General features: G+C 40.5%; 1 long non-coding RNA gene across 1 annotated transcript; it reads right to left on the bottom strand.

The window, feature by feature from the left end:
* Window positions 1-39515: 39515 nt before the first annotated feature.
* LOC137464865 (uncharacterized) lies at window positions 39516-42907 on the bottom strand. The gene is made up of 3 exons (XR_010994454.1): window positions 41931-42907; window positions 40967-41091; window positions 39516-40299 (listed from the first exon to the last, which is right to left on the bottom strand). It is a non-coding gene; the product is annotated as an uncharacterized lncRNA (long non-coding RNA).
* Window positions 42908-72089: the final 29182 nt, after the last annotated feature.

Genomic DNA, 72089 nt, shown 5'->3' with positions numbered 1-72089 from the left:
AAACCAGCTTGACAATCCAAACATCTGCTGAGTTACTGCCTCTCCTTCTTGGCCCCTCCCTTGCCAGTGCACAGCTGCACAAGTCCAAAGAGTTCCTCTCCTCTCCTCTCCTCTCCTCTCCTCTCCTCTCCTCTCCTCTCCTCTCCTCTCCTCTCCTCTCCTCTCCTCTCCTCTCCTCTCCTCTCCTCTCCTCTCCTCTCCTCTCCTCTCCTCTCCTCTCCTCTCCTCTCCTCTCCTCTCCTCTCCTCTCCTCTCCTCTCCTCTCCTCTCCTCTCCTCTCCTCTCCTCTCCTCTCCTCTCCTCTCCTCTCCTCTCCTCTCCTCTCCTCTCCTCTCCTCTCCTCTCCTCTCCTCTCCTCTCCTCTCCTCTCCTCTCCTCTCCTCTCCTCTCCTCTCCTCTCCTCTCCTCATTTCCTTCAGTGGCTGATGCAAGAGCATTACAAAAGGTGGTCCCAAACTCTCCTACTTCAGAACAGCCAAGGTTTGGCCCTAGGGGAGGTAAATGAGCCCAAGGGAGAACTCCCTTGCATCTTTTCTTGACAGCAGGGTCAGGCTGGCAGCCCCAGCCAGTTGCCTTTGCTTCACCAGCATGGATGCTTCCAGCACTGGGCACGGCCCAAAGTCTCATTCCATTGCCTGTGATCAGATGCTGCTGACTTGTAGTGTTACTCAAGGGATGGAGGAGAGAGGAGCAAAGCAAGGGAAGACAATCCCTAAAACCTGGGTGAACCGCACTGCATCTCTAGGAGGAGCTTACTTCTTATTTTCCATCTCTCCTGGCTCTTTCCACTGAGCTGGTGCAAACCCAGGCCTGTTGTTGAAAGGGATTTTGTCAGAATGTAACACTAGCTTACTAACACCTGTTTGCATTTTCATAGAGACTAACATAGGAAGGAAATGTTATTCTAAATCAGCACACACATTGTGTTCCTATCTCAGGTTGCATCCTTCCTGGGAGTCAGGAAGCACTCAAATGTTTTTCATCTGAATTATTTTGCACAGTGCGGGCTACCCTACCCTTCCCATCCATTACTACCATCATTCCTTTTGGGACAATAATGAAAAGGCTGTCCTCAGGACCCCATAACTAATATTACCGTGTCTTAAGATAGAAGATATTATTAGTAGTATTAAAGCTTACACAGCAAGGGACAGTAGCATGCAGCCAGTAGGTAGAGGGGCTGCTTGGTTTCCCCTACAGTAAGAGAACAGTCAATACTTCTGTATAACAGAATCCTGCTACTCATGTGCAGAGCAAGCAGTGACATCACTTGAAACAAGCCATAAGTATCATCAGTCACATGTACCTGGGCTTCCTTCTGCCCCAGCACACATTGTCAGTGAAAGAGGCAATAATCTTTCTCCAAAGCAAAACCACTCCTATTTATGCTCAGGCCAGAGGTGAAGTACTTTGAGTGGAATGGGCTCTGACCTGAACTTCCACCCCAAAATGAAATAGCCTTGCTCTTTGGATGTTCTTTTTTTCCAGCATTGTGTATCTGTGAACCTTCTGAATTATGTCTCAAAAAATTAACCAAAGACCTCACTTATATCAGATCTTGGAGCTTATTTCTAGATTCAAGGAGGTTTGAATTCATTTGTATGAGCAAGCTAAACTGGCTTGTTTCTAAGGAGTGATGTGGCCTTTAACTGAGAAGAAAACAAAATAATTAACTGGTGGGGCAAAAGAAAAAAAAGAGAATTGATATGTGACACTAAGTATGGATCCTAATGAAAATGTCTGAATTGTTTTATCCACTGATAATGTACTAAAGATCTTTCATAAAACACATATATGGAGAGATGTAATAGCAGAGGACTCATTTAAATTACACCTCAGTCCATGTAGTCATTTGGAAAATCACTTAAAGTACGGCATTGTCCCACATTATTTACATTATATTTTGAATCAATAAAGGCTGCACAAATTCAATGTGGATGCAGAGATCCACTCTGCTTCATCAATTAAACCAGTACAGCAAGTTATAAAATTGTAAAGGATATTTATTCTTTCATTATATTGCACCATTTTATTTAGAGCACTAGAAAAAGTCATGGAGGTAATCTGATTATCCATATGAAGTTGAAAACACTTCTAGAAAAGTAAACAAGTGCTTTTTAATTTTGCCTCAGAGAGCAGATGGTACAATGCAGTGTCAGAAAATGTGCTAAGATGAAAATCCAACATAGACAAAAAGTAGATGGTGGTCCAAAGTACACAAAGCCAGCACAAAACCAGAAATAGTTTGAAGTAACAATAATTTGATACTAGCTCAGAGGAAGTTGAACAGACAAGAGTAAAAAACATTTTTATTTGATTTGAAAATTAAACAAATTCAATATTAGGGCTATGTTTTCTAATAAATAAAAGATGAACCATGCATTTTACATGGTTCAATAAAATTTACATGCATTCAATAAAAGATGAACCATGTAGTCACATTGATAACAATACAAAGTGGTCAGATTTTTTGAGTCTTATGGCAAAGTATCCAGACAGATGCTGAAAAAGACCAAGAATTGAAGCCCAGGTAAAGTAATTTGCCTTTGCCAATGAACCTGTTGGCTAATATATGATCTTATGAAAAGATCATCAATATAATTCTGATAGTTTCTGGCATTTAGGTTTCTTAATTATACATATAAATACAGAATTAGAATTTCTTTTACAGCCAAATTTAAAAATTTCAGGTGGCAGATGCTAGCTTAGATGTTTCACTTGGCCCCACATATAAAGATTATGATCCGCTTCTCCACTCATCATTTTACTAGCATTAACCATGGAGTTCTTAATTATAGTTTTAATCCAAACTCACTGATGGTCTATATCAAATCTTTGGAAATGCCTTCTACACATAGTTTCTGCTGAAGAGAACACTGCAGCACCACATCTTGATTTGCTGTGAAATCACCTGCTTCTAGAACAAGGTTTTCCATTAAAAAATAAAGCAATTTGGTGATTTTAGAGTCAAACCATGGGCTATATAGCTCTGTAAAACCAGCCTCAATCAACACCGCCCCTTTCATAGGCCTGCTATGACCTATTATTTAATGCAATGCTGAGTATCGTGCCACAGAAGACCTGGACTTGCCACCTAACTTCAGACACTTAGGGACCCTGCTATATGTATGAAACAAGTAAGCTCCTCCACATTCAAGCAGCTGAGCTGAGACCTTGATCACCTCCACCAAAGGGCTCTCCTTCCAGGCCTTTATATATTCCTGCTTTTGTTAACACAGGGCATAAAACAGCTGGGATAGAGTCAAGTGCCTCAAGAGTGTCTCCTGGCAAGGAGACAGTCCATTCAGTGCCGTAACGCCTTTCCTTTTTCAGAGAACTGAAAGGCCTTAATGCACAGAGGTGTGGGCCAGGGAGAACTGAAGAAGAGAATCAGCTCAGGGAAGAAAGCAAGAAAACAAAAAGAAGAGAGCTCATTATAGTCTACTGTTTCCTTAAGAGGGGAAGCAAAGAGGCAGGTGCTGATCTCTATGGTGACCAGTGACAGGACCCCAGGAAATGGCCTGAATTTGTTTCAGGGGAGGTTTAAGTTGGATATTAGGGAAAGGTTCTTCACCCAGAGTGTGGCTGGGCACTAGAACAGGCTCCCCAGGGAAGTGAGCCTGACAGAGTTCAGGAAGCGTTTGAACAATGCTCTCAAGCACATGGTGTGAGCCAGGAGTTAAGTCCAATGATCCTTGTAGGTCTCTTCCAACTCAGAATCTACTGTGATACAATGAGCTTAAGAATTTTCATGCTGTTTAAGCTGTTGGCAGAGACAGAGAAAACAGAAGTACATCTGTTACATGCTTATCTTGGCTACTCATCTAGTACCCACTGTAATCACTTCAGAAATGCACTACTGGACTGGGGCATGCAGGAGAAGTCCCCTCCTCTGCAGACCTTTGGGGTCAGAGAGAGCAGAGTGAGAGACAGAGGCTCAACTGGTTGGAGATGGTAAGCCTGAGGATATGGACTGCTGGTGAAGCAGGGGAACGCACTCCAAGTTGTTGGAAACCTTTTTGATATGTGCCCAAGAGGATTCTCTTGGCAGCACCATTTGTGGATATACAAGGAGCTAAGTCTGTCACACCAGCTCTTGGTGAGCCACAGGCTCCTTCAGAGACATAAGATTCATCTTTTTGCAAGGAGCAGATAGCCCATCCCCTGCAGAAGGACAGTCTCAATGGACATGACACACTGCTTTTATCTGCAGCTACCCAGTCTCTGGACCTTGCAAGCTTTCACTGTGGTGATTCCAGTGGAGCAAGCCTTAGGTGAGATTATCCACATTACAGGTGGTCCAGACCCACAAAATGCAGAACAACCCTCTCCAAAACATCAGGGCGTGAGGCTTGAGGATGAAAAATTTGCTTCATGTGGTAATATTGTAAAACACAGGAAAATGAAGAAATTACTATAATAAACTACCAGAAATGGTCATAAGGTCTTATAGGTAGATGAAGATATTTGCCAGTCTTTGTCGCTGCCAAGGGATGACACAGAATCACTGCTGGAATTTGCTCCGTATGCATTCATGATTTCTTGTCCTTTCACAGTCCTTACTCAGAAGAGCCAAACTGTGCTGTCATGGACTTCTGTAAACATGTGCCTTCCAGGAATTCACACTCATAATGTATTCCTCTCAGTGGCTTAAAAAATAGCATTCTGATATTTGACTTGAGGAAAAATGAGGAAGAATCCATAGAAATTAGCAACAAATTGGTAATACTGACCAATGATGATAATAATACTAATACATAATAGTGTATTCCCAGGTAAAGCAAAAAGAATTGTGAATAAGGCAAATGCAACTCAGGGCACACAGCAAACCCTGGCTGGCTGTGCTTACAGAGACTGTTAAATAGTAGCTCCTGAATTTTTAAGATACAGTTCTCAGTTTCACTCCAAAGATCTGGCTAAGCTCAAATGCAAAGCATAGTTTGATGCTTCTTTGGAAGACTGAATAGCAATAATCCACCATGGCATTTAAACAGTGCTTCTCTCTTTGCTGATTTATAGACTTTATTCAATCAATTCTTGTGTCTCTCCAGGGAATAAAAATATGCCTTTGAGGAATGAGGAAACAGAGGAAGAGGAGCTAAACACCTTTGCATGGCTCACAGAGATTTGGTCACAGCAGAAATTGTTGGATTCAGGAGGCTACTCCACCCCCATCTGCACTCACATCACAAGCCCACACCTTCCCCTTTTGGTGCTACTGAAATACAAATGCTTCTTTCTCTTATGTGCTTGCCAAGACCTGGGGCAGAAGCATCATATTCTACTGTATGCCAATGGATGTGGTCATTCCACAAGGTAATTTATAATATGAACAAAAGCTTCTAAGGGTGTTGGTAAGATATATGGGGTTAATAAAGGCCTATTAAAGACTAAGCCACAGTAATAAAATGCAAAGGTTGTAATTTAGAATGGAAAATCCTATGATTTAAAGGCAGTGGCCAAATATTGGATCATTTTATATATTGTTAATAAATCAGAACAAGCAAGGCACAGAACATCTGGTGTAAAAGTTAAAGCTCTTATCAAAGTCCACCAGATAGGGACTCCAGGATTTCTGTGCTGGGTAAACCCCAATGCCTGTGTGAGAACCTCCTCTGCTGTACTGGTGGCATCACATACAGTTTGCCTGTGCTGATTTGGCACAGGGATGACTTTTGTGGAGAAGGTCCTGTCACCTGTTGCTGTCACCCTACTTTCAGGACCATTTGATCAGGTGTCTGTAGTCCAGTCAGGTGCAAAGAGGCTCTGCGAACAGGATATGTACAACTTCACAAGCACATCACAAGTGTTTCCTGCCTGGCACACATAAAACATGGCTATGATTTGATGAGCTACAGACCACCTCTTGTAAGGAATCCAAGGAGCCTTTGTCACCCATTGGGTAACATCTAGGGGAGTGTACCACTTCTAGAGCAAACCCTTGACGTTAAAACTCAATGTCTTTTCCACCAGCTCCATCAATACCACAACCAGCTCCCACTTTCTTTCCAACAGGAGCTTATTCACAGAGTCACAGAATCACAGAATCACTAGGTTGGAAGAGACCTTCCAGATCATCGAGTCCAACCCAGCCCTAACACCTCAACTACACCATGGCACCGAGTGTCACATCCAGTCTTTTTTTAAACACATCCAGGGATGGTGACTCCACCATCCCTGGGCAGGCCATTCCATACTTTATCATCTTTCCATAAAAAACATCTTCCTAATATCCAACCTGTATTTCCCTTGGTGCAGCTTAAAACTGTGTCATCTGGTTCTGTCAGTTGCTGCCCGGAGAAAGAGACCAACCCCCACCTGGCTACAGCCACCTTCCAGGGAGTTGTAGAGAGTGATAAGGTCACCCCTGAGTCTCCTTTTTGTGGCGTCTCTCTGTGTTTTCCTGGTCCCTGGGCAGCTCCAGCACCTAGAGCAGTACCGCCTCCCTCCGGGACCCAGGATCGCCGCGTGTTTCTGGACTCAGCTCCATGCCGCAGTCTGGGCAGGGGTACCAGCGGATTCTCACCACTGTGAGTGAGAGACACCAGTAAAGAGTGAAGGAATGTCCAGATTCCCCATGCGTGGAAGGCTGAAAGTCCTTTATTGCCGCAAGGAGCTGTGCCGAGGCGCCGCGACCTGCTCCCAGCTGGTGTGTGAGGAAGACAGCAGTGAACACTCCGAGGCGCGGGATTATATCAGGGACGGGGTGAGGAGAGCAGGGGCCCTCCCGCCCAAAGGGGGCAGGCACTGTGGCGATGATGTGGAACACGGTGCCCAACGGGGACACAACCGGGGCGGACCCCGGGCTCTGGGGCGATCAGGGGTTGGGAGATCAGAGTGAGGGGCACTGAACCCTCCGGGCAGGACGGGGACTGATCACAGCAGAAGCTCCAACAGTCAGGGACCCAGAGTGAACGGCCGCAGGGTGGGGGAAAGGGGAACAGACACAGGGGGTGCGTGGGGGTACACAGATCACAGCTAGCTAACCGATCAGAACCCCTAACCTAAACCCCAAACCACGATGCAACACTCTTCTTCAGGCTAAACACCTCCAGCTCCCTCAGCTGTTCCTCACAGCACTCTGCCCATCCATCTAAGCATTCCAGGTCTTCTTGCAGAGCCCTCCTAACCTCCAACAGATTGACACACGATCGCAGCTTAGGGTCATCAGCAAATTTACTAATGAAAGACTCAATCCCCTCCTCCATGTTGTCAATAAAGATATTGAACAGAACTGGTCCCAGCACAGACCCCTGAGGGACACCACTGGTGACTGGCCACCAGCTGGATGCAGCACCGCTCACCACCACTGTCTGGGCCCAGCTATCCATCCAGTTCCTAACCCAGCAAAGAGTGCTTCTGTCCAAGCCATTGGCTGTCAGCTTTTCCAGGAGTGTGCTGCGGGAGACAGTGTCAAAGGCTTTGCTGAACTCCAGGTACACAACATCCACAGCCCTTCCTGCATCCACCAGGCAGGTCACCTGATCATAAAAGGAGATCAGGTTGATCAAACATGACCTTCCCCTCCTAAACCCGTGCTGGCTGGGTCTGATACCCTGGCCATCCTGTAAGTTCTGTGTGATGAGACTCAGTATCAACTGCTCCATAACCTTACCGGGTACTGAGGTCAGGATAACTGGCCTATACCTACCAGGATCCTCCTTCCCACCCTTTTTGTGAAGGGGTGTCACATTGGCCAGCTTCCAGTCTTCTGGAACCTCACCAGTGAGCCAAGACTGTTGAAAAATGATGGAGAGCAGCTTCACAAGCTCATCTTCCAGCTCCTTCATCACCAGGTGGATTCCATCTGGTCCCATGGATTTATGAACATCCAAGTGGCTCACCAGTTCTCTGACTGCCTCTTCCTGGGTAACAGGGGGACCATTCTGCTCCCTGGCACCATCGACCAACCCAGAAGGACAGTTGTCTTAAGGACAAGCTGTCTTCCCACTAAAGTCTGGGGTAAAGAAGGTGTTAAGCACTTTTGCCTTCTCCTCATCTGCAGTTACCAAGTCATCATGTTGGTATCTTTCCTCTTATGTACTTGGGATTCCTTGATCCCCTACCTATAATTTTACCCTTTTTAACCTGACTGCTTATTTTCTATGGACATTCACACAGCTTTTTGTCAGGCCAGCAGCTTCCCCAGCACCCTTAGCTGAGGTTATGCAGCCAGTGGGAAACAAAGTTGAGTCTTGAGTCCGTTGAGCATCAGCAGCCAGGCCCTGCAGGTAGAGGAGGGTAACACAGAGGAACGTGCAGAGCCCTCTGGAGCACTATCACACTTACCCATCTATTTTATACCTTGTTGGAAGATATTTAGCTTCACACTTTAGACACTCTTAAACACTTTAGGTTAAACTATGCACGTATTGACTCCATGGCATTGCAAATGAGGCCTGAGGTTATTAGAAGGGTAAAGAGCAGAAAACTTTGTAGAAACTTAAAGCACCTGAGCAAATGAACAATGTATTCCTTTACAGGCCATAGTCATCTTCAGACTCAGTGGAAGAAGGAATAAAAAGGGGATTTGTGTCTTAAGAACACAGGGCATTCCTCAGCACATGTATCCACTCTTACCAATGCTTTCCCTGTGCATTAGTGTTGAATGCAATGTGACTGTTCATGTGAGCAGATTCTGGCTTATGTGACAGCAGCCTTTGGTGTTTCACTCATCACAGTCTGTTTCCTGAGGCATTGACATTTAATCCATGATCTTGAATCATAATATCTTCTGATCAGCATGAAAAGCTCTTTATGCAGAAACATTGCCACTTCCATTTCCATCTAGGTGCTTCCTCTAGCCTTTGGAGAGCTGGGATATGCTGGTGGCTGTGACAATGGTCTCCAGCTGATGTTTGTAAGGTATCCATTCCCCAGGGAATGAAGTGCCTTGTGTTTGATCTTTCAGCCCTAAAACTGTTTAAGCTTTGCAAATAAGGGAACACTTAAAAGCCATAGTTTGACAATAACAGAAGAAATTTACTGAAAGATCAAATAGCAAACACATTGTTAAGATGACATTTAATGAAGAAAATTTTCCTTGGGTTCTGCAGTGCTGCCACTTTCCTGTGACTCTGACTAATCAGTACCTATAAAGTTCTTTAAGGCTATCATGTCCTGGAGAGTTTTAGATATTTTCTGCTTTTATAGCTAATGATGACTACAGGAACCACCTCTGACAATTATTTTAGGCAGTCTTATTCCCCACCGTGTATACAGAAACATCTTCTCCTCATCCTTCCCTATCTTGTGGTTTAACAGACCCTTACCTCTAATGACCAGCTCTAGGGGTGCTGTATGCTAAGAAGGAGCTTGAGGCATATTTTATCTTTCCATTAAAATCTTTTAATTAATGTTTCCATTGAATATCCAAACTAGAGCACTGATAGCTCCAAGCTTAAACAGTATTTTCAATTTACCAAGTCTTTTAAGGCATGCTGTTAAAACTTTACAAGTCATATATTCAAGAAGTTATTAACCAGATAATAAACATAGCCTGTAAATCAATTCACTAACAGCACCACAGAAATAGTAATCACAATCCCTCAGCATCATAGAAAGTGTTATCATGATCTCTTGGTCTAAATATGTGATAGAACTGGAAAATGTATTAGCTTGTTTGGTTAGTACTTCTTTATTTTGGTTAGTGTTTCTTTGCAGCTTCATATCCCCAAAAGAGCATAGTCGCACTAATACTGCCCCAATACTAAATAATGTAAATGCTGTACTATTAGTTTTCATCATTTTCAACTGAAGTGCAGCTGCCTGCATGACCTGACATTTTTCCCCAAGGCAGTATTTCAACAGCCATTACAGAAGCTGGTGCACCCCCTGGAGTTCCAATTTAATGCCTTCAAACCACAGGCTTAGCTGTTCAAGTTTTATGGTTTAAAAATTATTCTAAAATTTATTTTATAGTTGAAAATTTATTTTATTTTAAACTCTCCAGAATGCTCTCCAGCCAGTTCATAAGTGGCAGAATAGGCTTGTTTTCTTCCAGACAAATTGAACCAGAGCGGTTATAGAGCAGCACAACCACACCACAGAGAATGAGCAACAAAACAACTCTAAGAGACACAGTACAAGATCCTCAGTCATTTTATATCCATGAGAAGTTCTCACTAGGCTCATGAATTTTTTTTTGCCTACATTATGTTGGTTGTGTACAAAGTTTATGTGTTTGTGTAAGAAAGAAAGCAAACCAAACTGAGCTAAATAATCAGGAAGGGTTTTAACTATTGCAGCTGCAAGCAACTGCAGCCCTTCAACAGACAGGAAGTGCAGTTGGTGAGTGCTGAGTATTAATACCTACACTCTAGCTCTTGTGTGACACTCCTTTGTCTCCCAAAATCATAAAGTTAAAGTTTGCCAAAGTAAGCATAATTTTTTCCACTCCTAGCAGAGTACCTGCAGAAAAAGATGACACGTTGCCTTTGGCAAAGGGGAGTAACACCCTGGCAGATATGCCTGCTCTCTCAACAAGCTGTTGTGCCATCAACCTAAAAGTGTCAAAACAAAAGCTTTTTGTTTACCTGTCTAGCCTGCTTTCTTCCCAAAGAACAAGCCTCATTTCAGAAATAGGCATTTCACAAAAGCTCTTCTGAAGTGCTTTCATAGGCTCTGTTCCCTGTAGTGGCTGGACCCTGTATCAAAATGTGTACATGGGTATGAGCTCAAGGAGCTGTTCAAACAAAAATGTTTGCAGGTCTGCAGGTACAAGAACCAGATCCAGCTAGCAAAAGATTGGAGGGCTGCAGCAAAATGAAGGACATAGCACATTTTTGCACCCTCTGGAAGGTGAAGATGAAATCTTAAAGCGGGATTCAAAGACTGAAGAGTGAGTGAGAAGATAAGGCAGGGAAGTAGTATGGCAAGGAGATGGCTTTCATGGAGTTGTTTTTAACAAACTGTAGGGACTAAACATTTATAATATGTCCATTTATATCCCTTCAGAACTGCAACTTAGACAAAGGATGAAAGAGGCAATGCATAAGAGCTTCAGTGTGTGAGTGCCTCTTCTGCTAAGCTTTTTGACTTTAAAATAGCTGTCTGCATGTTTGAAAAATTCCAAGTTACAGTACAATAGAATTCCATTTTTACTAAAAATGAAGACTTTGTCACCTCCTGGCATTTCATCTATCTGTTCTCTGTTGTGACAGCCCAGCTCTTCCATAGGTCCTTAACTCATATGGAGAGCTGCCTCTGACAGATGATCAGGCTGAAGATCTGGCAAAGATCCAGAAGCACAGGAGCTCACAACAGTTGTGGATGACACAAACTGACAAGGTGGCAAATAACCATGAGGACTCTTGGTATAGTGGCACACATATATAAATTATATAAATTCATAGTACATACCAATAATATAAATGACGTTTGTGTACACACACAAAAATACATATGCATATTTGCTTAAGCAACGTGGATTGTTTGGAGAATTTGAACTATTTATGTGAAATAGCCTTCTATGTGACTATTTAGTACATATAGCCCACATGTGCATGGGTTGCAGTGTAGGTGGCAGTGTGATAAATAGGAGTCTCAGCTCAACAGGAATTATTATTTTGATGTAGAGACAAATCAGATTATTATCGTCCTTGAACAGATGAAAAAAGAAAAGTGAGAAACAGCTGAAAGTATGATTTCCCTCTGACCATAATGTCAGTGAGCTGGATACTGGGCATCTGGACAGTTTTGAAGGTCACACACTCAACACTCAGGCATGCACACACACAATACAAACATGGAAAGGGTACAGAAAAGAGCCATACAATGATCTGATGGGGTGGAAGAAGTATCTTATAGCAAGAATTTAGAGATCTCCTCTGAAGTCTTTAATGATTTTAAGTTACAGAGAAACAGAAAATTTGAGAAAAATCTTAATTGTAGTCTACTAATACCTCCATGGAAATAAAACACTGGGTTTTCAAAAGCCTTTTATTTCAGCAGAGAAAGACACAGAAGGAACGAGTGTCTAGTTTAAGGATAAAGCCAGAAATGTTAAAATTATAAGGATTACTCATTTTTTTGCTGATTTTTAGCTGCTGGAGAAAACAATCAAGGCAATCAAAGCCCTTTGCATCTGTTAAAATGATTTCATGTTTTTAAATCCATCAAGCATTTTTCCCTCTTTTGTCCTTCCAGTTCTCTTCCCTCATGCCCTGAAGAGAACTGAGCAAGCAACTGGGTGGGGGCTTGGCTGATGGGATCAACCCACCTGACACTGCCACAGAATATAATTGTAGGGGACTGTTTTGGCTCAAATATATTGGCTATCTGAGTCTTTGGAAAGACACACGTAGAATCATAGAATCATTTAGATTGGAAGAGACTTCTCAGACCAAGTTCAATTGTTAACCTAGCATGGCCAAGTCCCCCTCTCAGCCATGTCCCTAAGTGCCATATCTCCACGTCTTTGAAATACCTCCATGGATGGTGACTTAAGTCTGGGCAGCCTGTTCCAATACTTGACAAAAATCATGTCATAAGGAGGCACTAAAACCATCATTGCAACTTGACCCAAGTCTGGACTCCTGCTCCAGGTCAGAGCCACCTTGTAGCAGATAAGCAGACTGGGAAATTCCTGTCATCTTCTATTTTTAAACAAGGTATCCATTTCCTTTAAAGGGAATAACACAGACCTTGCAAACAGCAACTGTATTCTTACAGCCCATTTGGAACAACCAATTAATAGAGGTGGCTAATCCTGATTCTGTTAGAAGTGTGGATAGAACTGTCAGGAATCCTGTTTGGACACATTTTCTTCAAACAATGTAGTGAATAGATGCACTTAAAAAAAAAATCTGTTAATAAAGCCTAAGCAAGTCAATTTCCTGAAGAACAGTTCTCACCTACTTGGGGGCTGATGGGGTCATGTTCATTTCTCTCCAGCCTAGTCCAGCCTTGGACACTCACTGGTAGCAAACAAGAGGAGAGCATACGCTTTCCATTGGTGCCCAGTGACAAGAGAAGGGACAATGAATACCAACTGGAGGTTTCCTCTGATCATCAGGAAATGTATTTGTAATATGAGGTTCACCCTGCACTGGCACAGGGCTGTCCAGGCATCTTGTGGAGTCTTCCACCTTGGAGATGTTTGAAAGCCACTTGTACAGAGTCCTGGGCAACTTGTAGATGGCTCTGCTTGAGCAGAGGGTTTGGACCAGGTGAACTCCAGAGGTTTACCCACAGCAGCCATACTGTTACTCTGTAATTTTCAAGAGCAACCAGTGCCCAGAGAGGCTTATGAATGTCACAGTTAGGTCTAAAACTGCCAATTTTCCACCTCCTATCTGGGATGTCCTTAGTGATGGCAGCCAAAACTATGGCCAGGGAATGTAGTGAGACTATGCATGGTCAATTTTCCTGGGCTTGGCTTTATTGGCAACTAAACAGCCAAAACAGGATTGATCATACCCTGTTTTTTCTTATATTCAGGGGACTACACTTCCACTGAACCCTACTGCAGGTCTCCCGTGTGCAGGACAAACTCCATGAAAGCTGCAGAGTGACAACCTACCAGTGCTTGCTAGCAATTCCATTTAACAGCATGTAGGCACAAGATATTGAAAACAGAGTAACTCTAGGGAGTAATGCTGCATCTCAGCACAGGCTCCCAGGCACTGTCCTCCCAAACAGGCAGTTGTGAAAACTGTGGGATTTTGGGATGAATTCCTTAGAGATGCTTATTAAACAGAACAGATTAAAGCAGGTATTGTTCTTAGGCCAACTTTTGTTATGTTTACATAATGCTGAGTCAGATGTGCTTGTTAATCACTTTCAATAGCATTAACTTTTTTAACATTGCACTTGTGTTGATATACAAAATAAAATAAATTTATTTATTTAAAAATAAAATCAGCTGAAAAATCATTGTCTCTTCTAAGCCTTCTCTCTTTGAGTTACAGGGTTATTCTCTTTACTGTAGGGATAATAAGGATTATTTTTCACCAAAGGCTCCAGAATATTATCCATCTCGTTCATTTGTACCCCAGGAGAGGTTATTTCAGGTTTTGTAGATCCCTAAGGTAGAAGAAGGGAATCATATTTCCAAGCCCAAATGCTCTGCATGTGCAAGCATTTTCTAAAGGAAACAGAACAAAAGCAGGCCAGACTGATACTACCCCACAGGTCATTGGGTGCTATCTTGCTGCTTTTCTCCTGAAGCAAATCCCCAAACTCATAAGTACAGAAAAAATCAGATCTGCACATTTGTGATTTCCTTTGAGGCTGAAATTTTTGAGGTATGTGCTGCCTTACACTGTCACGTCTGATCTGTCTCAGATCTCCATGAGCTTTCTGCTCCTGAAATGGAGCTAAATCACTCCAGAAACCACATGTAGGCTGAATATTTGGTGAATGCTGGCATGTCCAAATCTTCAGGAGCACCTGATCCTTACCTGATGTCAGATTCCTCATACATGGGGTGGTTGTTGAGGGTGCAGAGACAAAGAACACATGCCAGCACTGTGTGTGCCACAGGACAAAGAAGTCAAGAAGCTGAGAAGTCGAGCAGTCAGGCAGTGCCATGGCAATTTTGTGTCTTCAATTTTTGTGTGTTACAGCTCACATTCCCCAAAAGTTTTGTCCAGTATTTTACAGTAAACATAAAGGACATACAATGTGATTTTGTCATTGTCTCATGCATAGAACCATATTACACAGGCTGAGAATCCAGGTGTTTTCCAAATTGACCTTGGCTTCTTGCACCAGAAGATGCCAAAGCCAAAGCCAAAGTCATCACCAAAACTTAGAAGTGACAGGTAATTCAGGCTGGAAGGGACTCTAGGAGGTCAAAAGGTTCAACCTCCTGCTCAAAGCAGGGCTACATTTCTTGAAAACATAATGGACACCAAAGTCAGTGTTTAAATTACATTCTTCACAGAAAATGGAGGCAGTGGTTAAACCTGTCAGTCTATGCATTAGAACCTATGCATTAGAAACAGATTAAGGTGACAGAGCTTGCCAGCTCACAGGTGAGATCAGCCCACAGATTCCCTTGGCATCAGCTGCAGCTGCCAAGAACCAACCATGAAGTAGTAGAGATCTAGGCTTGGCCCAAGACTCCCATGCACTGCAGTGGGTGAAGTATTTGTGACCCAGTTGTCCATCCCTTTTTCCCTTGGTCTGAAGAACAGTGACATATGATACGCTCCTTCACAGGGTAGTTTCAGATCCAAAGCTGATGTAAATAAATTTAACGCTTAATATAAAGCTGGTTTGGGGATTACTCAGAAAAAATGGCATGGCTAGAGGATCAAAATAAACTCTGGACTTACTTTGTTTGGAAGCAGCTCTTTTCTCCAATAAAAGTTAAATTAATTTTATTTTTAATTTAAAAACCTTACCTTTTAATTTAGAAACCTTACACATCTTCTGTGATTCTTGAGCACCCAGTAAGGATATAGTAAATAGGGAGAGCAGTCAGATCTAGAATAATACATGAGTTTCAAAGTATTTCTGTGATGCAATAATTTCTATCAACAGGAGCTTGGATTATTATTATAGATTTCCTTCTTAGAAGCTGAAAAGGTCTTTGCCATTGATAGAGAGACAGTATCTCCACATAAAAAAAAATATACATCAGTATTTAATTCCAGGTGGTTAATCAGAATTTTTGGGCCTGTTTATTTTTCTTACTTACAAGTACAAATCTATTTACACTCTGGTTCAGTCAAAAGAGGTACGCAACACAATCTTTACATTTCAGTAACCAATCTCACAACAAAAGCATTTTCCAAGAAATGCCTAGACCATCTTGCTTTCCAACAGTCTAGTAACAAGAATTACAGAGGCGTGTGGCAAACTGAAAAGAAGGGAAGTAAAAAGCTGCAGTAGATGTAAAAGCTCATATCTCACCTCAAAAGGATCATATTCAAATTAATGTGTATGGGGGGAATAACAGTAATCTTTGTTTCTATAAGCAGTTTCTAAATATAATGATGAAAGTTACTGTAAGAACAATCTGCTCAGAGGAAAGTGGGGCATTTGTCTTTTTCCTTACTCCTATTTTTTTTTTTTTAACTTCTGATTTCTTGCTGTTACCTGTAAAAACAACCCTTTGGTGTTGTTTCTGACCTCCTTCTCTTTTGAAGTTTTTATTTTATATCATTCTTAGTGATGCTGGTAGCACCCTTCGGTGGTCATCAGTACAAATACAGGAGTCCATGAATGTTGAAGAGTGAAAATCTAGCTGTCCAGTGCTCGGCAGGACATGGCAAGGATGTCCAGTCTATTTTAAATAGTCAGGAAGAGACATTGCACCATCACACAGTTGTTTTCCTTCCCTCCCCAAAATGTCAGTGTTTTCCCAGCCTAATCTAGACAGGAAAAAGTCCAGGAAAATTTCTAAAGGCGAGTCTCCAGCATGATGAGGCAAGTTTGGTTTCTTTGTAACAAGTGGGCAGAGACAAGGGAAACAGAACTGAAACTGTTTAGAAGTAATGGCAACCTCAGCTGCTGAAATGGGGTGCAGAGATGTGTGATATACTGTGATTATTGGAATTTAGAGGCTTCCTTTTCAGACTAAAACATTTTTCACTCCTTTCAGAAACAGTATTACATTACAGGTGTTATAACTTTTCTTCAGAATCAGACTGGCCAGGGAACTGTAAATCTAAATCATGGCTGCCCTCAGGAAACCTGCCAGCCTGTAAACACAGTGAAATGAGTGAGATGAAAGTATCTGAGTGAGAAAATTAATTTTAGGCATTCCACTGAAGTCTATTTAGTTACTACAGTCTGGTCTGGCATCTACAAGTAACAGCTGGGGAGGACATATTAATTCCCAGTGACTAATGCTGGGAAGATTACTTTAAGCTTGAAATTTTTACATAGAGGTCCAAGAGGGAAGAGAAAACTTATTCCCTTGAATTTCTCTTATTTTTTCCATGCTAGAAAGTCATGGTATTCTACCATAAGTATCAAGCTTTCCTACTTCTGAAGCTTAATTGTTCAAACTGATTAAGTTTCCGATTAGGAATGTAGAAAAGTATTTCAAAGTGCAGGCTGATGACCACAAGAGTAACTTGTCAGGACACTGCATGTTTTTCAGCATATTTCCGTTTTTTGGCACATTTGTGTGCTTTCAGAGAGCTTCCCCTTTCTTAAAGAGGTCTCTCAGAGGATTTTGCTCACAGCTCCAGCCTAGCAGGGGCAGGTGAACACAAGCCAAAAATGTGGGAATAATTCAAAATGGTTTTTTTCACATTCCTCCCTCTGAATGTGAGCAAAGATTCCATTTAAGATACAAAACTCTCTCAAGACACAAAATGCTGTCATTCATCAACCTGTTTATACCCACGTCTACTCCACTATTCTTCATTTTCACACACTGTTGCTTGTCATCCTGACACAATGAATGAAGCCAAAACACTGCAAGAACACTTCCTGTCCAGACTGTAAGAGAGTATGAGTCTCATGTTAGCTCATTCTCGTAACTTCCAGAGCACTTGCCCAGATTTTGGAGAGTGGAAGAGCGTCCAAGGAACACTCATTGCTAGCTATGCCATTTGTCACCTGGATTCTTCTAGCATCCTTCAGACCGTATTTATATTTCTGATATTAGCTTTTTTCCTCCCTGCTTCTTATTCTTCATAAGACCTTCCTGGATACTTTCCAGGGTCTATTTGTTTTCAGCTCCCTTATAAAGCCCACAGTGAAGAAGCCCATGGGTTTAGCAAATAAAGAGATACTGGGCAACTGCAAAAACGGACAACACCACTCTGATTCTTTGTCCCCAGACACCAGAACCTTCCATTCACTGCCAACCTGTCTTTAACATTCCCAATGATATTTTTATACATCTGCCATCAGTTAAAAGGGATTTTCACTGTCCACCAGAAATGAGACCAGCAAGTTGTCCATAAGTTCATTCTCTCTTCCTCAACTGGAAAGAGCAAGCTGCTTCTTCATTTAGCTCCATCAGTCTCATTTAGCCACAAAGGTGCATTAAGATCTGCTCTAGGCATGAATGTGATAAGAAACTCAGAATGGTCATTACTTGCCCTAGAAAACAGACTTCCCAAACATGGGGACAGATCTTGATTTCTAGTTGGTGTTGTTTTGTGCTGGTAAACTACATAGATGAGACAGCAGACTTCTAGGAATATGCCTGGATAGAATACTGTGTCTGGGCTAGGTGTAGAGATGAGCTGGTCCTGTAGCAATGGTTCAGGTTGACCACACATCGGTTACTCGAAGGCAGAGCTGTATCTGCACTGTTTATCAGTCCCCAGCTTCAGGCAGCAGCTCACCTACTCTTCAATTCAGTCATGGAAACAGAAAGGCTGCAGTCACATCATTACTTCTCACGTAAAATGGGCAGTCGATGGAGCCTTTGTGTAGAACCATCACCTTAATTACTGCAATTCAGCGGTCCAGTCCTGAGCATCCTGGGGAGGATTCTCTGTAGAACTCTTATGACAAGGAAAAGGAAGGTATTTTCTATGGAAAAGAGAGTGTGAAACACATTCACATTGGTACTGTCTATTGATAGAGACTGGGAATGGTGGGAAGGAGAGGAACATACATAAGAACTAGAAGGAAATAGAAGGAACTGGAAGGTGTCAGAACTTGCATTCATGATTTGGGCTGTACCAGCTGCTTTGGTAGGTTGGGCAAAAGGATGTAGATCCTAAAATCCTGAGCCTATGATGGGCAACTTCCAAGTGTTCCCACTTTGGAGTTGTTGTGGTCCTGACACTGGTGCAGAAATTAATCCCTTTCTGAACATCTGGGAATTTACTGAGTTTGTATACCCAGCTGCCTCTTGAATAATGATCTCTTGTGTCATGGGACATAAAAGGCTCCTAAACAGTAAAATCTTTTCCTACAAGGTCAGCAGATGGCAACAGGTATAAACAAGGCAAATGTACATAGGGTCTTTCAGCATCCATTTCCTTTGGACAACAGTTTCAGTTTTTCTGAAAAGAGATGGTGGAACTCACCTATTTTTCCTCTTCTTTCATGTAAAATATCTACTTCCCACTCTCTTTCTTAGTATCCATGTTCTTAGGTGTGGAAATATGTTTGCTGTGCAGGAAAACTGACTTGGGGTGTCCAATATTCATTGATGTTTTGACCTTGGAGCAACAAATAATTTCAGCTAAAGAATCCTAACTACATAAATAATTATGCATTCCACTAAAAGTCATGAGTCTCCAAAGTTTATGAGACAATTACATTTAAAAAATAAAAATTTTTTGTGTACGCATACAGGCTTACAAGCATATGATATTGAAATATTTAGTTTATTCAAAAATTGATGATGTTTTAAGTGTGTATATAAAAACATGTACATTACATGCAGTAGTAATAATATTTTATATATATATGTGTCGTGGTTTGACATGGAAGTGATTTTTTCAGGAAGTTGAGTCAAACCAATCAGTGGTCAAGTTTGGATATTGGCGCCTGAAGTGACCACTGAAGGTGTGGATACGCCTCTGAGAACACAGGGGGTTAAAAGCAGGAACTCCCAAGAGCTCGCTCTCTTTGGTTCCGGTCAGGGTGCTGTGCGGACCTCCCCTGCCCAGCCATGGGGCTGGGTGGGGGAGGGGAAGCCATGAGGCCTGGTTGAGGTGAGCCGAGGGGCAGAAGGACTGGAACCGATCCAGCTCCTGTGGACGGAAGGGTGGAGAGAAGCGGAGATGTCTTTGTCATTCCCCCCGCAGAGGGAAGAGACAGAGAGTCCGGACGGCACCTGTAACTTTGCTGGCGCGGAGGAGAAGGAGCGGGGGTGGGGGGGAAGGCGCCCAGCCTTGGCCTTGGGAATCGGCTGCTGGGCAGAGATATCAGCCGTCCAGGGAGTCTGAGCTTTTAACCCTTTCCTGGGAAACGAGGGCTTTGTAAAATATTACTCCTCCTTGATTTGAAGTAGAAGAGAGGCAGTCTGGGATCTGAGATGATGGAAGAAGAAATTGTTGAGTTGGAAGGAGATGATGGAGTGGCTTGTGGCTGGACTTTTCTTGTTAGCCATAGACTGAACCAAATTCTCCTAACAGAAGCTGCACTTAGGGTGGTGCGTTGGTGTGCCAAGAGACCTGTTTCAGTGATTACCAGCAGAGGAGTAGAGAGAACAGAGGAGAGGTGGAGAAGGTGTGGAGAAGCCCTCTATCTTCAAGGAAGAAGAAGAGGAGAAGAAGACCTCTGTTCTTGGACCCTCAGCCCCAGGGGAAAATGGGGGGGACTGTAGTCCCAAAATGAAAAACTGAACTGTTATCTCTTTTGGTCCATGGCAAAGCATCCTTAAAGGAGCCCTATGAGCAGTCTGTCCATGCCCAGTGGTGAGAGCACTGTGACATGGAAAGGAGAGTGTCACCATGGCAGATTTTCTCTGGGTGGTGTCCATGTGTGACATGGAAACACAAGGGTGGCAATTGTGTTTCCTGGGGGGTCTGTGGCACAGGAGAGACTCCTGTCTCCCTTGAAGGACTGAGTATTTGAATATCTGAAGGGTAGCAACTTGATCAGGATCCTGGGTGGTGTCTCACTGTTGAGTTTGTTTAGAAATTAGGTGGGAGGAAGAGGGGTGTTTTGGAAAGTCTTCATCCAGGATTTAGTGTTTGTAGTTTTTATAGTAGTAGTAGTTTAATAAAGTTCTTTTCTTTGTTACTAAGCTTGGGCCTGCTCTGCTCTGTTCCTGATCACATCTCACAGCAATTATTTAGAAAAACACATTTTCATGGGGGCGCTGACATCGCACCAGTGTCAAACCATGACAATATATAACATGCTACAGAAATAAAGGAGCAGCAAAGTGGTCTACTTAGAGGTTACAGAGCAACAAGAGCAATTCTCTCTTCAAAAGAAAGTGTGAACATACTATAAATGGTTATGGGTAAACCATTAAAACATTCTGGAAAATGTATTTCAATAAATTACTGCCTGAAATTTAACATGTACTTTCATGAAAGTGTCTGTACTTCAAGAATATTTCTGTTGATAAAATAGCTTTTTAACACTTTAAATATGTTTTTTAAACACTTCATCTACATAGATGTATTACAGGTGAAAACTTTGGAAGTCTGAATTACATTTTGCAAGTTTCTAACTATTTTTGTCACCTGAAACACACTGAAAATCACATGACAAAGTCACTCCTGTGACTGGATCCATGTCTCATTATGCATCCCTGCAGTGGTAACTGAGGTTGCAGTTTTTGTGGTTTAGACCCAAATCCTCAGCTTTATTTCAGCACATACCCCCTACATGGCACCAAGAGGAACTGTGTGAATGATTTTACAGGCTGAGCTTGTTTCCATCCCAGCAGTACAGTTCAGACAACATACACTGTATTTTCCACATCAAATAGTCTCCTGGATATAGTTATGGACACCAAGCACTGAGATTATACAGAGGCAGGGACAAGCCAACTCAATCTCCCACTTGTTTTGAAATATCTTTGCTTCATATCATTTTTTGTCTTCATAACATCCTGTAAGACAAGTTTGCTAAATTAATCTGCAGAAAAAACTAATGAAATAAAACTAATAACAAGTTCAATTGGCATCTGTAGCAAATGTCAACTTTTATAGACAAAGAAGAGGGAGAAGTTACCTACAGTTTAAGTTAAACACTCACTTTCTAGCACAAGGATATTTAAACTCTTTGAAGAATTAAGCCAGAATGATGAAGTCACTGCTGCAAAGCCCAAGCTCAACATTTATATCTGTTCCCTAGGACAAATACCTCACTTGTAAAAAAAAGAATGTTTCAAATCAGCTCACTGCACTGTTCTAGCAAATATTCTGTAAAACTCTGTTCTCTATTAATTTGGAATTGTGTGTCACTTAGGGCTCTCTCACAGATAAAAGCTTCCTCTTGCTGTTCTTTGTTACATGTCTCTGATTTCTAGATAATTGAAACAAGAGAAGAGGAGTGTACTTAGGAGTGATATTTTCTAAGCTGTTCTTGGCTTGCATCCCTAATGCAAGGCTTGTCATTTTGATTTTTTTTTACAAAACATGTCACAAGCTGTTGGACTGATAGAAAAAAAGCTGAGAAGGGGAAGGGAAGGAGAGGGGAGGGGAGGGGAGGGAAAATGGGGAGGGGAGGGGAAATGGGGAGGGGAGGGGAGGGAACTTGGGGAGGGGAGGGGAGAGGGAGAGGGAAAAAAAGAGAAGTCTATGCCAAATGCTGTACTGGTACTGAAGGAATAATATTCTTGTTTTATTCAGAAGTACTTCACTATTTCTGTGTTCTAAGAATATGGACAGAAAGTGTCAGGGCGACTTCAGGTAAGCTCCAGGGTAAAGAAGGTTGCTGCCCTCTCCAGCACTTTGAAGAAATTGTGTCCTTGAAAACTGCAGCTTATGCAATCACATTTAATTATCTACCAAGGGCATTCTGATGCAACTGATTTCAGGAGAATTTCTGAGCTCCATCAGAGTTCCACTCTGTGTCCTTGGCCAATTACCCTACAAGTCTTGAAGATTTCTTTCCCAGTCTATTTAGTGGGAAAAAAAAAAAAAAAAAAAAAAGAAAATCATAAACCTGACTTTCAATATTTTCTAAAAATTGACTCATTGCTTTTAGTTGCTTTGTAACCATGCCAAAGGTATCAATTAGGCTTGGACCCAGGTTCAAAAGTTGATGTGAGCTCTGTTCCTGCAGATGGTAGTCCATATTTATACAACAAACTGCAAAGTAAAGTACACCAAGCAAAACTAATGAGCTTGCCATTGTTTGAAACTGCAAATCAAAAGCATTAAATCACAGAGGTTCGGTGGGGCATTCTAGCCAACTTCATATGAACTTTGTGGAAGTATCGAAGAAATATTTTTAGCCCTGTCAGTTCTTCCAGTTTGCATGATACTGAAGAAAAGTGAACATAAAACTTATGGAGCTTCAGAAAATGCCAAAATCACATGTGGGCTGCATGTTTGGGCCTATTCCTTTTCTCTTGAAATTAATATGCTCTTTTTTGCCTGAGATGTCATAAATGAGTCTGTTTCATATAAACAAGGGGGAAATGGGGATTCAGAAAGGAGGGTGTTTGTGAAGGTGAAAGCATGTATTTTCTCATGCAAGTTTTCCTTAATAAACAAATCATCTTCCAATTACCAGAACTGATTGCACCCAGAAGATTGTTCGAAAAACTTTCTGCTCAACATCTGCTATTCTGGTCCTGGCTTTTGTAGTCACTGCAAATACGGAACACCGATTCTGAGATCCTCCCAGGTACAACAGCAAGCTTTTGCATAAACAGCTTCACTTGCAAACTCCCAAATGTGTCTGCAGCACAGCTCCTCGCCGCCTGATGATGCGGGACGTGTTTGCTGAGCTATCCGTCAGGAGCAGCTGCTGCCGGCAGGGTGACGCGGTGTCGGAGCGGGCGCGGAGGCGGAGGGCGGGACCCGCGCTCCCCGGCGCGCTCCCCGGCGCGCTCCCCGGCGCGCTCCCCGGCGCGCTCCCCGGCGCGCTCCCCGGCGCGCTCCCCGGCGCGCTCCCCGGCGCGCTCCCCGGCGCGGCCACAAGATGTCGCTGCGCCCCGCAGCGCTCCCGCCCCGCGGCCGGGCGGGAGCTCGCCCGCGCCGCCCGCCCCGATGTCTGCGGAAAGGTCCGGCGTGCCGTGAGCACGGGTGTCCTAACAGCGTCCTAACAGCGCCTCTGCTGCTCTCATCTAGGGTAAGAAAACTGGGCGTCAGTCTGTTCTTCTCACCGAGTCCACTAAGCTGCAGGACAGCTACAAGAATGCGTGTAGAACACCTCTTTGTCAATCCATTTTAACGTTTTCCAATTAACTTGTGTCAGCCCGTACAAGTCCATTGGAAATAGACTTGCTTCTTCTACCCTTGAAATCTCTGAGAAAAAGTCCATGGATTCCTTCCAAAGCTTGCAGATCATAAGTTTAAATTCACTGAGACAGAAAGGGGCAAAGGGACGTCCTGTGGGCAAGTATCCTCTTCTACACAGGAATTATCCTGTCATCTTCCCATTCAGTTAGTGAAGGAGACTGAGGCACTAATTCTTGTTTCATCTCTGTAGGTGTAAAGCAGGCTTTATTTTGCCAATGTCTCTGTGTTTGCATGAGTTCAAGCTTGGTGTTAGATCAAAACTGAACTCCATACAGTCTATCTTGCAAGCCAGTCACAAAAGGATTTTTTTAAAATATTGGTGAGCTCAGGAAAAAAATGAGTGGCCTTACTTTGGGAGTGCAATCACTGCTGAATGCCAAGAATAACAAAAAGGGTCTGAGTTTGCTGCATTTGCAATGGCTTTTCTGTTGTGTAAAACCATTAGTTTAACTCTGGCAGTGTGGCATAAAGAAAAATGCTTGAAAGACCACTCCTTTTAGTGGGACACTTTCTGTCAGAGTTAGATGGATCCTCAGTTCCCACTTTCAGCTGCAGAAAGTCAATGTAGCAGCTGAAAGCTGCAGCAGCTGAAGTCAATGTAAATTACTTTAATCTCTCAACTGGAAAACAAAGCTCCCAAATATTACACATATGCACTATTTTCTACCAGGATTTGAAGGTTTTCTCTAGATTAATGTCCATCAAAGCTGTTTATCTTGCTAGTGACCAGTAGTCTTCTTAATACAACAGGCCTGATTTTGGAAGACAGCATTATTCATTACATATATTTTATTGCACATTATAATGATTTCTGTCTATCTTTACTGTGAAACTGTTAACAAAGTAATCTTAAACTCCATTAATGTCCTTCTCTACTGAAATAACCCCTTTATGATCACAGAGAGTTCAGTTCAGATTAGACTTGCTTCTTCAAAGCCAAATGGAGGATTTTAAACAGAAAGATCAAAGCCCAAACCTACTGCTATAAGAGGTGGCAGGAGCACTGCACCGTAGTGGCCACAGAGCTGCTTGACTCAGGTGTCCTGGGCTTCCAGCTTCTAGACTTGGCCTGTATTTCACTGTTGCTGCTGGTGCCATGCTCTAAAGTGCAATGGACACATGCCCTCAATTACTTGAGAGTTTTGGTTACCTTATTTTCTAAGTGTCTCAAAAGCTTTCACACCTATTTGTCTGAGAGTACCTTGTTCCAGCTTTTGCATTGGTTGCTTTCTCTCCATTTTGTGGTGATGAAGAAGAGAAGGTACATGTGAAAATTCACACTTAGCCTGGCACATTGCCTTGGGCAGATCCAGCTAGATCCTGCCCTGTACTGAGAAACCAGCAGATGTTCACAGATCCTGCACAAGGGCTCTCTGTATGACACATTTCCCACAATGCTGAGATAAAATGTCTCAGCTGTGCCCAGACTTTCTGCACAAGTAAGGACTAGGCTTGTCTTTGATGGAGTTTTATATACTGTACATTCTGTACATTTTTTGTGAGATTAAATATATTTCAGGGTTTTGCTTTAATGGCAGATTGTAGGTATTTGTGCATATAGTAGAGTGTGTTTTCAAGGCATTTCTGTCTTAAATAATTCTCTATGCCGTTGAGCCCAAAAGCATGAAATAGAATTAACACCAATTAACTGCAGTATTTATTTTATTAGGGCTGGCTTTTGAATGCTAATGTTACCTGACCTGTAAGCAGCTGTTACAAATAAATGTAAATCAAAACCAGGAAACGAAATTATTTCATAAAATAAGACCAAACTTTTTCTTCTTTCAGTATATAAAATGTTTTCCCCTTCCTTTGAATAATTCAGTTGTATCACTATTACACACTTAGGGCTACCCTTCTCCTTTAATTCTTTTGTTTTCCTCTCAATGGTTCTGCTTTATTAGTGAGACAGTCTTATTGCACAAACTAAGTATATTTTGTGTATTAATGACAATGACATAGTAGAGGCTAAGCTGTGCTGAAATAGATGAGACCTGTTACACCCATTCTGATTTATCTGGCTCCTTTGCTAATTTTCCAGCCTGAAATCTTTGGCACAATTTCAGACCATGTCTCTGGCAGTGCTGAGCCCTCTTTTTTTTTTTTTTTTTTGGTGTCTGTCTGTGTCACTATAGTTGAAAGCTTTTGCTCTCTTTTCATTACAGACGATGTGGCTCAAACTTGAAGTGCCACAATGTACATTCTGTATCTATAATTCCACTTTTTTCCCTTTTTTTTTCCCTCCAGCTATAAAAAAAGGAAGCAAAGCAACCTGAGGAGGGAAGGCATTTTGTACCAGCTTCTTGAGCTGCACACACACCTATCACACATTCCCACAGAGCCTGGAGGTACTTTGGAACACCAGCATCTGAATGCAGCAGTAGTTCATGGCTCACATCCTCTACTGAAAATACTTGTGTAATTGCAGTCACTCAGAGTTGTCTGTCCACTTTTCTCCACTTGGTAGCAATTGTTGTATGTAAAGCTAATAGAAAAGGATTTCTTTCTTCTGTCTTCATAAACCAGAAGAAAGAAAATCTGCATAGTTTGTGATGAACTTGTATTTGTATTGTTGATACAAATCTATAATTGTATTATCCTGAGAAATTCCTTATGACATAATATGCTAAGAAATTACTCACATGAATTCTGTTCTCAATTAGGAGAAATATACTTTAAACAAATGTACCTGATAAAATTATTTCTAGATTTGTCTTAGAAAATCCTTAATGCATGAAAAAAATCTCACTATACAGTTGCTTTAACCTACTAAAGGAACTAAATTAGTAAGACTGCATATAGACCCCATGGAGAAAGATCAGAGAAATCTCAGACTCCATCAAGGAAGCTCATCAGTCCAATATTCTTTTTGGAAAGGAATTTGGAGTCCACCTGGAGATATGGGGCTCAAAGAACACTCATAGCTGGCCTGAGAAGTTCACATTCATTCTTGCTGGGCTTTTTGTGGAGAAAACACAGGTATCATTTGTCAGTGCTCATTTACATTTTTAGGGTTATGTTTGACCAGAAAAGGATGAGAACTTTCCTTTCTCAAAACCCAAAACTAATAAACTTCCTTACTGAACTGTTCTTGGTATTTGGCAAGCACTTGATAGATCATATGAAAGATACACAACAGAATGTCATTAATTATATCACAAAACTCAGTTGAAATTTCTTTTGAAAAATTATATGCATAAACTACAGGTAATAAAGAGCAAAGGAATCACATCAAATTCAGATTAATTTATTTTGATCCTAAAAAGATTTTAAGCAACTGTACTTATTCCTCTGAGTGGATAATGTATCCTTCAGCTGATTCTGGCAAAAAAAAAAAAAAAAAAAAAAAAAAAAAAAAAAAAAAAAAAAAAAAAAAAAGTACCGGGATTAGATTTTTAGTGTTTTCTTTTAGTGCTGTTTTTTCCTCTCTTTTTTTCTACTTTTATCGATTATGGAAACCTGAGGATTGAACATTCGTATAAATCTTGTTTCTTTTTTATATTCACACGGGTAAGCACAACCAACCATTACCATGGTATATTGTACTGTCATAATGTAGGTACTACCATGAAACTTTCTATGCAAACTAATCAACATAAATGATCTGGTAACAGAATGATTCATTTTTGAGAGATTACTGACAGCAACTATTGATTATTTGGCTCCAATTCAAACAAGTACTTAAGAACGTGCTTTGTCAGGGTCACTTTCACTCTTGCAGTTAATTGGGATTACAATTTATCTTTCATTAAAGCACAGGGCTTAATAAAGGAAATCTTAAGGCATTTGAGAAGAGAAACAGTTTAAATCTCTTTTGACATAAATACTTCCTCAGGAAAGGCATCAGACAGGTTTATAAAAAGATCAAGATGAAAAACTAAGTCTTCAGTACAATCACCATGTGTGCTTTATGGGAAAAAAAGGAGCCCAAATAAAACTGCCAGATGCAAAGCTGCTTCATCAGCTCACTCAATTTCTAATTTAGAAGGTTGTTGCTTCTAATTTAGAGAGTTATTGTAGAACTAGGAAAATAGTCATGGAAAGTCAAAACAAGTACAATTTGTTTCATAAAGATGCTATGAGAATGAGAAGGGAAGGCAGAGTCATTTGGTTTTTAGTTTACTGTGGCCTAAAGGTGATATTTTCCCTAAATAAGACCCCTTCACCGCAGGGAGAATATAATCTTCTAAAACTGGAGAAACAATATAAGACAACTTTATTGCTCTAGAAATGCCAAGACATTCACAGAAATTTTCACCCTCCAGAAGTAGGTGGCAGATCCAGAGGCCAAAGCCAAGGGCATGTCAGCTCTGGTGGGTAAAGTCATGGCCACCTGAGCACATATTTTATTCCAGAGATGATGGTGGAACTTGACAGCACCCATTTCTTGTACTAGCTAGTGCAAGCCTTGCTAGCTACAAGAAGCTTCACTTCAAGGCTTTCTTGTGACAGTTTTTAGTTTTGGGGTGGAATAGGTTTCAAAAGAGTTCCTTAGTTGGTTGACACTGCTGAAGGCACTGCTAGAAACAGATCCATAATATATATGTGTTACAAGTACATTTGGCATGTCTGAGTTTAGGGAGGGAGGAAGTATTGGTTAGAGGTGCCTGAGTGGCAGTGCACTTGCTGTTTTGTAGTACTAACTCCTGTTGTAATTCCAGACTTCATTCTCAATACTGACTCAAGTAGTCAAAAGGAAGTCCGTCTGTACTTTGTTTCTTTATGGCATATTTCTTCATTATCTCTTGAGATCACTGTCTGTGTGCCTTCTTCCAAACAATAGCAGTCATTTGTTCAGTAGACTTACTGCCATCAATATGTCAACTGAGACTTATTCTGTTGATTTTGCCTTTGAAGTTTTGTGGCTGAAGATAGTTTAATCCATGTCCTTGGATGAGAAGAGAACAGTAGAAGAGTTTTCATTTCAAAGACTGTGTCTACTGAAAAACTCAGTGCAAGATGAGTGGAAATGAGTAGTAGGAGAGCCTGCAGAATAGGTGACTCATTGAAATTATATCATTTTCTCTCCCCGCTTCTCATCACTTTTGGACTAGCACTTTAACTAAGCTCTGCTGAATACTTTTAATTTTTATTGATATATATATATTTATACATATACATATATATATATATATATATATATATATATATATATATATTTATTTATTTATTTATTTATTATTTATTTATACAAAAATTATAAACATTACAGTTTTACAGTTTCAAAAATATGTGTGTACATAAAACCAGCCCCTGTTTGGCAGCAGGAACAAAAGAGATGTACATTAACCCTCTGGATCCAAAGGACTTTGGGAAATGGGCTGCCTGCCCATGAAGGACAGGTGAGAGTAGCAGGGATTAAACAAAATGTGATGGAGAAAAGACACGGATATAAGGGAGAGGAAACAGGAGACCAGAAAGAGGGGACTCCAGGCTGAAAGCAGCCTTCACACTTAATTAACAGGATCTGTTTTAGGGGGAACAGAAAGACATACTCCTCCTCCCCCAGCCCTTTGCAACTGCAACATCAGAATCTCCAGTACACAGAAATAAACCAGCAAAATCTGATGTTTTAAACATTTGCCATCACAAAAACAGGTTAAAAGGCTTTCTGAAAATGACACCGTATGCAAGGCAATAGGGAGATCAGACAATGTCTGTCCAGAGCACAGATCTTTGTCTGGCATTTCTCTGTGGTACCATACTGCAGCAAGGAATTACCTGTAACAACAGGCTTTGAAGCAATAGATATTTCATTACTAGGGGGAAGCAGCTCTGAATCTCTTGAGTCTAGCACAGCAAAAAATCTTTCTCCAGGCCTCCCAGCCACAGTCAGAACACACTGTATCCATCCCAAGCTGAGACTTCATTTTTCTTTGGATGGTTTCTCAGAATCTACTTGGAACACAGCTTTTCTAATTTTTTTTTTTTTTTGCCTCTTTTTTGGTAATAACATCTAATCAGCACATGAAGAAGGCAAGCAAAACTGCCTATTGCTTACAAATCAGTCACATCTAAAGAGTCAAGGATGACAAGGTATTTTTTAATTTGGGGTACTGCCTTACAAAACAAATCCCAAAATGCTAATACATCAGACATCATGTCAGACACATCACGTTGTTATCGTGAGAGCCATTGTTAAAAAGTTGAAATCATATATCACTTTTCAGTTTAAAAGAGGGGAGTATCAAATGAACAGCCAGAAACAAAACTTGTCAGTTTTGCCTAGAAAACCATTGTTCTTTGCTCACTAAATAAAACTAGGTGATTAGCTTTCAAAAGGATGGGCTCCCATGGTATTAAAAAATCAAATACTATCTACTTCCTTCAATGCCGTAAAATCACTATACAGACAGAAAAAAGGAGTCTGCTATAACTTCCTTCTGTCACAATATAATAATATGTTTTCTTTCTTCAAGGAATGTGAAGGAACTTCAGCTGTTTCTTTCTCAGGTATGCGCCTCACTGCAGGTGCTTTTGTAGAATGTCAGTTTTAGTGCTTCTGTGACATCTTGTTGCTTTTACTAACCAGGATGTTCATGGTTCTGTGGATAACTTGTTTTAATAGCAGCTACTACAGTCAGATGTTGGAAAGGTTTATGAGCAGCATTTTGATCAGGAATGACATGACTGTTTTTCAGGACAGAACGAGAACAGATGGTACCTCTTGCATTGTTTCATATATCTCCTCATTCAAAAAGGTATTTTTCAACATAGCTTAGAAGTTAAAGTTCATAATTAACTGTGTGTAAATTTATGTACTGCATAATTATGTATTGCATAATTCACAGCACGTTAGTAGACACCAACAGTGGCAAGGATCCTATGAAAAGCAACATATTCTCCAGTAGTTTAGAAACAATAACTTCTAAAACTAGCACTGATTCTGTTGCCTAATAAAAACACATCAGGAAAACTTTTTACCAGCTCTACCACAACATTTATTTCAGACTTGTGAAAGCTCATAACTTCATCGTTTAATAGTGGTGCAGTACAGCTTTTGTGTATGGGAAAGGGAAGGCTTAGAGTGAATTGGTAGCTAGGAAGGACCTAACATGGAGGTGCAGGAACCTGCATCATCTCAGGCTGTTGAAAGTCCTTTGCTTTTGTTCGCAAGTTTACACTTGTGAGTTACTGTGACAGATGAGTCAGCTGTCTTTTACATTTAATCACATTCAGGAGCAGTGACATATCCAGCATTTGGGACCTAACTGCAGGCACTGATTTATCTGTGACATACAGATAATCCCAGAATCCCACAATCCCAGAGTCAATTAGCTTGGAGGAGACCTCTGAGATCATTGAGCCCAGTCTTTGAGCACAGCCACATAAACTAGACCAAGCCATGGAGTGCTACATCCTTTCTTTTGTTAAAGACCTCCAGGGACAGTGTCTTCACCTGCTGCCTTGGGCAGCCCATTCCAATGTTTAATCAACCCTTCCTAGAAATTCCTCCCTATGTTCAGCCTGAACGTCCCCTGGCACAGGTTGAGACTATGTCCTCTCATCCTGTGTCCTGCTACTGGGAGAAGAGCCTGACCCCCACCTGGCTACAACCTCTTTCAGGCAGTAGTAGAGAGTCATAAAGTCACCCTCGAGCCTCTTTTTCTCCAGATCAAACTGCTTGCTCCCTCAGTTGTTCCTCAGAGGACTTACCCTGTAGATTTATACCTCTTTTTACCTTCAGCAAAGAGATGTATCTTTTGGCTTAAAACCAAGGATACAAAATCAGAAATAAGTATTTTTTTAGAATGAATAGAGACTGATTGATACAGCAGTGGCAAAAATTATTATAGTTCAGCACCAGCAGAAGACAAAAAAAAAAGTAATCTGATAACTTTCATGTTCTGTCTGTTTGCAGAGCTGAGGGTAAGAAAGAAGTTTCTGCTTTTATCTCTGGTTAATAGATTTGCAAGTGTCACAGGTATTTCCGTGTTAACATCATACTGTCAAATCTCTAGATCTCTGTGATTAAAAGGGCAGTCTTGTGTACTGTCCAAAAATATTACTTCTATATTGAGATTGTGCAAGAGGCACAGGAAAATGTTCTGTGGCTCTTGTGATTCCTGATATCAAGCCAAATGGTCTGTTGGTGCCTTCCTAGTAAAAAAAATACTCCTCCATGGAGTGTTACTATGATAATTTTAAGAACAAGGAGACAGGACACAAACTCAAAACAACCTTTGTGAGTTCTCCCAAAAAGACTAAAATTTAGTAAGAATCTAAACATAACAGGTTCAGAGCGAAGAGATTAACAGGTTAACCACCTTCTTATTAGCTGTGATGGGTAACTCCAGTCATTTACTTTTGTGAAAACTACATCCCAAAGGCTCCTGTGAAGCAAATTAATTCAGGTACAGTTGTGCAGGGGAATGCAGCTTATACTCTCATAACAGCCTCAGAAATTCCATTATGTTTATAGTCACTGGAATAGTTTCCTAAATTCACTTCTGAACTATACTTCAATCTGTTTGTTTATTTGATGTCTGGACAAGGGCTTTGATATAAGTATTTGTTTTATTTAGCACCTGCACTGAAACATTAGTTATGTTGCACTGAAGTGTTCCACATGTTTCTCTTATCTCAGACTAGTTAAGCAAGAGCATTCACACATTTCCTTAATCCCAGGCATCATAAATCCTTTACAAGATTTCTGTTTCATTGTTCTTCTCTCAGGGGCTTAGCAAAAACAGTCAACATGCACAATCCTTCTTTCCCAAGGGTCCACATGGCTTACAATAAACCTCATTTTTGTCTTGTTCTGGAAGATTTAGTAGTGTTGCAGATTATAAATTCAGGAAGATGTGGTAGAGAGGAGTTGAAGTATTCTTCCAAAAGGCAGCAAGGACTTATACCAGTCTCTCACCCAAGAGCCCATACTGCAGTGTTATTGCATACAGAAGTAGCTTTCTACATTTTGAAGACTGGAACTCCACTGCATCAGTTGAAACTGTTGTCACAGAAAAAAAAATTAATAACTTTCGTACCAACAGCTAACATTAATAAAACAGTGTTTCTCTGACAAAATAAAAACTCTGGCCAAAGTTCCTTATTTCTAAAATGTGACTGTGTGCATTTAGAGAGTCCCACCTGCTTACCATGTCTACAGTATTCCTTTAAATGGGTTTTAACAGTGAAAATGTGACAATAGAAAAATGCAAGAGTAAATGTGATTAGTCAACAAGGCTTTTATTCAGTAACTTACTTCTATGTGTAAGTAAATATACTTAGAAGGAACTTCACCAGAGAGAGGATTGTCATGGTGTCCTCTCCTTTACTGACTAAGAAAGCAGCTTTTCAGTGCTCCACTCTGTCATAAATTCCTGTAATAGTTTTTAGGTACTTATGTTCATTGATATTCTTGTAAATTTTTAAGGCTGAGACACATAAGCATGTCCAGTAATAAAAAATCTAGATTTTTTTCATAAAGGTTTGCTTGTTAGGGGCACTCATACATCACTAGAAGGCATGGGCTGTTCCTCATGGTTTCCCAAAAGTTGCTATCACTCTTTGCCTTTTGACCTGGCAAAATCTTTAACCCAGAAATCTGCTGATAAAGTGTGAGCTTTTATGAAGTCAGTGAGACTTTACATAGTAATTTCATTATAGTCAAGCACTTGATTTACTGGTCTAGGCAGCCACTCAAGCATTCTCAGGCTCATATAGGGTAGTCATATTAATCATTTTATGGATCAAATAGTTTTACCTTTGTAAACTACATTAGTACAAGAACTCATACCACTTAAAGACACTCCACTTTCAGAAAATGCTTTTGTGAAGGTGTTAAAAAAAGGCAAAAGCTCAGCTTCATTCAAGAGTTGTGACCTCTTACTGCTGCACTGTACTTGCTGGTCATGCCTTGCTCTATGTCTGTGTCTGAGCATTTAGAAATTCAGCGTACTTCACATTTAAAGTGATGCTGTCTTTGGCTATGTGGAAAGAAAAAAATTCTTAATTTCTTGACTAGTTATACTAAATACAGACACTTTAATAGTTTAAACCAACATTTTTGCAAATCTTCTGTGGTAACCAGTGACCAATATAAAGTATCTTCAGTACAAGTATCAGGAAGAGCAGGTAAGTCCTGTTGGTCTCCTTGCCTTATGAGTTGCCTTAAAGTGAACCTTTTGAAGTTAACTGGAGCAATCAATGGTATAGCATCAGTGCAGACCTGTATTCATATTCAAGCAACAGTTATTCTGGTATTTTCCAATGGGATGGGGAAAAGTATCTGATCCATGCATACAGATTTTATAGAAATAATATAGTACAACATACAATGTAAAGCAAATAACTTTACACAATAATTATTTCTGTGCCAATTTCCACCTAAACCAACCCAGTATATAACCTTTCCTGCTATGCAGGATTTACAAAGTGTCCATTTAGACCACCTGATTCTTTCGACTATGGCTTGTCTTATGCAAGGCTGATGCAAGATGACTCAGAGAAAAGTGGAGAATTTTTGAGTCTTCCTTGAAACACTTGAGTTTCCTCTCCTGTTCTGTACTTTTGAAGCAAGGAAATTCAACAGATAGGATCACCTAATTAAAGCTTAGGTTAGCCTGCTTGTTATTCTTTCTCTATTAATGGATTGGTCTATTGGGAGTTGACTTCTCTCATCCCTGTGCTGACATTGCTGGGAATGCATTTACAGATGCAAAGAACACAGGGTTAGTCACCCGTCCTGTCTTTCTTTTCAGTTTTCGAGTTTGATATTGACAGTGTGGAGCAAACAGGTAATGCAGAACAGTAATTCTCTCAGAGTAGATCTTCAGATAACAGCAGAAGGGTAGAGGCTGAGACACACCCTTCATTTATCCCTCTTGGTTGTATATTGTTAAAAATAATCAACATTTGCAATGCAGACTGGGAGCTTAAAAGGTATTTGTCATAATAAGCTCAGACGTGGCAGGGCTTTTTCACTCTTATGCTCTACCTGCAGGAACTTGCATGGCATTTGCAAGTGATGAAGGTTTTTTTCTTCCTTTAAACTTCAAAACAGACGCAAACACCCATGTGTCACTTGGCCTGTTTAACTATTTCAGAGCTTCACTGCATGTTGAGAGTGTGGAAGAGAGATTTCTGCTGAAAGGGGTCTTAAGCAAAACCTGAGTTTAGGAAGTCTGGAGAGTATGTTTGCTGGTAAATCACAGGCAACAAGAAAGGAAGAAAATTTTTGGTCCACAATCTTGCTGTTCAGTTTTGGCACTTTTAAAAGCATAATCTTGGTATTCATTCTGTGACAACAATGCTGAATTTAAAGCAATCTGTCCTAGCTGATCAGTGTAGCATGTATGTACTTGTTAATTAGCACAGGGTCTTCTTCCAGAGGGTCTTCTTCTAGTACCTGTCCCATTGGGGAAATCCTTTTGCTGCACTGATGCTTACAAAGTATGGGGAATATCTAAGTGTTTAAGAATCACTTGTGTTCTTCTTTAACTAGCACTTTCTGTTTCTCCCTCTGGCGTATTTCCAGTGGTTTCTACAAGAATCTTGCCTTCCTGAGTTGCACATATTTTCATGATTTCATCAAGGATGTTCTGATCTGCAAAACAACTTCACAGAAGTAGCCGCTTTCTGGTGATGGTAGAAAGACATCCAGGGAAAATGCGAATGAGATAATGGTAACTGTGATGTGCCAGAGAGATTTCCCTTCTAGTCCTTGGGAGCAGTCTCATCTTAGAATTTTCCTCTCGTAGTTACTAGTGCGCTATGTTGTTTTGCTCGTAAAGATACCCTTCTCATAAAACCTTCTCAATTTAATGGAATACTCAATTTAATGGAAGGAAGATACCTTCTCAATTTAATGGAATACTGAACTTCAAAGAGTGCTTCTCTGTTATGTACAGTAATGTTACTACCTTCTATGTGTCTTCATCTTGGTGTCCATTAATTCCACAGGATGCCATCCTCTGGAACAGGGCAAAAAGAAAGTAATAGTTTTGTTTCCGCAGAACTGGGGTTCTGTTGATGTATTATTTTTCAAGGCTTGTCCTCCTTCAGCTTCAGTGTTTAAGGCATGGCACATGCTCCTTTTGTTACCCTTTCTTCTTTGTTGCTGTTATGTGGAGATTATTATTCAGTTATAAGAGCTCAGAAAACAATTCATTTCATACCTCTAAAAAAATCTAAACATATCCTAAAGTCAGCTTCACACAGTTAGAAGTGATTGTTCTTAAGTGTAAAGCACTTTTAATTTGAAACTTCCTAACAGTTATGAAATAATATTGGTCTACATACAAGAGATATGGTAACAAATTAAACTAACATGGGACAGGCTGGGAATGGAATATTCTGTGAAACAGGTTGCTATGGCACAATATAGCTGCTAAAATTGAAACATGTTTGAGAAACAGGTGGACAAATGAGCATGAAGAAATCCACCAAAATATGTAAAATACAAAGGTACTACCTTTGATTCAGAAATTACTTTAATTACCTCCTCAATTCATGGGAGATTGAATAATTTTTAGGGGATGTATAGGATGTATCACAACATATTTGTTCTTACAAATCATTCCTTTCTCACAATCTGTTTTTGGCCATTATCAAATGCTATGATAAGTGGATATTTTTATTTGATCAAAGATTGCTGCTCCCATGTGCCTGTTCAGCTGCAAATGCACAGGAGTCGGGTCAGTTCATGAGTCTTCATGAGTCTCAACAGTATCAGTCTTCATTAGTACATGAATATCTGTCTTCAGTATCAACAGAATACTCACATAGCTTTTGCTCTCACTTGATAGCCAGCAATATGTTTCTAAGGTAAGAATCAAATATATTTTGGGTTCATGGACTTGAAAGTCTCTGTAAAATGTCTCCTATTGAACTGATGTTGTAAGTCTGTAAATCACCAAATTTCAAGCTTTCTTCCCCAAAAGAACAAAAAGGACTGCGGCAGTCCTGCCTGATAATCCATAGAATGTTGACCTATTGCCACTAAAACGAGGCTGTCACCACAGAGCCACTGCTCCTTAGGTCATTAGCAATTCAACGTCTGAGTGCAGCTGGCATGGGTGGACATTTTTGACCGCTCATGGGAACTACGCTGGTCTACTTCCCTTTCAAAAAATTTCAGTCATTTCCAGGAAGCCACACAGCAACATCCCAGCTCTAGTTGCAGGAGAAAGGGCATAGATACAGAAATCAGATCCTACATTTAATTTTCACTATTAGTCTGACAGAAATCTATCTTTCAGAGCAGCACATCATTGCTGCTGCAGAAGAATTACATTTCGGCAAAGTTCTTTCCAGATTTGACAAGAATTGTATTTCAGTTTATTCTTCGAATATGAAAGATCATAACTTCTACACTAACAGTGTGGCTTTGATTTTGTTACTTAGTCATCTAAAGTACAGTAATTGCCTTTATTAAAAGAAAATATATAGAAAAAAACAAAAGGTTTCCTGTAGTCTGAGAATAAAGTAAGTCTTTGCAGTCTTGGCAAAATAGACCTTTGACACTGTTCTGATCTCCTTGTAATTCTCTCAAATTTTTTGATGTTTATCAGTACACCAGAGAGTGCTGTGCTAAGAAAAACTGTCTGGTTCTCCTTCACAGACACTGAGGATGGGGTCAGAAAATATGAGGATGATCAAGTTGAAAGTTTGGCTTGTTCTTTAGCTCTTGCTGGTGTAGTCTGCTAAAGCTGGTGCTGGCATGCCCTTATGAGTAATTAAAGTACTGCCTGTAACCCAGGTAAGAAATCCACCTACATCAATCAGCCTGCCTGTAAAATTCTTCCCAGGTGACCCACCCCCAGCTAAACAGCCCCTGCCATGGGCTGAGTCAGTAGAGAGCACATGCAACAGAGGTGGGGTCAGAATCCTTTATCCTTGTGCACCCCGGGCTTCACAGCATTTAGGACTGGTCTCCTGTGTGGCTGACTCTCGAGTTGTCTGCATGGCTGGTTTCATTTTTCTGCTTTACTCCTCCATATCTTGAATGTAGGCATATGGTTTTTAAGCTCACAATTGCCTTTGCAGAAAAGACCTTTTGCCTGCAGCATTAGCACTTTTCAAGAAAACTACTCCTTTATGTTATGCAACCCTTACCATGAAATGGATTTGGAAACATGTTAACATTTCATCACAGAGGTCTAAAATGTAAAGTTACTTTCATTAATAGAATGACAATATTATATGCTAAGCACAAGAATGTAAGGAGTCACAGACTCTACATTAATGCAGTTAGCACTTCTCTGTAACAAATTGCTTTGAATGTGCATGGAATTTCTTCAGGTCATCTTCTGCTAAGTTAAGGTCCTAATGTTTGTTAGAAATGGGTTTATTAGACTCTTTTTTAACCTGAATATTTTGCTGTCTTGCAATAGCTTTTATTTGTATTGGCATTCAAGTGTTTTGTATACATTACTTGGTATACAGAGGAAATATTGCAGGGGGTTTTACCATGTGTATTGTGTACCTGAGAAAAAAGTAGCTTTTTGCTGGTCTGGAGATGGTTTTGGAAGCTTTAAATTGTCTAGAACCAGAAGGTAGAGAGTGGTAAAAACAGGTACTGCATTTTATGGATGTATTTGCTCTGCAGGCTGTCTTGGTAGGTGGCAGAAATTAACATGAAGAAGAGGCATAGAGGACTCATAGAGTTGTTTTACTTTCATTTTATGGCAGCAAAATTGTAAGAATATCACATGCAACAATTATTCAGTTTCTCTTTCAAACAGGTGTTTACTGTTTCCCTGATCTTTGCTCTTTATTATTGAAACCATGCCATAGGTTGTGCATTAACAACATATGAAGCATAATGTGCTACCTCATTCTCATCTAGGAGAAATGACTGTTATCCGATGTTGACAGCTTGCAGAACTTTATATCATAAGTAAATTTGAACAATAATTGGGGTAAAGTTAATCTGCTTAACTTCTAAAGAAGTCTTTGGGGGAGACATTTTTTTGCCCAGAGTTTTAATCATGTGTTTGCATTACTACATGAATGTTGCAGTACTCAAACTGGAAAAGCAGGATTAATGAATGCATACTGTGTCTGGAGATTATTCTTTCTAACTTTCCAATCTCTACAATTGTCGGAACCCAGAATGTCCCTTGGACACTCTTGGATGTTCCGGGCCCAGGTCAGAAGCATTTGAGACCCTGGAATGCAGCCACAGACCCCTGTGGCTTTGAACCTGATCCATGGAACAATTTACCAACCTTGCAGGAAGAACAAGAAATCACAAAAGTTTAGATATTATAGTAGAAGTAGTCACAAAGTGAAAGGAAGAATTTTTGAGTGCTGTACAGGGGGGTTTTAGGCCTTGTACAGAGGGGTCTGAGTTTTGTACATGGGGGTCAGAAGTTCTAAGATGAAGGGATTTGGGTGTGCCCTGTCCCCTTTCTTTCTTCTTCCTAACCTCCATGTTCTTGGTGATGTTAACACTCACAGATTGGTTTAGAGGAGAAAGTCACTGTTCAATATAGGTGATAGGCATTGGGGAAAAACCATAAACATTTAACACATAATGTATGATATAAAAGAGGGCACCAGCCCCCTGGGTGTGGGAGTGTGCCCTTGCCTGACTGCTGAACGGACCACAGCAGCTCAGGGAGAAATCTTTTAGGTAACATACAATAAACTACCTTGAGACCAGACGACTGAAGACTACTGAGTCTTTCTTTGGAGGCACGAGTTGGAGGAGAGACTTTTCCACCTTTCCGGGTCACCCCAATCAGGGAGTGAGCCCGGACATACAATAGCCGTGTGTTAAGCCTTATCCATTACTTAATCCATTTTTTGGAAAAGGCTCTCCACTGAAATGGTTGAGTCACCCTCCATGGAAGTGTGGATCAACTGATAGATCAGTTTGATCTCCAGCCCCATGAAGTCAGTCAGCAGTCTTGCTGCTGTGGTCAGGAGACATGAGTGGGTGTGAGTGCAAACAACCAGGAGCAGGGCTGAGATTGGATATTTCACATGAGCTTTCTTATGATACTCCACATGGTCACAGGGGGCTGGGGTGCATGCCTGATGTGACTTTTGCCCTGAGCCCTGGCACCCCCAATTTTTTCTGCTACCATTACAGACAGTAATGCACCCTTGTGCACTGCCTGATGCGGGAACCCTTTAAGCCCTGCTGACGCAGATGGCCAGCTCCAGTGACAGATCTCCAGATAGCGCGTCGCTGCAAATGAGCAGGTGCTGCCTGAAGCCAAGGACATTTAAAAGGAAAGAAAGTTTATCCTGTCAGAAGCCCTCTCATTAATCATCTTCAAATGCCATACAGATCAGATGTATTTCTCCCCATTAACAAGCTTATACAAGCAGGCTTCTTTGGCTGTAGCTGGCACTGAGTGTAAGCCACTAGGAACCCACTGTAGAATGTTTAATTTTTTAAGTTTTCTTCTTTCCAAGGGTGTTGAAAGGTCCCATTTGTGGGTAACACTGCCTGCATTGTTCACTCTCCAGAAAGCCCTGTGTCTGTCACCCTCTGGAGAGCTTGCTTTGTTCTTCCTCCATCCCTCCTGCCCTCTGTGGTCACCTGCAATAGAGGACAGCAAACAGCAGCCTAAGCTCTCCTACCTTCCTTTCTTGCCTCCACAAAGTAACTTGTCACAGCCATGAGAAAGGTTTCTATTTAAAAACAAAGAGCTGTGACCGCAGAACTGTGACTAATATTGGAATTTAGCAAGAAGTCAGCTCTTGTTTCAAGAGGTTGTATTGCAAGTTTGGGAACATTTGCTACTAAAGCTCTTGATGAATGACTCCAGGAAGAGGCGTTAGTTTTCCTGATTTCTACTTCTCTTTCAGTGCCTGTTTTGCACAGATGATAATGAGGAGTGTCAGGCAAGCGTGTAACAAACTGTTTTCTCTTTCTTGACAGAGATAAGCTATCATTATGTCAGTCTGACACTGAAAACCTCCTGGACTTGGACAATAAATAGGTTTAGGGAGAAAAACATTAAAATAAAAAAAAAGGACAAAGCATTATAAATCACTTTGCTTTCTCAAGTATGAGCTGTTCAGGACAGCTCATAGGTGTCTGTTTTTCATTCTACTATATTCACTTTTTCTGCCTCCACCATTTATAGTTTAATTCACATTAAAATACATTTTTAATGAAAAGTTTTAAAGGAGCCTCTGGGATGAATTTTTTGGCTTTGAAGTCTTATTTTTAGCAAAACATTGGCAGTATATAAACGACTTACAGACTCCGAATTCAGGTAGAAGTGTCTGCCCAGATGCAAATCAGGTATAGCCAAAGGGGTCTCCTCATGGTCTCAGTACTAGCACATCTCTTTTGTTGTCTGCTGCTACCTCTGAGTTTGACAAGCTGCATAGCAGTCTCTCCCATAGAAGCTCACATGCAACCATATTTCCTTCAGTTTTTCTGGGAAATTACTACCTTTATTTTATTTTGGAACTGAATTTTTTGCTAGTTTCTGTTACAAGGAGGAGTAGTTTTTTAAAATTTTTTCCCCTGAATCTTGCAATCTCCTTTTCTATCCCTTCCCTGCAAACAGTGAGTACTGCACTTTACTCTGAGCTGTGTAATTTTGTCCAACAGATCGTGCAATGGCCATTGCAGCTGCTGAAGAAAAAAATTATAACAAACTCCCTCTTCTTTTTTTCAAGATCTGGGGTGCTTGTATCCCAGGAAGGATTTTTTTTACATGAGGGAAATCCTCATGTGCCTATCCCTCCCTCTGCTCTGTTCCTCCCTGTTTGCCAAGGGACAATTGCTGCAGGGTGGAAAGACAATTTCAGCCTTTCCTGTTCTGCCCTTCTGTACACTGTGTTAGCTGACACATCCTTGCTCCATTTTGCTTACAGATGTGCTGATTCCATGGAAATTGTGTTGAAGGCATCAAGCTACACTAGGAGATCAGCTTTCCTCTGTTTCAAAGCCTTGTGTACTCTCATCTTGTTAATGATGACAGACACACCCTTTCAAGCAGGCCTAGTGTCCACACTTCAGTTACTAATTATGAAAGTGGATCTTGTACAAGAATTTACCAAATTAACACTTATTTCATCTGGTCAACAGTTCAGGTTGACTTTGTTGGAGTTCTGGTTTCAGCATTAAGACAAAATCTAAAATAGTCTGCAGTGCATCTCAAAATGCACTTAGCAGAAAGTGCAGATGATTGCTTCACCACTCCCACCATTCACCTCAGTGTTTATTACTGTAGCAGGCTGCTCAAAGACACAGCTCCTGCTGTGCTGAGGTGGCCAGCATCCTGCTGCCCTCAGATCAAGGGTGGCCAGCTCTGGGACATAGTTCAGTGATAGAGAGAGGTTGGCATCACAAACCTAGCCCCAGTGAATACAGGGCATACATGTTGACTTTACTGGCAAGCTCACTTGTCACTGTTAGCTTTTACACATGATAAACTAATATAAGCTGCAGCTCAGCCATACTAACAACACATTCCACTTATTTTCCCTTTGAAGAGAGGTAATTCCTTTAGGTGGAGGGCTATCAACTCATTCTCTGATCTGACTTTCCCTTACCTTTTCTTTTTAGCTGTGGTAGAATGACTGCTGACCATCTTCTGTCTTACTTACAGACATTAAGATTTCATTTTGAAAGTATTCATTTAATAAATAAGTTAATTTTTAATGTCCTGGAAAAGCATCATTACATCTGAGTTGCTGTATACCTTGGATATTTCAATCTGCTCAGTAAGCATGACACAATAAAGATCCAAAGACACTAGACACCAGATCTGTTGTGATGATCTCTTTTACATTCACCTGTTTGTTCTCACTAATCATGACAGAAGATGCCACCCAGTACTGCCCAGATCAAGAAGTGATTATGCAAGATTTAAAAGTGCTGAAGCTGTTTCTGATACATAAACACACACCTACTGCATCAAATAAAGACCTTATTTCACAGAAGCCCAAATGTTCTAAGTTTGAAGATGCAATAGAAGAGAACATATATACAGTCCATATATATGCCTTCCTCAGAAACCATGTCTAAGTGGAATCTAATTTTGGATAAATGCAAAGACTGAGGATTGTATTTATGACCTTAAGAGATATTTAAGTTGTCGGCTGGGCACCATCATCTTCTGTCTTGGAAAACCTACAAATCAAAGGAAATTTAAATTTGTTAGCACAAATTAAATGATCAATGATTTCATAAGCAAGACTGCATGTTCTTGTTATTGTGCTCATCTTCTACTCATTTGGCACATCTGCACTACTGTGGATTTCAGTAGTCATGCACTTGAAAAATGGTTTTAGAAAGAAGATTGTCAGCATGCATAGAAAGTTGCACTCGGTGCGCTCCATCTAAGGCAATGAAGGAATTCTACTGCCTTCAGAGGGCTTTAAACAAAGGCCAGTGTGGGAAAAAAAAATCCCAGGGCTTACTGAGCTAAAGGTGTGTCTAAAAAATAATTTAGTATTTTTTATTGTAACATAATTCTTTTTGCTGATTCTGGTCAAAATTTCAGAACATACATCAATGTTGATGTAGTTGTTGATGCAGGCAGTTACTTCAGTACCCATAGCAATACCAAATGAGCATTTCACATAATGTCTATGTATTCAGACATATAGGCTTCTCATGGCTCCCTAGGAAATCTGTTAGAGTTTTAAAAGTATATGGGTAAAATGTGATGATTATTTTTTTTCATTGCTACAGAAACATGCAAAACCACTTATATACCATACTATTTGTATTCTCGTTTGAGCAAAAATGCCGGGTTAGACAACTTCTTGTAGAAATGCTCTATTTTTTGGAAGCAGATATGTGCAGATGCCATGCCCTGATGCATGACCTGTCACACAATGTCATACCAGTGAATTCTGTGAGACATCAACTACTCAGAAAGGAAATGGCACCATGTCAAGTTGCCAGCATCTGAACAGTACCAGGCCACCGGTGTTAAGATTAGCAGTATTGAATGGTCAAGTTTTAAATTCCATGGTGGTATTTAAAGCTCGCACATTTCTCTGTCACACCAAAACACTGCAGCTGAGACTCCTTTTGTGTGGCTGACATGGTGTTGAAGCCTGCTGCTACAGCCTTGGTTTACATTTATCTTCAAAGCACAGGATTGCTGATGTGATGCCAGCAATTCATCTTTTGACACTGCAAATGGAAGTTTTGTGGGCTTATGTCTGGAAAACCTACCAGATATGGTACCATTCACATCAAGGAAATTTCTCATTGGACTCCCCATGAAAAGCACTCTCAGCGCATACCCCAGCTAAACCTTTGTGTCTTTGACTGTGGTGATTTACACTCACCTTCCCCTACAGCATATAATTCTCTCTCTCCAAAATGTTCATCTTGTTAATACCAATGTAAGTCTGGATGATAATTTATTTGAGTCATAGAAATAATTCATATGGAACTTAATGTGATTTTTCTATCAAGACATGAAATCTGATTTTTTTTCCCGTCACCATGTCCAACTGATTGAATGTGTTGTCCGTCTTTGTGATTTACATTGTAGTTAATTGTAGCATGAACAGGTTTGTTTCTCAGAAATAACTAACAGGTGTACAATTATGTGCACTCACATTACTCCACCCGGGTGATTTCACACTCCATATCCAAATGCAGCAGCATATTTTTCTTTTTTTGGCAAGTGGTTGAAAACTAACTCAAGGTGGAATGTTCCCTGCTGGAAATCAAACTGCAAGCATGATACCTCACCATAGTCTTAAAACAATGTTTGCTTCATGTTGTAAAGCACCATAAAAAGTTGTCAGTTGGGTGACATCATTATTTGTGTATCCCACAAAGTGTTATGAAGACAGATCACTGACTGTGCAATTATATGGAATCATATCAGTGATGATGCTCCAGGAAATTTTCTATATTCTTTAGCAGAACACAGAATGCACATTATGGTAATTATGTGACATTTAGAGAATCATGATTAAGAGTCAATAATTTCTTTAATAGATTTCATAGAACATCTTAATATTGTAGGTGGTTTTCAATTGCTGTTGCTGTTATAAAAATTATATTACATATATTAGATATGAAGATGGAAGACTTCTGTTTACTTTTACTCTTAGCAAAATCAGCTCCCTAAATTGAAGCTGGTTTTCCAAGTAGTAAGTTCCTGAAATACTTCTTCTAGCTGCTTGTCTTTGCAGAGCTGTGGGATAGACCACTGTGTGCTTGAGTACCAAGTAACAGAGTCAGTTTGACCTCTGAAATGGATGAAGTTGTGATGATAAGGCGTGCAGGGACTGGAAAACTCATGATTTTAGGCAAAGGGTTTGCTTATGTTTTTAGTGTTTGTGACATATCTTTGGTCATCTGTTTTCTTTAAAACTAATTGACTCATCTGTATTTCTTGATGCTGACCACTACCTGGAACAGCAACTAGAAGCCTTCTTGCCATCTTGCTTTTTCCTTAATCATGTTAATGTCACAACCTTCTGAAATGCCTTTAAGATAAAGGCATTTACTTCCATGTACATTTGCCTTGCATGGAAGACGATTTTGTAATGTGGAAAATCTCTTTACTCTGTTGTCCTAATGAGAAGTATACATCACAGGTTCTGAGCATTAAACTTTCTGCACTTGTGTCCCTGATTTGTCTTCTTCTGGAAAGCTAGCTCCAAAAATTCCAGACTCTACTAACAATGGTATCTAGTGATATGAGAAACACAAAATTAGTGTAAGTTAAAACTGTTCCTGAAACATATTACAAAAAGATATCTGGTGGCCAGTATAATTTCAGAAGCTGTTAAGACTTATATATATATATTTTTTATTAAACAGATTTCCAAGTGACTTTAACTGAGAGAAAGGAGCTCTCGGAGGTACATGAAGTAAATTGAGGGAGGTTAAGAATCTACATGAGATACATGGCAACTGTGCCTCCAGTTTGTCCACTGTGGGATCAAATCAGCATTTATAGCACACTGGCTGCATGTGAGATGAGCAAGAAGGCCAAAACAGAACAAAATGCACAAATTAGGTGATTTTAAAAAGTCAGAGAAACTGAGGCCAAAGACCTCTTTCCAAAACCAAGAATTTGTAGTGTTCTTTATAAAGCCTACTATTCCTGTATATAATGAATAATTCTGCACACATCAGGCTTCATAAAGAACAAGATGAGCCAAAATACTGCAAGACCTTCAAGAAAAAGCTCAAATTGTGTGGCTGCCCTTCAGAGGATGGTTTTTCCCTAATTTTGCTCTGCAATAATTGGAAATAATAGGTCTTGCAAAAAGGCTAAGTGCATGAGGTATCTGTGCAGTATTTTGCACATCATTCAGGAAGAGTTTTCTAAACAAGATGCTCTAGTATGTTCCTTGGAATGGGTTTCCCCCTTTGAGTGCTGCAGGTCTCCTTTAGAGGACAAATCCCTTCAAACTGCTATCTGCTTTACACATTCCTGAAGGGAGTGCGGGCTGAGCAGTGCTCCACCCAGGGCCGGTTTAGGCAAGCTGGCCAGGTGGGCTGCATTGGGGCAATCATACCTGAAATGAGGCATTACAACTGGATAGTTACCACAAAGAAAAAAAAACCTAATGTTTCTTTCAGATGAGGAATCTGGTAACCTATTCTCTCCATGAAACTCCTTATATTCTTCAAAACAGTCAGAGACATTTCTGTGCACCATCAAGTACAGAATTCCTTTCCCCTTTTGTCCCTCAGATCTTCACTCAGCACTAATGCAAAGCTGAATTTTCAGTCTATGACAGTCTGGATATCAAGGCATGGAAAGGGCTGTTTGTTCTGTTGTTATCCTGGTATTTTCTAGAATCTGGTCAGATTTCAGGCAGGGCCATGTATCTGCAGCATGGTGATTTAAATTATTTTCAGCCAGTCACAAAGAGACAAGCAATTTTCATCTCTCAGAGAGAATAATGTGGAGAATTGTAGCTTTTTTGTGCACCTTGTAAGACACATTTGGAACAGTTTATGTTATCTCAGCTCCCGTGTTGCTTGCTAACAAAACTGCCAGTACAATGGTAAGGGCATACCTGCCAGTATCTCTTCCAAGCTGGTGTACCAAGAGTTGAAGAGACTGAAAAATATCTACTGTAGGACTATGCAGGAATACATATAAATAAACAAATTCATGTAAGGCCCAGATTTTGGCCACTGAAAAATCAAAAGCATGGGGAATGCCACTTAGGTTGGAATGCTGCTCAGGTTATGAAACTGATCAGTGAAAAAAGTCCTCATAAAGCATCCCTAGGGCCTCATTCACTCTCTCAATCTCCAACAACAACCAGCGGCAGGAGAAGGGTGCACAAATTTAACCTGAAACAAAGAAGGCTTAGATTAGATATTAGGAAGAAATCCTTTACTGTGATAGTGATTTGTTGCCCAGAGAAGTTGTGGATGCCCCATCTCTGGCAGTATTCAAGGCCAGGTTGCTGTGAACAATCTGGTCTAGAAGGAGGTGTCCCTGCCCATGGCAGGGTTTGAAACTGTCTCTGAGGTCCCTTTCAACCCAAGTCATTCTATGATACTGTAATTCTGTGAAACATCAGTGGACCATAGTTCTTTGCAAGAAGTTGACAATGCCAGAGATCAGTGAAGAGAACTCAGAAATTGCCTAATGCAGTTAAGTCTGCCTGAGGAGAAGGAGGAAGCAGAAGGCTTTTATACCTTGCAAACCTGTCTTCTCTGATTGTACAAGAGTACCATTCTCCCAGCAGAATTTCTCCCTGGGGAAGCATTGTAGAGAACAGATTGTCACCCTGAAATAGGTTAAGCCATCTATTAGGTTATACTTGGGGATTGGTAGGCAAGCCTAAAAGCACCAGAAGCATTGATATTGTTCTGAAACAAGTTACAGACTCTGCAAGGTAATTTTAGGCAGGAAAGCAGGAAATTTTAGGCTATCACAATGAGGTGCTTTTCAGTCATGGATTGTCTGAACTGAACGTGCCTGTTAACAGCAAGAGACTGTGACATTTGTCATAATACGGGAACAAAGTACCCAGAGTAGTTTTACAAGTTGTGAATTCATGGAGTCTCTGTGGTGGATAAGTGGACTCTTAATAACTGGGCAGAACACAACACATCTCTCAATGGGTGCAGACCTGTGCTGAGATGGTCTAACTGTCACACTGTTTACTGCCACAGGAGATTTGAGACTTCCATGCACAGAAACAACAGAAGACAGAGGTATGCATTATGCTACTGTTGCCCTCATACTTACATTAGAAGAACTAGAATTGGAGGAGATGAATAAATATGTTAAAAGATAAATGCTAAGTGAGAAGGCAAACACCAAACACTTTTACATTTTTCTGGTCAGTCAGGCATACATCCATCAGCACTTGTTCAACCACTTACTTGGCAAACAATATTTACTCAGGCCACTGTTTGGGTAACCCTTGGTATCCAAATGATTTTGATTTAATGTGGGTAATCTCTGTGTTGATATGAAAAGTCTGCAGAAGTGATACTTTGGTCAGATAGGAAAAAAGTGGTAAATAAGGATAAGTGGAGGCCTCAGCCTTTTTTTAGAAATATATTGTGCTGCTGAACTAAGGTGGATACTGGGCATCACAAAACAGCTGGGAGAGAGGTCAGTGGTAAGGTGCATCACAGTCTGATGGGCTGTCAGTGTATGAAGGAGGACTAGTATAATGTTATCAGGTACCAGAGGATTAGGGAAGCCATTCATACAAATTCGTGCTCTAATCTATAAGAAAAAATAGTGAAAGGGCTTAAAGCTGAGAAAAAACATGAGTTGGCTTCTTATTTAGAGTGTTGCTAAGTACTGTACTGTCCCAGCCAGATTGTTTTCTGAACCCCAATTATATTTGGTTGCACCTTGCACAGATTTGCTTACAACACACAGCAGTCTGCAAGGGAAATACATCAAAAGTTTGTTTCAGTGAGCCAGATTTTTGCCACTGGTGACAGTTCCACTGGACTTGGGTCAGGGAGCAATACTGGGCTACTGCTAAATGCCCAGGGCTGTGATATATGAGTTCAGTATTTTTTCGCTCTGTGAAGATAAGCCTTCCCGCGCAGCAGCCACCACAGACTGGGAGCAGAGAGCAGGGCTGTTGCAGGAGTGTCCAAACACTAATAAGTACATACCTAGAGGGCTATTTCCCTTGAGGCTGTGGTGATGGATCTCAGAGAGGGAGGCTGTTTTTCCCTAAAGCTCTCACTTGAACAGCTTTTCAAACTCCACAAATTGCAAATCCTGCCTCAGTAAGGGGTCACCAAGGTAAAGTAACCACCACAAGGTACTCATGACACTTTGGAGTAGGCCTCATGTTGCTGTGACTGTTTCCATGGCTGGGGGAGCCTTTCAGACCAGGTGTATTTATCAAATTCACTCTCTTTAAATTTATTCTGGTATAGCCTTTCAACTCTTTCTACATATTAAAAAGAGATCCGAAAAATCACTGGTTATTATTTTTTTAGGCAGAAAAAGGTAAGAAAAAATGTCCTGGTTTCAGAAAACTAGGAAGCTTATGTATAAGACAGTCTATAAAATACCCTGTAACAAGTGAGAAAGCAGACATATTAATACATTCAAAGAACTGAAACTGAGTTGAGCAGAAGTTGATGATAAGTATAATCACTCATCTTTTAATTCTTTGACTCCCGAACAGCTAAGTTTTTGTGCTTTATTTTGAATTTCAATATGTCTTCTGCCATGATCTTACTGACCATCTTTTCTCAGGAGCTAACAGAAAATGTCCATATTTGAAGGTTTTTCATGGGTGTCAAAGACTGTAGGGTGAATAAGTAGTATAGAAACGCATAGTGTCCAGCAGGAGGAAGATGACTGATGATGGATGGAACAGATTCACCAAATGGTTATTTGCAAAGAGGAGGTCCTTGGTAATGCCAATATGAATAATGACTTGCAAAGACAGCACTGCTTTATTCAGCCCAGAAAGGAGCTTCGGCTCTGAAGAGAAAGGAGTGCAGAACTCAGGGTACAACCCTGTTTGTATGACCCAGTGTCTGCACAGGGAGAGAGGACTTGCTTGTGATTGAAATGGAGCAAGAAATCCAGATGTCTCTTTTTGGTCATACCACACCTTCCTTCACTGTGTCATGAAAGCTGTAGGACTTGAGGTATTGCCGAAACAAGCCTGTGTCTAAGCCTACTCCAAGGCCCAAAGACACCCACCATCCACCACATGGGTAAACATCCATGCTTGAACGTACAAGTCCCTGCTGAGATAAGGCTTTAACCCAAACTTCAGAGCTTGCTCATACTTCAAAGAATCTTCATGGGCAAAACCAGTTTCTTCTCTGCCTGCAGACTGCTAGCACTACAAACAGGAATCAGGAGTCTCCACAGACATGGGTTTCAAGAAAATCTTTCTAAGAGATTGCTGACCAATCCTTGGAAGACTTGTACCTATTCATATTCACTTCAAAAAGGAATTGCTAAAGCCTCATGACTAGGCATGAGGCTTTAGAAGCATAACATGGACAATCAGTGGCAGTACTCATGGGCAGGAATTCACACAGGAAGTCTGTGGGATACAAAAGTCTGTTGATCTGATGTAGCTTATAAGTGCCACTTTCTTCTTCCAGTATGGATGTAACCCTATTTCTTAGCCTGGCTGTTGGTAAAGTGAGGATACAACTTACATATGACATGTGGCAGTAATAACCCTCAAATAAATGATGCTTTCAAAGTGCTTTGCATTCCTTGAAAGGAATGTGTTGTACAAACACAAAATAATTCATTCAAACTCTATGTAAAGGTTGCATTTATAAATGCTGTACAAGTGGGTTACAAATGATTAACAGATGTTGTAGCCATATTACAGAGATTAATGTATCTTAGATGGTTATAAACTATCTATGAAGTTGTTGGACTCTTTAAGGATCTGGTAAAGTAGATTAACCATGGATTAAAATATCAATCATGTGTTAAACTCATTTATAACATCACCCTTAGTAAAAAATGTGAATTTACTTTCCAAGAACCTTCATTCATGGGAAAAAAAGCAATGGTGAATCAAGCCTGTCATTTGACTGTAGCATGTAAAATGAGGGGAAGCATTACTCTTTGCTTTCAAAAGCTTCATTTTGTTGCTACAAAAGAATTCATGTAATGGGAATTACACATTTTTAAGGTCCTCTTCTCTTACTCTAAGACTAACTTCACCTATGGCTGTTGATGAGGCTCTTTTCAGTCTTTTCCCACATAACTCTGAAAGTGAGTTTGTTGTATGATTCTCCTTAAAAATGGATACAGAGGAAAAATCATGGAGGTAAAAAAATACAAAACCTATACCTCAAATTATTCAACTCACTCAGAGATCTAACACTAATGAAACTAGTAAATAATGTGTACAAAGCTGCCTTTGTACCAAATTATTCCATTTAATCTTTTTCAGAAGTGCTGCTCCAATTCAACAATTCTTACTTAAACGCTTGACGCTTGAACTTTTTACAGCTTATAAGTAGTCCTCTTATAATAATTACTCCAGCTTTTTAAGTTGCTCACCATTCAGCCTTATCTTCCTATCCTCTGTTTTACTAACATTTTAAAATTTCTGTTTTGTAGAAGCATTGTTGAGTGCTTAGTATCATTTATGAGCCATTGCATTAGCCCTGCACAAAAGGGTCTACTGCATACAAGTTGCATGCTCTGGGGCATATCCAGAACGAGTCAGTAAAGTTACAGGTGATTTGACAACAACATAGAAAATAACTATAGGGTCTGACTTCTAAATAACATTTTTTGCCCCTATTCTGCCTGGTTGTGTTCATGGGGTTGTGAGTTGTTTCATCATTAATCATTACCACCATAATCAACCTGTAGGGATATGGTCAGTCCATGGTTTAAATCAATTTATCTGCTGTTGCCTGGTCTTTAGGACTTGTGAAGGGTGCATCCTGGTATCCTTTCCAGCATGCCAACAAGCACATAATCTCTGGGCTCCTCTATTCACTAGCCACCAACTCTCTAAGCACGGAAAGAAATGGGTTCCTGCTGTGTATGTTGTATGAGTAAAGTCATGGGTATTTAAAAAAGAAATGAAAGATTATCGTGAGCACAGGCAGTGTAAAAGGGCCTGCACTAACCAACAGCTATCCACACAGTTTTATTGAAAACACCTCTCCCTCTCCTATGTGTGGTGTGTCAGACACCACTAAATGACAACAGCTGATAAATAAGGACTTGAATATAGCCTGTGGTAAACCAGTTTAACTAGCTGCATTGATCTTCTCTTCAATTTAAATTTGTAAACTGTTCATCTTCCTTGTGTAATAAACTCCAGTGCAGATAGTAAAGCTTAACAGGGAGACCTGTAGACAATCCTAACTGACCCACAGCTGTAGCATGTGACCTTCTGAGAGGGATTGGTACACACAGTCCTGCTCGGGACTGTAACAATTATGGAATTATAAGCTTGAGTCTGTTAATGTGTCTGAATGTTTCTTTCCCAACAATATGTGACTGCTTCTTTTCTTTTTCTTTTCTTTTTTTTTGCAAACTTGATTCCTACATGTTTTCTGCTTCTGACCTATTGTTTACCTCCCTTTACACGTGTGTTTTATTTCATGCTTCTATTAATTGAGGTCTTCCCCCTTCACCAGTGCATGCCTTGTGCTTCAGAAGTAAGAAAAGAAACTGTGTCAAATCAGTAAATTCCAAGCTGAGAGGCCATCTCCATCTAAGCCCTTAGACCCACTGGGCATTGGCTTGCTGAGTGTAACCTGAAATCTTAAAACACTTTTTAGAAGAACATTAAGGTACAAATGAGGGCTGGTTTGTCTCTCAAGTCAACACTGAAAATGAAAAAGCTGATGATGTTTTCATTGAGGTAGAAAGAGTGACAGACAGCCTCTTGACAGTGGATTACCAGGAGAGAGAAAACAGAGCTAAAGTTCTGTTTTCACTTTCCATTGCAGAGTGAGGGAGGGAGGCTGGGGGGCTGGGGAGGAGATAGGAAGTGGGGAACTGCATTTTTCTTTGTGTTTTTTTGTTAGGTTCAGTTACACATATATCACCATGGCTAAATTAAAAGGCCTGTATTCTGCTGATGGATGGGCAGTAGGTTTTGCTTGGAACCACAGGAACTCTCAGGATAACATTGGCAATACCCAGGCCAAAGGGAAATTGACAGCATAAGCTGAAAGTTAAGCTTACCTTCCAGTAACAGACTGTGGCACAATCCATGCAAACTCTTTCTGTAGTCATCTTTCTACGGCAAAATATTTTAGACATCTTTTAGGGTCCAGTTCTCAACAAAGTACTTAAAGACAGAGGAGTGGAAATTCACACTGAACTCTTTTGCAAAAGCTAGAAATGGGAAAAAACAAGCTCATGTATCACAAGAAGAAAAGCAGAGCTTATTACAGGATACATATGAGTGATCTGAGCTGTACTTCACTTGCCAGTAGGAGTTAATTCCAACAAGGAATTGGTCTTCCCCAGGCAAAGGCAGCAAACACAAGCCATCACAGAAAACATCCACAATTACAGTGTGCTTAAATAAAATCAAGAGGAAGTTTTATAGAAACTCACAACCTTGGCATGCTGGGGGCCTGCCCCTCATCCCATTAAGTCCAGTCTATAATCTTTAACTGAAAATTGCAATATCTTGTCATCTCAGTGCTGCAGCCCATGTCTCAGGATCAAGCTGCCTGTCCTTCCAGATGTCTGTATTTCCCTTGCTCTGAGGTAGTAGGCTATTCCCGTAAGTGGAGGCATCTGATCCTAGCACTTCCAAGAGGAACAACTTTATTGTCTCTGCTGATACAAGTATTTCTGGATGCTGGGCCGGTCTGTGTGGGCACAGGGAACCTGGAGGACAAGAAAAAACAGGTATCCCTTCAGTGGTTTTCTGCCTTCTTGCTCTTGCCTGTCTTTACCCATATACCTATGGACAGCAGTAGCAGGAGTGGGAAAGCTGGATGTCTGCCCAGTAAACACATGCGTTTCCAAAGGGAAAATTTCTTGTGACTTTCTGAAAATCAAATTCCTCCTTAGGGTCCTTCAGATTAGGCCCCTCCACAATTTTCTACATCTCCTGAAAAAATACCAACAAACCATCAATATAAAATTACCCCTTATGTCTGACAAATCTTGGCCAGGTTCATCTCTGCATTCTCATGGCCAGAATAAACACTGCAAAAATCCACCATGCATGTGTTCAGCAATGCCTTTCCTTCACCACACACAATACAATTGGAAATGAAAAAAAGTAAAAGATGATTGAAAAAATCACACATGCAGTCAGTGTGAACCCTGATGGAAATGCTTGACATGTTATAAAATAAATTTTATTTTTAAGGGAAAAAAAGATAGAAGTAAAGACGCTTCTACAGTGAGTCTGACCCCAGACTGGAATGGTCAAAGTGTGGTAGAACTGAATAATATCCCTGTACTGCTTGGCACCAGAGTATCTAGCATGTGTTGTTGGTCTTATTGAAATGCAGGCAAGAATTGGACCCTCAGATCAGTAGGTAGCAAAAATGTGTTCCAGAATAGGCCTCCACCTACAGCAAGGCAGGGGAGACAAGGCTAGGGGATTTGAAAGAGATCAGATCCACAGTGCAATGTGACCAGCAGGACACCAGGGAAAGTTCATGAGAATGGGACAGCACTGTTGAGCAACTGAAACTGGATTTTGAAAGGAAGTTACTGGTACAAGTCAGAGGTGCAATAAGTTCCAGATGCAAGTTAGCGAAGGAGATCTTTTTTTCTGTGGTTAGTTGGGTTTTTTTCACTTATGTTGTTTTATAGCTAATGTAGTTCAGTCTGATCATTTGAGTTTCATCATTGCTAGAGTTAACTAATTTGTCAGTTAATCTAAAATGCTGCTATGTGATCACCTGAACATAAATTACTCCCAGGACATCCAAAATTTTATTATTTTTTGTATGCAGAACTGCTACCAGCTATTGACAAAGAAGGAGGCAGATAGAAAGAGAAGGTGTAAGTTCAGTAAAAGAAAGAGTAGGAAAAATCAAGAATTAAGAAATCATGTTGAATGTTGAGTGTAAGGTCATCCACATGTACTTATGTTACTTCTTTTCTGACATTATTTTTGTTACATTACATTTTCCTGGTGGAAAAGGTACAAACCCTAAAGAACAGAGGAGTTCATCTCAGGCTGGTGACTGGAGCGCTGACTAACAGCAAAAGATTTTTGGACTTAGAGGTAACTCAGGGACAGCATTTTTCTAGTTAGTAGTTGTATCCCCTGAGACTGCTTTATATCTGCAGGGTAGGTAATTGCCATGGACAGAGCATTTTCCTGAGGCAATTTGGTAGTAGTTAGCAGTATTACTGTAGAGGTCTTTCTGGTCATGAGAATTTTGAGATCTCTTTCCTTCCTGTTGAGGACTACTATAAGTAGAAAAATAATATGCAACTTCACCAAGTCAAACCAAGGCCAGGAACCTGTGACTGACAACATCTGGGAAAAAAAAATTAATTCATTTTGAAATGTATTATATGCTGACTATGTTAACCTCTTAAAAGAAGCATGTCCACATGCCCATAACAGATGATTTTGCCTATGCAAACTGCTTGTAGTGAGATGCTTTCCACATGGTCTATGCTGTCCACCCTCACCTTCAACATGTCACACCATGTTATTATATCCACTATGAAGCGAAGCAAAGCAAAGGACCTTCTTATCAGGTGTCTTAATATCAGGGCTACTCTTCCTTTGTATCTGCCATTCCCATCACAGGCACTAGATAAGGCAGTACTTTTGATGGCTTTAATCCTAAAAGCTAACATTCGAGGAAGATAAAAGGCTTCTTCTAGCTCTCTTCTTTATGTCTCTCATTATCTGCTTTATACCTTCATAGCTGGAGAAAACATACACCAGTGTCCAAGATCTTTGGTATATAACCTTTGGTCTATGATCTCCAGTATCCAGTGGTTATTAAACTTTGACCCCAGGTCTTGAATGTATTTTCTATGTTGCTTTTCAGGAGAGCAAAAAGCCAGTCTGGCCATTTCAGAGTACAGTTTCTCAAAAATTAAGAAAGAGAAGGAAACAAAACTATCAGGAGTACAAGTAGATTTATTCTATACCTACACAGGGGTGTCTTTCTGAAAGCCCTGAAGACTAAAGTTAAATGAAATTATGGTGATAAAATGGTGGAATACCCCTTGGCTTCCAGTCGAAGTGGTGTAAGGGCCTTGCATCCTTCAAATGGAGTGTTGTCCCTGTTTGCAGGTGCATAAGGAGAAAGTAGCTGTTAGGAACCATATATTTGTGATTGTTGCTCTTCCCAGGCCCTGTAGCAGAGGACACACATCTGTAGCAGAGGAAAGGCAAATACTAACATGTGTTTGCAAAATATTCAAGTAGATGGGGAAATGGAAAACAATATGTGATGGAATTGACATGAAATGCAACTGTACAACTTCTGTATTTGTTTGGGTACTGGCGCCAACCTGCGGCAGAGCCCTCTTTCAGCCCCCCCCAAACTGTTCTGCTAGCTCAGCCTTGGGGACTTCAGAGGAGCAGTGCCACAGAAACCAGGAGAGAGAGGCTCGTTTTCCAGGTGTTTATTCTCTGGTGGTATGCAGGAAAAGAGACCGAACAATGGCGGGAAGGTTTTTTATCTAGGTCTGGGTCTAGGGGGGCTGGAGCTATCTGGCACTCAGCCAATGGGGTCTAGCTAAGGTTAAGGGTCATTCGGACATTCCTATCTGTGGGGCCCAGCTGCAGGGCACCCACTGAACTGCAACAGGTACTGACAACAGGAGAGAGTAAATTAATCTTCAAAAATCTATTGTAGGACCCCTCTTCTTTCCTTTGCTTCTTTCACTGTGATCTTTCTTTAGCATAAGTGGGTGGCAAGCCTTTCCTTCAAATACTTCGATATTTAGAAGTGTGCCAGAGGCCAAGAAGGCAGAACAGAAATAGTTGCCCATGTACTGGAGAGGACTATACAGCAAGCCTCGAGTGCAGAACCAAGTACTTAAGATGTCTTATTAATTATCATTTTATTGCAAGAAAAAAGACTTTCCAGCTGCAAGGAAAAGCAATGTCTCTAGGCAGCAGACAACAAATGCAAACTGCATTGCGACCAGAAAAAGGGATTCCATTTGTTTTCCTATGGTGGTTCTCCCCACTGATTGTTGAAATATGTATATAACAATTACACCAACAAAGAAACAGCTGTAAGACTAGGGAGGCTCAGTCCATGATTGCATAAACAGAACAGTACAATACTGTGGTCCATCTGCTCCACTTGTAAGGATTCACTCTTTTTTCCACTTCCTAACTGTGCCTGACCACAGTGCATCTTCTACCCAGGCCTTTCCCAACCTAGAAAGTGGCAGAGATACAAAGCCAGAGAAAACTGTTATCCCTTAAAAAGAATACATTTCTCTCAGTCACATCACATTCTATCCTACAAGCTTAAGAAAAAAAATATCTGTAGTATGGTAAGAAAGAGTTAATTTAGCCATGTTTCCAGTGTTAATGGAGATCAGGATTGGAGGCCTAGGGAAGACTCAAAGGAAGGAGCATCAGCATCCAGCATGATCTTCCAGCTTCCAGGTATTTGCACTTCACAGGCTTCAGAGCCAGCCACATGAATATTTATGTCAGACAATCCTTGATAATTCTTATTTCATGAACTTATCTAATTTTGTTTTAGCAAGCATGCATATGACACACAAGTATGTACTTGTACTTTCCTCTAGATTAGAAGAACCTGCTATTTTTATGACTGATCCTGTATTTGCTCTTGGAAAAGCTGAAATGCATTTTGCTCTGGCTCAGTTTCATGAACACTGATGAAAATACTAGTATTCACAAGGATAGGTATAAAAGAAAACTTCATATTTCCTTATAACTCAACATGTAAATAATTGGTAAATTCTTATGTTTATATAGTAAATACTCAATCAAATAGTCTAGGATTAACAGATGTCCTGAATTCTTTTATGTACACCTATCTCCGATATTGCCCAAAGCATGATAAACTATTATAAGTTTGGAAACACCAAAAAAATGCTAACTTTTTGAAAGAAGAATTCATAAACAAATCTTTTTACCTTTTGGGAAAACAGGTACTGCATTGTAAATATTTATTATAGATGTATTATTAAGGAAGAGGCACAGCAGAAGATTTACAGCTGGAACTAAGTTGCTATGAAGAATTTTGTTAAAGAACAGTGTCAACAATCTTCATACTGTGTCCAAATTGTGCTAAGTTTTTACACACTATTAGGAAGATAAGATCACATACCTATTGCAGTGTTTGGAACTCGCTCAGAGCCAGGAAGTCTGGCAGGACGCCACTGCAGTCAGTGCCTCAGCTCTTTACAGATGGGTGTTACACAACCTGCCTCTCTGCACAGCACAGCTCACCCAAGGGATTCTGAGAGGCGCTTTTCCCGACCCAAAGCCCCAGCACGTCTGTGGCTGGGTGTATGAGATGGGATGCTGTGAAGGGAAAGTCATTAATCCCCAAATGCAGTGAGCTACTTATGAGTATTTTAAGGGCAAACATTCTCACTCTAGGCAAATTCTCATTTGGTGGAGGCACAGTGGAGAGAATTTCACTCTATTGCACACATACAGACTTCAGTGTCTCTGTGTATGGCTGGATTCTGCTCAGGTACTCTGCTCTGTCTGCACTTGCTCAGGGACAGAGAAATTTACAGGTGAGGTCATGAATGCAAATGAATGCATGAAGTATGATGCTAGCCCTCTCAACTTAAAGGCAACTGTATGCAAATATGCATGCATAGATATTTGAATTCTCACAGGATATAATTATAAAATAATACACACAGAACCAGTCTAAACTCAGGTATATATGCTTGCTGTTTTTTACTTAACATATTTCTTAGGCTGTAAAAATTTATGATTTTTTAAAGTGTAGGCTATTCCTTACTTTAATGCCTTCCTTTTTATTTTGTTTGGATATTCCTGATGGCACTCTTTGTTAAAAAATTACTTAGGGTCAAGAAAATTGTTTTTAATTCAAGAGAATTGTTTCCTTAGAGAATTCAGTCTTGTAATTTAGTTTTAGGTAGTCCTGCAAGGAATGTGATGTTGAACTCAATGACCCTTATGGATGTGTCCCTTCTAATTTGAGATATTCAGCAATTCAATGAAAACTATGTAAAATTATTTTTCCCCTACAAAACATCAATTGAAATTAGATCAATAAAGTTGCCATTCCAGAAAGATATAATTTGAAAAAACATTTGCTGTCTATCAATCAAGTTCTGGATGGAATCCAGAGAACTGATTTTAAGAACACCAAGTTTTTAGCCCACATTTCTTTAGAAAACCAGGTTTGTGAGACTAGAACTATTGTCTGTTTCTATTTGTTTGTTCTGTTCACCACTAATAATGTTTTAATCAGCAATTTCACTCTAACAGATAATATGAAGTCTGCCTTACCACCAAGCTTTTCTGGGTCAGGAGACAGCAGCATCCAGGCTGTAAGAAGGACACCTGTGGCGGTGCTAGAGGACTGGGAATGGTCAGAGCCATCACAGAGGCGTCACACATCAACAGAGACCATGGACCAGAGTTGTTGCTTAGCACTGGCATAGCCCAGCGCACAGGAGAAAGCCTGCTGGAGCCAGAGAGCAGCTCCCGGTGGCTCGGTCCGAAGAGGACGAGCTGGAAGGCAGGCACCGCTGCCTGCTGGCATTCACAGATGGGTGGCTCCGCAGTTCCTTTAGCCATAGAGGGTGGCTCTAACCATCAGAGCTGCCGCAGTTAGGGACCTTCTCCCAGCCCCGGCTCTTCGAAGGAGCGCAGTGCTGCGGATGCTGCTCGCTGCCCACAGGTGGCAGTGAGCCTTCACCGTTGGCCAGAGAGAAACCAAATTTGCCTCTGAGCCTTTTGGTGTTTGTGGGCATCGGCCTGACGGCCCCTGCTTGAGGTGCTTGGGTCTGGCTGTCGGGGAGCTCCTCAGCAGATGGCCGTGCTTTATGCTCCTCTCTCCGAATGCTGTAGCATAATCTGTGCGTCTGGGAAGGGTCCGTAGGTCAGTCAGGATGAGCAAGATCTGCTGAAAAATTCACACAAATCCGTGATGTCAAATGGTGTCAATATAGTTGGAAAAGCAACACCTCAAAGCAGAATATGTTTCAGAGATTGTGATAATTTTATTATCTGTATCTGCCTGAACACAGGACTGGTGTGAAATGACAGAGCAAGGGAGAGAAAAAGAAAAGGAGCTGAGCACATCAGAAAACTGCTCATTCAGAATAGTTACTCATTCAGAGTAATAAACTTTGCTGTCAACAAACACAGCTTTCCTTGGATTTTTCAAAGGATAAAACTGCCATTGTTTACATATAAGCTAACTTCTCTCCCATGTCCTTTATCATAACAAAGTTATTTAAGTTCCCTATGAAACAGCAGTATATATTTCTGATGTTCCAAAATACATGCTGAGTACAAACTTTCAAATCTTCACAGATAAATAGATAAGTTTAAAGAACAAAAAACAGTGGTGTTGAGTGGAAAAATAGACAGTAAGTAACATTTGGCCAACCCATAAGCTGAAGATGTTTGAATATAATATACAAAATCTGGGTATCTGTCCCTTCATTTTTGTCCTGGAATCAATGTAGGTGTGGGTTTTCTGAGGGCTTCTCCTTTTTTCTTTCCAAAAATAACAGTGAATTTCAAAGTGACAAATAGCATCATCAAACTGAAAAAACAAAACAAATGTAATTTTGTTTCAAACTGCTGCCCAAATGTGACTTAACTATGTGAGTTTTTCTCTGCTCTTGGACAGCTGTGAACATCTGCCAAGTGACTGGAAACCCATTGCATCTGGTACCACCTGCATCTTGATACATAGCAACAAGCCAAGTTTTGCCATCATGTATGTTTTTGCATCTTCAGTGAACCAGTGTGGCTGCATGCATGTAACTGAGAGTTTAATCCCAGAGGAGCTCTGTTGTGTTTCCCCATGACTAAAGTTCAGTGAACTTCAGTGGAGTCCCAGGGTGTAACTGAGACCAGATACACTCTATTGATAAATACTTTTATTAGTAAATCCTTTTACCAGCCTGGTGCTCTGCTGCAAAGTTTCCCCTACAAATGGATATTCTGACAAATAGGGAGCTTGCTGCTAGACATCTACAGCTTGGTGGACAGTTTTTAGGACAAAATTTTTAACACAACAGAGTCTTTTGCTCTTTTCTTGTGAAAAAGCAATTCTGTGACAATTCTGTGAATCCTCCATTCCCTGCCCCTGAGCCAATGTGGAGGCACAGGTCCCATGGGGAAGACCAACTCAGGATCTACATCTAGTGGGAAAGAGATCTGGAAACAGGGCCTCAGAGGCCGGCCATTGGGGTCCTCCCTCTCCAAGGCACTGATCAGATTGGCTTTGTGAAGAGCAGTAGGTTCATCATGTTCAGCACCCAAACTAAGCTGATTTATTTTTGGAGACTCCTGGTCTGGAATGGCCCTGATCTGAATGTCTAGAGCAAGCAGGAGGCCCATCGCAGAGAGCTGGCAGTGCAAGTACAGAAGGTGAATTCTGTGTTGTTTTTTCTCATCAGTCCCTGCCACAGAAGAGAAGTTTTGTTCTCAGGCTACCTAGAAAGACATACTAAGTAGACAATGTTGATACTCTTCAGGAAAACAAAATCCTGCCTAAAGAGTCCCCATATCACCTTGGGCCATAATTTTAAATTCTTGTTGAGGTACTGCAAGGGAAAACATCTAAAAGAAATTAGCTTTTTTAAATTTATTTAATAAAATAAATCCTTGCAGTCTTTGTTATTTTGTATACTGTGTGCATTTGTGACTCTTTTGGACAGAGTAATTTTCACAGGATCTGCATATTGCAATTTTATGCAGGAATAGAGATCACATACAAAGTGAAGACAGAAGGGTCTGGCACAGAGCTCCTAAGGACAGATGGTGCCACCTGCATCCTCGAATAAGAATAGTCCTAGCCAGGTTTGTAAACAATGACCTATTTAAGCGAAAGAGGTGAAAAAATCTATGTGTTCTTTTCCTATCTAAGTACAGAATATTTACAGCAATAGAAAATTATTAAAATTAAGCATTATTGAGAACTGTGTTTTCACTGACTCACAGCTCTCAGGATACACAGAAATTCTCACTGCCATTCAAATCTGTTGTTTCGTTCTTGCCACCCAGCTTCTTTTCCAAAATATATGTGTAAAGGCCTGCCCTATGTTCCCCTTCTTCCTTTGAAGAAGGTTATTCAGCCTTGCAGTTTAGTTTAAGCCGAGGTTTTTGACAGGCTTATTCTTGCAATAAATTTGCAGTTGTGTCTTAATACCGTATTATCTTGCCACTGAAATGAAAGATGTCACAAATTCAGCTCTGAAGGGAGCACTGGGGATTTAAATGTCATTTGAACATACATTTCTTTCAGAAGCAGTAAGAACAACCAGTGTAAAGATAAAGGAAGGAGGAAAAAGGGTAAGCATGTGCTTTTCTTAACATGAAAAGTATTCTATTTACAGGAAATAATTTTTTCATTGATTATCATTGGACTCCATTTCCTGGTAAGAAAATATTTGTGCTGTGTGTGTTTAAAATTTCATCTGTCTTTTGTAGAAGGACATTTGAAAACAGATAGTCTTTCACTTATTTAATAATCAATTATTCCCAAAAGTTTATATGTTTTTGGGGTATACAGATACATTTCAATACACCACATTTTATGCCTAGTGAAGATTTTAAACACTAGCTGGCATTGGGTTTGCTTCTTTTTAAGCACTTATAACTGGCAATCAAATGAAATCTAATTTGTTTCTAGAGAAGTGAAAAGATAAACAAACTTAGAGTTTTAGATCTTATTATAGGTCTTTCCTTTTTAGATTTCTTCTAAGACATGAAGGAGTCTATTCAGACCTACTATCTGCTTGGTATTCTTGAAACCAGCAGGGGCTGCAAGGTCTGTTGACAGGTCAGTCTGTTGAATGTCCCCTAGGTTCTGGCACCTCACATTTTGGAAATAGACTTAATTGGTAGCCTTCTACCAAGAGATAACAGCAAAAGTTTAATCAGTAACATTATTTATATCAGGCTGAGCAGAAGTGAACCAGAACACTTTTTGTGGTCTGACCATTCAGTATAAAATAAAAAAAAGAATGCTCAAAACAATCAGGCTATAAGAAAAGCTATTAAAAAACATGTCACCAAATTTTTACAAACTTTAATGAAAGTTTTTCTCCATTTGAATTTCAGGATGAAGTCTGGCTCTGCTTTAGACTTAAATGTCCAGTTTTCTCCATTACTAATCAGATTTCTTTGTGATGGAGAATGTTCACGTGTAAAAATGAAAATTACCCCCTCTCAGTGCAGTTGCAAGCCACGGGAATGAATGTTCATGGAAATGTTTGTGTATACCTTACAGTGCCACAAAACAACACCCGGTTTTGATTTGTTTAAGCTATATTTTTATTAATAAAATTATATGTACATTTTTTGTACATAAAACTAAAGCCAGAATGGCTAAAAGCCAGAATGGTGGTTTTGTATAACATCTATGCAATTTAGATAGAATTCATATGAGGTAAAGTAATATGGATATTTACAGTCACTTTTATTTTCTGTTGTGCTTGAGGTTGTTAGACTTTTTTATGCTCTTTTCTTTTTAGACTAGGTACCCTGAAATAAATATTTGAAACTTATCTATAGCATATGTGTTTTCATAAACTGTATTTCTATTTTCTATGCAAGTACAATATGAAGAATATCCCTTTTTGCCAGGAAAGCAAGGTTTGATAAACTCAGCTGAAATGGAATTTAATGAAAAGAAATGAATGAGGCCTTTACAGATTAGCTCACTGAATGGTTTTAAAAGTTTCAAATTGAATGACACATTAAAATGCCTGTTTTGCCAGCTTTTCTGGCGCAAAACATCTACAATAAAAATGTAACTAAATCTCTTCTAACATTTGAGTTACAACAAAACCACAAGACAGATTTTTTAACAAAGGCCAGGCTACAGACAGGTCTGAACAGTCTGCACAGACTTCTACACTTATAAGCCTCAATGAAGTGTTAGTCTTCCATGTATAAGTAAGCAATAAGCCTGTAGAAGGAAATAGAGGCTTTAGAACTGCTTCTTTTACCTTAAATCTGGTTTCGCAGACCTTTCCGGTAGGCTTACAAGCAACAAAGTTACCAGACTACCATCTTCCTTCAAGTGCCTTGACAAGTTATTTTCCAGCCTAGTATTACTGAAAGCTTATTTTTTCCTGATGACTTGATATACAAACTCCACCTTTCAGAGGAGGTTGTTTCTCAAGAGGAAAATATATATTTTAACCTTACTCATTTCTTCATTGGCTTGTTTTCAGATCCTACTGTGTGATATTGAACTTGTCTCAAAGCTAAAATGCCAGAAAACTGTAGGTAAAAACAAACAAACAAACAAACAAACAAACAAACAAACAAACAAACATTTTCTAAACCCTTTCTGAAACTCCATCAAGACAATGCTTTCTTTATAAATTTTACATTTGCTGCCTGTAATTTTTCTTGAATTTAGTGAGCACTGAAATTTTCTGCGATGTATATTGCTATTCACTCTTGAAAAAAAAGTTGTTTCTTCTGGATTTAGAAGCAAAGAGCCCAGATAGGACAAGCCTGTGTGGTCCACAAAGCATTTGAACCCTGAAGGAGCAGTCAAGCTCTTGGCATGGGAGAGCAATAAGCTGAAGTCAGAGTTCAAGGATAGGTGGTGTGACTGTAAGTCCTTCCCTGGAAACAGTCATGTGGGGCTCTCTGCAAGGGAACTAGACAGCCTGGCTAACAAGTGTTTGCTGCACATGCAAAGGACTTCTATTTGCACCTCTTGATAAGGTTCTTTCATATTTCATCCAGCCTCAGGAGATCAATTCATCTGTTTGTGAACATTTCCCTACCAGCAAAGAAAACATAGTAAAATGTGAAGACTGACCTTTGTGGGAAGGCAAACTGAGAAAGCTGTGACTGAGAATGGAACAGTAAGGAGAGTATTACCATGAGACAGAATCAGAAAATTAGAGCTGTTTGACTCATCAGTAGGGCTGCTAAATACCCCTGTCCATGAGGACGCTGCGGGAGCAGAAAATCTGGACCACTGTTAAAATTAATACAGTATCCTGAAGTTTCTGATGCTTGATATAACTGAAGAACCTCAGTTCCTTTGTCTATGGTGTAACAAAATATTTACTCGGTGCTGTCTTTGCATAACTGGAAGGAAAGACCTATTACTTCTAAATGGATGACTAGAGCCTTTGCCATTTGACAGTTTTGAAGGTAATTCTTTTCAGAGATGGTTTTATAAGCTTACAAAAATTAGCTTCTTTGTGTAGTCATCACCAAATTTGGAGAAGTCCTCCAAGATCATTAACCCAGCACCACCACTTTCACCACTAAACCATGCCCCAAGTGCCACATCCACAAGCTTTTTGAACACTATCAGTGTTCAAAAGTGAATACTGAAATTCAAAAGTGATGGTGACTTCATCACTTCCCTAGGCAGCCTATTCCAATGCCTGACCACCCTTTTAATGAAGAAATTTTTTCTCAGGATCTAATCTAGACTTCCTCTAGTGCAACTTGAGGCCATCACTTCTCATCCTGTCATAGATAGATGTTAGTTACGTGGGAGAAGACCCCCACCTCGCTACCCCCTTCTTTCAGGCACTTGTAGAGAGTGATAAGGTTCCCCTGAGCCTCCTTCTCTCCAGCCCCCACAGCTACTCCATGAAGGACTTATGCTCCAGACCCTTCATCACCTCTGTTGCTGTTCTCTGTACATAATCCAACATCTCAGTATCATTCTTGTCATAAGAGCCCCAAAACTGAACACAGGATTCAAGGTGCAGCCTCACCTGAGCCAAGTACAGGGGAACAATCCCTGCCCTGCTCCTGCTGGCCACACTATTGCTGGTACAGGCCAGGATGCCATTGGCCTTCTTGGCCACCTGGGCACTGCTGGCTCATGTTCAGCTGCTGTCACCAGCACCCCCAGGGCCTTGTCCTGTGGGCAGCTTTGCAGCCACTCTGCCCCAGCCTGTGGCACTGCCTGGGGCTGTTGTGACCCAAGGGCAGGACCCAGCACTGGGCCTTGTTGAACCTCACACCATTGGCCTCAGCCCATGATCCAGCCTGTCCAGATCCCTCTGCAGAGCCTTCCTGCCCTCCAGCAGATCAGCACTCCCACCCAGCTTGGTGTCACTTTCAAGTCAACAGAGGGGGGCCTTGATCCATTCATCCAGATCATTGATAAAGACATTAAACAGAACCTGGCCCCAATACTGAGACCTGGAGAACACCACTGGTGATAGTTTTTCCACAAGAATGCTGTTGGAAGGTGTGTCAAAGATTTTACTGAAGTCCAGGTAGAAACAACAGCATTTCCCTCATCCACTGGGTGTGACACCCTCTCACAGAAGGGATCAGGTTGGTCAAGCTGAACCTGCCTTTCACAAACCCCTGCTGGCTGGGCCTGATCCCCTGGTTGACCTGTACATGATGTGTGATGGCACTCAGGATGATTTGCTTCATGATTCTCCCTAGCACCAAGGTAAGGTTTACAGGCCTGTAGTCCCCTGCATCCTTCTTTCAGCCCTTCTTATAGATGGAGGCTACATTTGCCAATTTCCAACCAATTGGGACCTCCCCATTTTAGCCAGGACTGCTGGTAAACAATGGAGAGTGGCTCAGAGAGCACTCCCGCCATCTCCCTCAGTCAGTTTCTGTTAGTTATGTTTGTATTTTTATTATGATTATCAGTACTCCTTGAAATATCACTGAGTCCTGAGGCCCAGGATACCACTCTGCCAGGTTGTAGATAGGAAGAGTCTATTGCTGAGCATGAAGCAATGAAACTACAGCAAATGGGTAACATTAAAGGAGATACTGGACAGCAGTGGTCAGTATTTGTACTGCCTCTAGATGGGATTGAGTTAATTTTTATTCATAGAAGTTTTCATGAGGGTTGTGACCAAAAGGGTGTTGATGGCACAGTGGTTTAGCTGTTCTGAAGAACATTTGCACAGCATCGAAGCTTTCTCTGGTTCTCACTCTGAACCCCTAGAATAGATTGGGAGGGAAGAAAATCAGGTGGATGATCTGAACAAGCTGAAAGCATACTCCATGTCATACAACATCATGCTCAGCAACACAGAGGGAAAAGACAAGGTGTTAGGAGGGTTAGCCCTCTGAGCTTTTACTCAGAAGCTCCCAGGATATCTCTCTGCCCATGGGAGGTGCATCGTTTGTTTTGCTTTATTTACTTTTTCCTCTTCTTTCAATTCTCCTTTTAAGTTAACAAATCTTGTCTTATGCCATAAATTTTCTTGGTTTTACTCATCCTTTCTTCTTTCCCCATCCCACTGTGTGATGAGTGATAGGGGAAAGAGACCAGGAATCTGTGGAGTCCTTAACTGTCTCCTTGGGTTAGCCCCCAACAGTATGAAAAGTCAGGCACAGTCTTGTAAATAAAAATGATTTTTAAGGGTAGTTTTGAAAGAGTAAGACTTGTTCTTAATTTCTTAATGTTGACAGGATGCAACTCATTTGTGAGATTCATTATGAGAAAGAGCACAGACATGTTTGAAATCTAACATGTGGGTGATAGATGTAGAGGGGAGACCTGATATGTAAGAAAATGGGAGATGAGAAACTGTTGTGAAGAGGCTGTGAAGGGCTCTGAAAATAAAATATTTTATGTTAAAGATTCCTATAGGAGCAGGAGGGAGTAGAAGAAGATAAAAAAGGAGTGATTTAGTGAAGTCTGTTGGCTGACAAGAGGAATTTTGCAGGAGGATTCAAAGTGGATACAAGCTGATTCTTCTATTTCAGTTTCTTCTATTACTATATTCAAAACCTTGTCCAGCTACTAACAAGGAAATTTCATAATGTTACTGAGCAGATGTAACAATACAAATACCCTGTGTGTATGGAGCTTATTTCATTTATCAGGTGCTGGGAGCTGGTATATTCTTTTATTTCAGAAAGCACAGGGTGAGCTGTGCTAATTATTCACCTTTTATAACTATTTCTGCAGATGTCTCTAAGCTCACCCACTGCCTCACTTAGATGTACAGCATCTTCACACTCAGGTGTACAGAGACACCAACAGAGAGATTTAGTAAGCTTTTCAGTTAACACATGCAAACAGACAGTAACATCTGGGAAATAGAACAACAATACATTTTCATAGCCAGTGGAGTGTTGCTTGTTCCATTTAGCCACATAGATCAACCTCACTATGGTTTTGCATGACCAGCGCACTTGAATGCAAAATTCCAAGGATGGCACAGTCACAACCAATATATTTTCCTTAGCCAGCCATGCACTTGTAGAAGGCTCAAACTGAATGCCCTGGTTGGTTTTGCTTGCAAAAGTGTGTGTCATGCAAGCTCACTGGAAAAGTCTGCTGCTGATACTGGAGAGGGGCAGCTTGCAGACTGACTAGCTGGAGACACTGTGCACACTGAATCCTTCCCCATACATGGATGGCACTGTGCTGCAAGCTCTCCAATACATGCCAAAAAGTAATAGAGGTAGTGGGGTTCCAAGTGGCAGATTGTACAGTTTATATTTTTTATTCACGGTTTGTATCATAAGCACCCCTACATTTGGCTTGTGAGGCAGACTAGTCATAGTTGCCTTCTAAGTGTGCGCTCTGGGTGACAGGAAACGGGCCAGAGAAGAAATTGGGCAGTTTCATGAGACATATAAATATCTTTTGTGTGTATTTATCAGCATATATTTATAGAAGAGACATAGGTCCTAGCAGGACTGGTGGGACAGGATAGCTCTTCTAGTTTGCAGGAAATAGCTGGAGAGATTAATCAATGTACCACACCAGTTATTTGCATAATTGTTTCAGAGTTGTTCTAGTATCAACTAGTACCTATGTTTCAGAAATTTTTCTTTTCTTCAATTGGAATTGCTCACATGCAAAACATATCACTTGACAGAAAGTAGAAGTTGTTCTGTTTACAGTGATTTTACAAACAATGATGAGCTACTGAAAAGCATCCTCTTTAACTATGGCAGAAGGGCAACACTCTTCCAGTAGAAGGGATGGGTATGGAATTCTCTTCAAAAGCAATCTTTCCTGGTACTGGAGGCTGTTTTATTCCAGTACATCATATATCACCTGTACAGAAGGTATGAACAGTTTACTATACACTATTAGTACTAAATTGTAACAGGACAGAACTAGAAAATGCTCATCTTAAACTGATTTTGAAGGGCACAATTTCTTCTCACAATCTTACTGCTCAAATGCCTCTAAATACTGACTCACTGTTGTACCACACTTAAAATGCAAAAGTTCAGTTGCTTCTTGTAATTGTTGCTTAAATAATAAACAGAAATCTGTTCTAAAAATGGTGAACACAGCTAAGATCTTAATGATCTTGACAGCTGCTTACTAGACAGAAATCTCCCACTTCTCACGTCTGGCCCTCAAATTTCAGTGACCTTCAGAAATTATGTTTTTATAAAATCAGCAGACAACTTTCAAAATGGCAGATGTCCTGTATGAATGCATCTCCTTCCTCTTACCTGTACAGATGCATTAAAAAATTTCACCTGTGAGGGAATATGAGAGGTGTGTCTGTGGCAGCAGCAGGAAACCTACAACATTCTTTTTCAAAAAGCCTCCAAGAAAAATGAAAAGTTCATACCGTGCTTTTGCAAGAAAGGTTAACTGTTTCCTGGGTCACCATTTTGGAAGCAAGTGAAAGGGCTTGGGACTCCTTTTGTCAACATGACTGCAGTCATGTAGGGGAACAGACCTTATGCCAGCAAAGAAGGGGAGAAAAACTTCAGTAAGAATCTTTTCACAGTCTTGAGACTGCAACTGATTAAGGACCATCTGCAAGGTAGAATTCTGACATAGCCTTAAATAGGGAATGCTGATGAAAATACTTCCTTGCTAACATCCTAGCTAACACTCAGCTGTGGGTTTATGACAAAATGTTACACAAAAACCCTGTACGGGACAGAAATTCTGTGCTTGTATCAAAAATGTTTTAAACATTTCTGAAGGGCTGGTGTTGCATAGTTGGGTTTTTTTTGCTGTAAAATTATCTAAGGAGAGACAATGACTGAATGCCTTTCTTAAGATTCCTTATGCCATTAACCTGTCAGTGAACGGCTAAGAAGAAATCTGGGTCAAAAATCCATGCATAAAGGAATTCCTGGCAAAGGAAATACAGTTAATTTAAATAAAAGTGGAGTTTGCCTCTTCCTTTCTGATGTTCTTTAGCTGCAATAAGGAATACATATTACAGTGCTGTTCTGAAGTAAAATCAGTGGCTGGTCCCCAAACCTACTTTGACAAATGTCAAAAGAGATGACAAAACAACAAATACCTTGCATTGGTTCAATGTATTAGAAAGGGAAGAAAATGTATGTTGCATTTCATTTGCAGGACAGCATCCCTTAACACCATAAATCTTGTGTTAGGATGGTCTGGGGGGCATTGCCCACAAAGGTGGTTAAATTCTAGAGAGTCATTAAAACATGGGATTAGGGATTTCTCCAGAAGAAACCCATCACGCAGGGAAAAGACTTGTCTCTTTAGACAGTGACTGTCTCATGGCTAATACACAGGCCCCCAAATCTATAACCATTATGACATGCTTGCTCACTCTGCACTGTTTGCTCCCCACTCCTGGAACAGATTTACAACAGGAGTTTAAAAGCTCTGCCTCCAGCATGTTGGTGCCTCCGTCCCAGCCTTCCCTCCAGCCGGCAGCATGCCTGCAGTCCAGACCTCCCATCTGTGTGGGAGAGCTCTGCTTGCTTCCAGTGACTGGCCGAAGGCAAGGGGAAGTCTTGCATTTTTGCATGCCAAATGCCTAATACTACATGCTAAATGAGACCTATTTTTTATAGGTAGTTCAAAGTCCTGGTATGTGTCACCTAACACAGCCAGCTGCATTGCTCCAATCACTCAGATTCATAGGAAATCTGGGACCTCTCCACCACACCATACCAGGACAACAAAAGCCGTTTTCATAGACTTTGGTAACTTTTATGAGGCTGAAATAATCATAAACATTTCGGGGTGTGCCACAAACTATTCAATTCTCAATATAATTCCTCCAAAGCATTTAAAATGTTACTTTTAGTCTCTCACATAATGCCTCTTCTAGCAAGTAAAAAAAAAATTCTAATATGTATATCTTTATGTATATGTTCTCTGAGTTTGCATGAAGCAAGTATAGGACAAGTACAATCTGCTGCTAAGGGAGTAGGATATGAGGACTTATTTTTTTTCTATTTTTGCTTTAAACATCACTATATTCTTTACTCATTTTAAGGGCTATGATTTATGAAAGGAGCCACAGGATGGAAAACAAAATTAGGGTCTTTATACTACCTCCTTGTACCTCCAAGGTGCCTTTTTTTAATGCAATGGGATGCATTTCCTGGATTCCATCAGAAACAGTCATAATATGAATTCAATTGCAATAATTGAAAAAAAGTCAGAAGTATAAGATTATAAATCCTAGTTTAGTTCATATAAATATCAAAACTCCCTCAACTGGTGACAGCATCAGAAAAAATTTGGCAAACACCAGGGATAGTCAAGTTGCTGCATTTTATAATCAAAGACTTGACAACACAGTGTAACTAACAGATTTTTACCTCTTACTGTGTATTTCAGATCATGATGTCACATCCAGAAAACTTGGTGCAACATCTGATGTCACCTTCCTTTCCCAAACATAACAGCTGAATCACAAAAACCACCTGTAAAGGACTGTTTTTTCCCATTAGCAAAGAAACATTGAGAAAAAAAATCTGTAAGACACAGAACATAAAGTGTGTTCTTGCAAGGAAAGATGATATGTGTGATGTCAGCTTACTGAAGAATTACTTGGCAGATGGAGGTGAAACAACAAAACCCGTAAGACCCAGCTCAAACTTCGGAGGGCCTTGTGGTTAATTACACTGCAGCTGTCCAGCAGCAGGCCTTGGAACAGGCCAAGCCACTTCTTTTCACCTCCAGAAATATTTAATATCTTATTTATGCCTAAAAGTTGTAGTTTATTTACATTTGAATATTTGCAGCAGTTCCTGCTCTGCAATCAAGAAAAATCTATGCTCAGAATTCACCCATGATCTCATTTCTTCACATTTCCCTTGATAACGTGACTATATTGTGAAGCTGGACAGAATTTAAAATATGCGTTTCTTATGCCATCTGCATGTTTCCTCTAGTAATCTGCCATCCCCCATGCACCAGGTGGAAAGCAGCTAACAGAACTGAATAAACCTTTCCATTTCTTACAACATTGTTCATATTTCCACATGAGTGATGAAGTAAAAAAAAAGCTTCTTTTGCACTGTATGTCACTAATCATAGAAACACTTTAGTGAAGGTGAAAAACATAGAAGAGATGTCTGATAATGTCTGAACAT

This window comes from Anomalospiza imberbis, chromosome Z (assembly GCF_031753505.1).
Source record: "Anomalospiza imberbis isolate Cuckoo-Finch-1a 21T00152 chromosome Z, ASM3175350v1, whole genome shotgun sequence".
In the NCBI taxonomy this organism is placed as follows: Eukaryota; Metazoa; Chordata; class Aves; order Passeriformes; family Viduidae; genus Anomalospiza; species Anomalospiza imberbis.
This window is presented reverse-complemented; position numbering and strand designations above follow the sequence as displayed.